The 72,089-nt window shown below is 41.7% G+C and overlaps 1 protein-coding gene across 1 annotated transcript; it reads right to left on the reverse strand.

Moving 5' to 3' along the window:
* Window positions 1-23,060: 23,060 nt before the first annotated feature.
* On the reverse strand, window positions 23,061-38,334 carry LOC134586089 (serine/threonine-protein kinase N2-like). The gene is made up of 19 exons (XM_063441599.1): window positions 38,251-38,334; window positions 36,519-36,573; window positions 35,441-35,571; window positions 32,896-33,055; window positions 31,454-31,639; window positions 30,692-30,801; window positions 30,098-30,241; window positions 29,502-29,577; window positions 28,133-29,027; window positions 27,373-27,496; window positions 27,021-27,157; window positions 26,829-26,904; window positions 26,647-26,738; window positions 26,363-26,545; window positions 26,086-26,148; window positions 25,744-25,820; window positions 25,160-25,302; window positions 24,413-24,523; window positions 23,061-23,255 (listed from the first exon to the last, which is right to left on the reverse strand). The coding sequence occupies exons 1-19, from the start codon at window positions 38,332-38,334 to the stop codon at window positions 23,061-23,063; spliced, it is 3,042 nt and encodes a 1,013-aa protein (XP_063297669.1).
* Between the last annotated feature and the right edge of the window lie 33,755 nt (window positions 38,335-72,089).

Consider the following 72,089-nt stretch of genomic DNA (forward strand, 5'->3'; position numbering starts at 1 on the left):
TGTAAACTCACTGAGCAGGGCCCTCAATCCCTCTGTTACTGTGTCACTAAACCGCACTCCCTCTAGCATGTAAACTCACTGAGCAGGGCCCTCAATCCCTCTGTTACTGTGTCACTATACCCCACTCCCTCTAGCATGTAAACTCACTGAGCAGGCCCTCAATCCCTCTGTTACTGTCACTATACCCCACTCCATCTAACATGTAAACTTACTGAGCAGGGCCATCAATCCCTCTGTTACTGTCACTATACCCCACTCCCTCTAACATGTAAACTCACTGAGCGGCCCTCAATCCCTCTGTTACTGTGTCACTATACCCCACTCCCTCTAACATGTAAACTCACTGAGCAGGACCCTCAATTCCTCTGTTACTGTCACTATACCCCACTCCCTCTAACATGTAAACTCACTGAGCGGCCCTCAATCCCTCTGTTACTGTGTCACTATACCCCACTCCCTCTAACATGTAAACTCAGTGAGCAGGGCTCTCAATCCCTCTGTTACTGTGTCACTATACCCCACTCCCTCTAACATGTAAACTCACTGAGCAGGGCCTAAATCCCTTGTTACTGTGTCACTATACCCCACTCCCTCTAACATGTAAACTCACTGAGCGGCCCTCAATCCCTCTGTTACTGTGTCACTATACCCACTCCCTCTAACATGTAAACTCACTGAGCAGGGCCCTCAATCCCTCTGTTACTGTCACTATACCCGACTCCCTCTAACATGTAAACTCACTGAGCGGCCCTCAATCCCTCTGTTACTGTGTCACTATACCCCACTCCCTCTAACATGTAAACTCAGTGAGCAGGGCTCTCAATCCCTCTGTTACTGTGTCACTATACCCCACTCCCTCTAACATGTAAACTCACTGAGCAGGGCCTAAATCCCTTGTTACTGTGTCACTATACCCCACTCCCTCTAACATGTAAACTCACTGAGCAGGGCCTCAATCCCTCTGTTACTGTGTCACTATACCCCACTCCCTCTAGCATGTAAACTCACTGAGCAGGGCCCTCAATCCCTCTGTTACTGTGTCACTATACCCCACTCCCTCTAACATGTAAACTCACTGAGCAGGGCCCTCAATCCCTCTGTTACTGTCACTATACCCCACTCCCTCTAACATGTAAACTCACTGAGCAGGGCCTCAATCCCTCTGTTACTGTGTCAGTATACCCCACTCCCTCTAACATGTAAACTCACTGAGCAGGGCCCTCAATCCCTCTGTTACTGTGCCACTATACCCCACTCCCTCTAACATGTAAACTCACTGAGCAGGGCCTTAACCCCTCTGTTACTGTGTCACTATACCCCACTCCTTCTAGCATGTAAACTCACTGAGCAGGCCCTCAATCCCTCTGTTACTGTGTCACTATACCCCACTCCCTCTAACATGTAAACTCCCTGAGCAGGGCCCTCAATCCCTCTGTTACTGTGTCACTATACCCCACTCCCTCTAGCATGTAAACTCACTGAGCAGGGCCCTCAATCCCTCTGTTACTGTGTCACTATACCCCACTCCCTCTAACATGTAAACTCACTGAGCGGCCCTCAATCCCTCTGTTACTGTGTCACTATACCCCACTCCCTCTAACATGTAAACTCACTGAGCAGGGCCCTCATTCCCTCTGTTACTGTCACTATAACCCACTCCCTCTAACATGTAACCTCACTGAGCGGGCTCTCAACCCCTCTGTTACTGTGTCACTATACCCCACTCCCTCTAACATGTAAACTCACTGAGCAGGGCCCTCAATCCCTCTGTTACTGTCACTATACCCCACTCCCTCTAACATGTAAACTCACTGAGCAGGGCCTCAATCCCTCTGTTACTGTGTCAGTATACCCCACTCCCTCTAACATGTAAACTCACTGAGCAGGGCCCTCAATCCCTCTGTTACTGTGTCACTATACCCCACTCCCTCTAACATGTAAACTCACTGAGCAGGGCCTTAACCCCTCTGTTACTGTGTCACTATACCCCACTCCTTCTATCATGTAAACTCACTGAGCAGGCCCTCAATCCCTCTGTTACTGTGTCACTATACCCCACTCCATCTAACATGTAAACTCACTGAGCAGGGCCCTCAATCCCTCTGTTACTGTGTCACTATACCCCACTCCCTCTAGCATGTAAACTCACTGAGCAGGGCCCTCAATCCCTCTGTTACTGTGTCACTATACCCCACTCCCTCTAACATGTAAACTCACTGAGCGGCCCTCAATCCCTCTGTTACTGTGTCACTATACCCCACTCCCTCTAACATGTAAAACTCACTGAGCCAGCCCTCAATCCCTCTGTTACTGTGTCACTATACCCCACTCCCTCTAACATGTAAACTCACTGAGCATGCCCCCAATCCCTCTGTTACTGTGTCACTATACCCCACTCCCTCTAACATGTAAACTCACTGAGCATGCCCGCAATCCCTCTGTTACTGTGTCACTATACCCCACTCCCTCTAACATGTAAACTCACTGAGCAGGGCCTCAATCCCTCTGTTACTGTGTCACTATACCCTACTCCCTCTAACATGTAAACTCACTGAGCATGCCCCCAATCCCTCTGTTACTGTGTCACTATACCCCACTCCCTCTAACATGTAAACTCACTGAGCAGGCCCTCAATCCCTCTGTTACTGTGTCACTATACCCCACTCCCTCTAACATGTAAAACTCACTGAGCCGGCCCTCAATCCCTCTGTTACTGTGTCACTATACCCCACTCCCTCTAACATGTAAACTCACTGAGCATGCCCCCAATCCCTCTGTTACTGTGTCACTATACCCCACTCCCTCTAACATGTAAACTCACTGAGCAGGCCCTCAATCCCTCTGTTACTGTGTCACTATACCCCACTCCCTCTAACATGTACACTCACTGAGCAGGGCCCTCAATCCCTCTGTTACTGTGTCACTATACCCCACTCCCTCTAACATGTAAACTCACTGAGCAGGGCCCTAAATCCCTCTGTTACTGTGACACTATACCCCACTCCTTCTAACATGTAAGCTCACTGAGCAGGCCCTCAATCCCTCTGTTACTGTGTCACTATACCCCACTCCCTCTAACATGTAAACTTACTGAGCAGGGCCCTCAATCCCTCTGTTACTGTCACTATACTCCACTCCCTCTAACATGTAAACTCACTGAGCGGCCCACAATCCCTCTGTTACTGTGTCACTATACCCCACTCCCTCTAACATGTAAACTCACTGAGCAGGGCCCTCAATCCCTCTGTTACTGTCACTATACCCCACTCCCTCTAACATGTAAACTCACTGAGCGGCCCTCAACCCCTCTGTTACTGTGTCACTATACCCCACTCCCTCTAACATGTAAACTCACTGAGCAGGGCCCTCAATCCCTCTGTTACTGTGTCACTATACCCCACTCCCTCTAGCATGTAAACTCACTGAGCAGGGCCCTCAATCCCTCTGTTACTGTGTCACTATACCCCACTCCCTCTAGCATGTAAACTCACTGAGCAGGGCCCTCAATCCCTCTGTTACTGTCACTATACCCCACTCCCTCTAACATGTAAACTTACTGAGCAGGGCCCTCAATCCCTCTGTTACTGTCACTATACCCCACTCCCTCTAACATGTAAACTCACTGAGCAGGGCCCATAATCCCTCTGTTACTGTCACTATACCCCACTCCCTCTAACATGTAAACTCACTGAGCGGCCCTCAACCCCTCTGTTACTGTGTCCCTAGACCCCAGCCCCTCTAGCATGTAAACTCACTGAGCAGGGCCTCAATCCCTCTGTTACTGTGTCATTATACCCCACTCCCTCTAACATGTAAACTCACTGAGAAGGGCCCTCAATCCCTCTGTTACTGTGTCACTATACCCCACTCCCTCTAACATGTAAACTCACTGAGCAGGGCCCTCAATCCCTTTGTTACTGTGTCACTATACCCCACTCCCTCTAACATGTAAACTCACTGAGCAGGACCCTCAATCCCTCTGTTATTGTGTCACTATACCCCACTCCATCAAACATGTAAACTCACTGAGCAGGGCCCTCAATCCCTCTGTTACTGTGTCACTATACCCCACTCCCTCTAGCATGTAAACTCAGTGAGCAGGGCTCTCAATCCCTCTGTTACTGTGTCACTATACCCCACTCCCTCTAGCATGTAAACTCATTGAGCAGGGCCCTCAATCCCTTGTTACTGTGTCACTATACCCCACTCCCTCTAACATGTAAGCTCACTGAGCAGGGCATCAATCCATCTGTTACTGTGTCACTATACCCCACTCCCTCTAGCATGTAAACTCACTGAGCAGGGCCCTCAATCCCTCTGTTACTGTGTCACTATACCCCACTCCCTCTAACATGTAAAACTCACTGAGCCGGGCCCTCAATCCCTCTGTTACTGTGTCACTATACCCCACTCCCTCTAACATGTAAACTCACTGAGCAGGGCCTCAATCCCTCTGTTACTGTGTCACTATACCCCACTCCCTCTAACATGTAAACTCACTGAGCAGGGCCCTCAATCCCTCTGTTACTGTGTCACTATACCCCACTCCCTCTAACATGTAAACTCACTGAGCATGACCCTCAATCCCTCTGTTACTGTGTCACTATACCCCACTCCCTCTAACATGTAAACTCACTGAGCAGGGCCCTAAATCCCTCTGTTACTGTGACACTATACCCCACTCCTTCTAACATGTAAGCTCACTGAGCAGGCCCTCAATCCCTCTGTTACTGTGTCACTATACCCCACTCCCTCTAGCATGTAAACTCAGTGAGCAGGGCTCTCAATCCCTCTGTTATTGTGTCACAATACCCCACTCCCTCTAGCATGTAAACTCACTGAGCAGGGCCCTCAATCCCTCTGTTACTGTGTCACTATACCCCACTCCCTCTAACATGTAAACTCACTGAGCGGCCCTCAATCCCTCTGTTACTGTGTCACTATACCCCACTCCCTCTAACATGTACACTCACTGGTCAGGGCCCTCAATCCCTCTGTTACTGTCACTATACCCCACTCCCTCTAACATGTAAACTCACTGAGCGGCCCTCAATCCCTCTGTTACTGTGTCACTATACCCCACTCCCTCTAACATGTAAACTCACTGAGCAGGACCCTCAATCCCTCTGTTACTGTGTCACTACACCCCACTCCCTCTAACATGTAAACTCACTGAGCAGGGCCCTCAATCCCTCTGTTACTGTGTAACTATACCCCACTCCCTCTAACATGTAAACTCACTGAGCAGGGCCTCAATCCCTCTGTTACTGTGTCACTATACACCACTCCTGTTAGCATGTATACTCACTGAGCAGGCCCTCAATCCCTCTGTTACTGTGTCACATTACCCCACTCCCTCTAACATGTAAACTCACTGAGCAGGGCCCTCAATCCCTCTGTTACTGTGTCACTAAACCACACTCCCTCTAGCATGTAAACTCACTGAGCAGGGCCCTCAATCCCTCTGTTACTGTGTCACTATACCCCACTCCCTCTAGCATGTAAACTCACTGAGCAGGGCCCTCAATCCCTCTGTTACTGTCACTATACCCGACTCCCTCTAACATGTAAACTTACTGAGCAGGGCCATCAATCCCTCTGTTACTGTCACTATACCCCACTCCCTCTAACATGTAAACTCACTGAGCGGCCCTCAATCCCTCTGTTACTGTGTCACTATACCCCACTCCCTCTAACATGTAAACTCACTGAGCAGGGCCCTCAATCCCTCTGTTACTGTCACTATACCCCACTCCCTCTAACATGTAAACTCACTGAGCGGCCCTCAATCCCTCTGTTACTGTGTCACTATACCCCACTCCCTCTAACATGTAAACTCAGTGAGCAGGGCTCTCAATCCCTCTGTTACTGTGTCACTATACCCCACTCCCTCTAACATGTAAACTCACTGAGCAGGGCCTAAATCCCTTGTTACTGTGTCACTATACCCCACTCCCTCTAACATGTAAACTCACTGAGCGGCCCTCAATCCCTCTGTTACTGTGTCACTATACCCACTCCCTCTAACATGTAAACTCACTGAGCAGGGCCCTCAATCCCTCTGTTACTGTCACTATACCCCACTCCCTCTAACATGTAAACTCACTGAGCGGCCCTCAATCCCTCTGTTACTGTGTCACTATACCCCACTCCCTCTAACATGTAAACTGACTGAGCAGGGCCTAAATCCCTTGTTACTGTGTCACTATACCCCACTCCCTCTAACATGTAAACTCACTGAGCAGGGCCTCAATCCCTCTGTTACTGTGTCACTATACCCCACTCCCTCTAGCATGTAAACTCACTGAGCAGGGCCCTCAATCCCTCTGTTACTGTGTCACTATACCCCACTCCCTCTAACATGTTAACTCACTGAGCAGGGCCCTCAATCCCTCTGTTACTGTGTCACTATACCCCACTCCCTCTAACATGTAAACTGACTGAGCAGGGCCTCAATCCCTCTGTTACTGTGTCACTATACCCCACTCCCTCTAACATGTAAACTCACTGAGCAGGGCCCTCAATCCCTCTGTTACTGTGTCACTATACCCCACTCCCTCTAACATGTAAACTCACTGAGCATGACCCTCAATCCCTCTGTTACTGTGTCACTATACCCCACTCCCTCTAACATGTAAACTCACTGAGCAGGGCCCTAAATCCCTCTGTTACTGTGTCACTATACCCCACTCCCTCTAGCATGTAAATTCACTGAGCAGGGCCCTCAATCCCTCTGTTACTGTGTCACTATACCCCACTCCCTCTAACATGTAAACTCACTGAGCGGCCCTCAATCCCTCTGTTACTGTGTCACTATACCCCACTCCCTCTAACATGTACACTCACTGAGCAGGGCCCTCAATCCCTCTGTTACTGTCACTATACCCCACTCCCTCTAACATGTAAACTCACTGAGCGGCCCTCAATCCCTCTGTTACTGTTTCACTATACCCCACTCCCTCTAACATGTAAACTCACTGAGCAGGACCCTCAATCCCTCTGTTACTGTGTCACTACACCCCACTCCCTCTAACATGTAAACTCACTGAGCAGGGCCCTCATTCCCTCTGTTACTGTCACTATAACCCACTCCCTCTAACATGTAACCTCACTGAGCGGGCTCTCAACCCCTCTGTTACTGTGTCACTATACCCCACTCCCTCTAACATGTAAACTCACTGAGCAGGGCCCTCAATCCCTCTGTTACTGTCACTATACCCCACTCCCTCTAACATGTAAACTCACTGAGCAGGGCCTCAATCCCTCTGTTACTGTGTCAGTATACCCCACTCCCTCTAACATGTAAACTCACTGAGCAGGGCCCTCAATCCCTCTGTTACTGTGCCACTATACCCCACTCCCTCTAACATGTAAACTCACTGAGCAGGGCCTTAACCCCTCTGTTACTGTGTCACTATACCCCACTCCTTCTAGCATGTAAACTCACTGAGCAGGCCCTCAATCCCTCTGTTACTGTGTCACTATACCCCACTCCCTCTAACATGTAAACTCCCTGAGCAGGGCCCTCAATCCCTCTGTTACTGTGTCACTATACCCCACTCCCTCTAGCATGTAAACTCACTGAGCAGGGCCCTCAATCCCTCTGTTACTGTGTCACTATACCCCACTCCCTCTAACATGTAAACTCACTGAGCGGCCCTCAATCCCTCTGTTACTGTGTCACTATACCCCACTCCCTCTAACATGTAAACTCACTGAGCAGGGCCCTCATTCCCTCTGTTACTGTCACTATAACCCACTCCCTCTAACATGTAACCTCACTGAGCGGGCTCTCAACCCCTCTGTTACTGTGTCACTATACCCCACTCCCTCTAACATGTAAACACACTGAGCAGGGCCCTCAATCCCTCTGTTACTGTCACTATACCCCACTCCCTCTAACATGTAAACTCACTGAGCAGGGCCTCAATCCCTCTGTTACTGTGTCAGTATACCCCACTCCCTCTAACATGTAAACTCACTGAGCAGGGCCCTCAATCCCTCTGTTACTGTGTCACTATACCCCACTCCCTCTAACATGTAAACTCACTGAGCAGGGCCTTAACCCCTCTGTTACTGTGTCACTATACCCCACTCCTTCTAGCATGTAAACTCACTGAGCAGGCCCTCAATCCCTCTGTTACTGTGTCACTATACCCCACTCCATCTAACATGTACACTCACTGAGCAGGGCCCTCAATCCCTCTGTTACTGTGTCACTATACCCCACTCCCTCTAGCATGTAAACTCACTGAGCAGGGCCCTCAATCCCTCTGTTACTGTGTCACTATACCCCACTCCCTCTAACATGTAAACTCACTGAGCGGCCCTCAATCCCTCTGTTACTGTGTCACTATACCCCACTCCCTCTAACATGTAAAACTCACTGAGCCAGCCCTCAATCCCTCTGTTACTGTGTCACTATACCCCACTCCCTCTAACATGTAAACTCACTGAGCATGCCCCCAATCCCTCTGTTACTGTGTCACTATACCCCACTCCCTCTAACATGTAAACTCACTGAGCATGCCCTCAATCCCTCTGTTACTGTGTCACTATACCCCACTCCCTCTAACATGTAAACTCACTGAGCAGGGCCTCAATCCCTCTGTTACTGTGTCACTATACCCCACTCCCTCTAACATGTAAACTCACTGAGCAGGACCCTCAATCCCTCTGTTACTGTGTCACTATACCCCACTCCATCTAAAATGTAAGCTCACTGAGCAGGGCCTCAATCCCTCTGTTACTGTGTCACTATACCCCACTCCCTCTAACATGTAAACTCACTGAGCATGCCCCCAATCCCTCTGTTACTGTGTCACTATACCCCACTCCCTCTAACATGTAAACTCACTGAGCAGGCCCTCAATCCCTCTGTTACTGTGTCACTATACCTCACTCCCTCTAACATGTAAAACTCACTGAGCCGGCCCTCAATCCCTCTGTTACTGTGTCACTATACCCCACTCCCTCTAACATGTAAACTCACTGAGCATGCCCCCAATCCCTCTGTTACTGTGTCACTATACCCCACTCCCTCTAACATGTAAACTCACTGAGCAGGCCCTCAATCCCTCTGTTACTGTGTCACTATACCCCACTCCCTCTAACATGTAAACTTACTGAGCAGGGCCTCAATCCCTCTGTTACTGTGTCACTATACCCCACTCCCTCTAACATGTAAACTCACTGAGCAGGACCCTCAATCCCTCTGTTACTGGTTCACTATACCCCACTCCCTCTAGCATGTAAACTCACTGAGCAGGGCCCTCAATCCCTCTGTTACTGTGTCACTATACCCCACTCCCTCTAACATGTAAACTCACTGAGCAGGCCCTCAATCCCTCTGTTACTGTGTCACTATACCCCACTCCATCTAACATGTACACTCACTGAGCAGGGCCCTCAATCCCTCTGTTACTGTGTCACTATACCCCACTCCCTCTAGCATGTAAACTCACTGAGCAGGGCCCTCACCCCTCTGTTACTGTGTCACTATGCCCCAATCCCTCTAACATGTAAACTCACTGAGCAGGGCCCTCATTCCCTCTGTTACTGTCACTATAACCCACTCCCTCTAACATGTAACCTCACTGAGCGGGCTCTCAACCCCTCTGTTACTGTGTCACTATACCCCACTCCCTCTAACATGTAAACACACTGAGCAGGGCCCTCAATCCCTCTGTTACTGTCACTATACCCCACTCCCTCTAACATGTAAACTCACTGAGCAGGGCCTCAATCCCTCTGTTACTGTGTCAGTATACCCCACTCCCTCTAACATGTAAACTCACTGAGCAGGGCCCTCAATCCCTCTGTTACTGTGTCACTATACCCCACTCCCTCTAACATGTAAACTCACTGAGCAGGGCCTTAACCCCTCTGTTACTGTGTCACTATACCCCACTCCTTCTAGCATGTAAACTCACTGAGCAGGCCCTCAATCCCTCTGTTACTGTGTCACTATACCCCACTCCATCTAACATGTACACTCACTGAGCAGGGCCCTCAATCCCTCTGTTACTGTGTCACTATACCCCACTCCCTCTAGCATGTAAACTCACTGAGCAGGGCCCTCAATCCCTCTGTTACTGTGTCACTATACCCCACTCCCTCTAACATGTAAACTCACTGAGCGGCCCTCAATCCCTCTGTTACTGTGTCACTATACCCCACTCCCTCTAACATGTAAAACTCACTGAGCCAGCCCTCAATCCCTCTGTTACTGTGTCACTATACCCCACTCCCTCTAACATGTAAACTCACTGAGCATGCCCCCAATCCCTCTGTTACTGTGTCACTATACCCCACTCCCTCTAACATGTAAACTCACTGAGCATGCCCTCAATCCCTCTGTTACTGTGTCACTATACCCCACTCCCTCTAACATGTAAACTCACTGAGCAGGGCCTCAATCCCTCTGTTACTGTGTCACTATACCCCACTCCCTCTAACATGTAAACTCACTGAGCAGGACCCTCAATCCCTCTGTTACTGTGTCACTATACCCCACTCCATCTAAAATGTAAGCTCACTGAGCAGGGCCTCAATCCCTCTGTTACTGTGTCACTATACCCCACTCCCTCTAACATGTAAACTCACTGAGCATGCCCCCAATCCCTCTGTTACTGTGTCACTATACCCCACTCCCTCTAACATGTAAACTCACTGAGCAGGCCCTCAATCCCTCTGTTACTGTGTCACTATACCTCACTCCCTCTAACATGTAAAACTCACTGAGCCGGCCCTCAATCCCTCTGTTACTGTGTCACTATACCCCACTCCCTCTAACATGTAAACTCACTGAGCATGCCCCCAATCCCTCTGTTACTGTGTCACTATACCCCACTCCCTCTAACATGTAAACTCACTGAGCAGGCCCTCAATCCCTCTGTTACTGTGTCACTATACCCCACTCCCTCTAACATGTAAACTTACTGAGCAGGGCCTCAATCCCTCTGTTACTGTGTCACTATACCCCACTCCCTCTAACATGTAAACTCACTGAGCAGGACCCTCAATCCCTCTGTTACTGGTTCACTATACCCCACTCCCTCTAGCATGTAAACTCACTGAGCAGGGCCCTCAATCCCTCTGTTACTGTGTCACTATACCCCACTCCCTCTAACATGTAAACTCATTGAGCAGGGCCCCCAATCCCTGTGTTACTGTGTCACTATACCCCACTCCCTCTAACATGTAAACTCACTGAGCAGGCCCTCAACCCCTCTGTTACTGTGTCACTATACCCCACTCCCTCTAACATGTAAACTCACTGAGCCTACCCTCAATCCCTCTGTCTGTTACTGTGTCACTATACCCCACTCCCTCTAACATGTAAACTCACTGAGCATGCCCCCAATCCCTCTGTTACTGTGTCACTATACCCCACTCCCTCTAACATGTAAACTCACTGAGCAGGCCCTCAATCCCTTTGTTACTGTGTCACTATACCCCACTCCCTCTAACATGTAAACTCACTGAGCAGGGCCTCAATACCTCTGTTACTGTGTCACTATACCCCACTCCCTCTATCATGTAAACTCACTGAGCAGGACCCTCAATCCCTCTGTTACTGTGTCACTATAACCCACTCCATCTAACATGTAAGCTCACTGAGCAGGGCCTCAATCCCTCTGTTACTGTGTCACTATACCCCACTCCCTCTAACATGTAAACTCAGTGAGCAGGGCCCTCAATCCCTCTGTTACTGTGTCACTATGCCCCACTCCCTCTAACATGTAAACTCACTGAGCAGGGCCCTCAATCCCTCTGTTACTGTGTCACTATACCCCACTCCTTCTAGCATGTAAACTCACTGAGCAGGGCCTCAATCCCTCTGTTACTGTGTCACTATACCCCACTCCCTCTAACATGTAAACTCACTGAGCAGGGCCCTCAATCCCTCTGTTACTGTGTCACTATACCCCACTCCCTCTAACATGTAAACTCATTGAGCAGGGCCCTCAACCCCTTTGTTCCTGTGTGTCTAATTTGTCTGGTTACAACTACATGCTGTTCGTCCACCCATTGTAAAGTGCTGCGGAATCTGACGGCGCTCTATAAATATCTTATTAATAATAATAATAATAATTAAGGACTGAGGTAATTGTACAAAAACAAAACTTGGACTTTGACTACATGTCTGTTAAACCGTAATTCACCTCTTTCATATTAAGTGCACCCAAACTTATTGTATATCATTTTGTTCAGGGAAAACAGGACTCTCATGTCACATCAAGTATTTATATATGGAACTATATAAAATAAATTATATAAAATTAATAAAAATGAGAAATTAGGAAATGTTGCAATTCTCAAAGTTCTGCATGGCATTTTTACAGGTAATGTCATAAAACTCTTGGCCATTGAAATTTGCAAGATTGGTTTGCTGGGCCTATGTTGCCTTTGAGACCATATGGCAGATCAGGAAAGAAAATTAACCCCAGAGTTTATAGTGACAGCTGGATAGATCTATAGCTGTATTGGTGCAGACCTTTTTAAACCAATTTTTAATAGATTCCCTACTGTTTTAAATTGTCTTTTATTTTGCACGCAATGTAATAGCAGACATAAAACGGGTTTGAATGATGAATGCATTATTGCCTACGCAGGGGCATAGTATGTCAGACAAAGGTAGTGGCATACATACAAATGCAAACATTGCAAAGTATGCAAAAGCACTAACCAGACTGTACCAGCAAAAATCACATGCTTTAAGTCTAAGAGGACAAATAAAACATACAGCATCAAAGATTTTATCAGTTGCAACACAAATAATGTTATTTATCTATTGGAGTGCTCATGAGGCCTCCAATATGTTGGGATGACAACAAGAAGTCTTTAGATAAGATTAGGGGAACATTGTAGAAACATTGTTAAAGGATACCAAAACCACTCAGTAGCGAAACATTTCACCATGCACAACAATGACCCCAAACTACAGAAATGTATAGGTATAAAAAAATGTAATACCCCTTGGAGAGGAGGAGACATAAAGAATATTTTAGGTAGATCAGAAATGGAGTGGGTATTTAACGTACAGACACTTGCCCCTAAAGGTCTAAACGTAGACTTCAAAAGTAGACAACCCACGGTATTCAAAATGAGGCATGTTTTTATCCACTTAGTCTCTAACCCTGGTGTGTAAGCGCTTCACTAAATATTGTGGCAATTCAGTGCGTGGCTGAAATACTGTGTGCGAGGTGTAACAGGTATACTAGTGCTTCCCTTTTACACCAAACATCAACAACAAATCACAAAAAATATACCAGTGTTTACACCTCCCTAGTGTAACTCTAATAAATCAGGTAACATTACCAATGATGAACTTGGTTGGAATGTTATCTTGAATTTTAGAAAATACAAAACAACATAGTGTGAACTGTACAATGACATAAAGTGGTAAATAGATACTGAACTCCAACTCACATTCTCCAGAGCCATACCAGGCTCTGTATATCAGGTTCAAAGGTGTCAATATTGGCTAACGATCCCACTGACGCAGGCAGAAGATGCAGATGAGACTCCAGTATAAGTATTAAAAAAAGTATTTATTGTAAAAATATATATAATAAAAATGATATATATATTACACTGCAGGGTACTATGGGGGTGGAACCCAACATGCAAACACTTGTAATAAAACAAACTCAGAGTTCCACTTACCCCTATGTAAGTAACCCAGAGTGAATGAATATAATTGAATCATAAAAGACAAATCATATAAATGAATAGCAGACGCGTTTCGGCTGATAGCCTTCTTCCAATGCTTGTCTCTGAGTCCCAATAGGTCTTATTTTATACATCCTATCCTTGCTGTTCACTTGTGTTGAATTTCGTGTTCCGGTTTCTTGCGTGACGTCACTTCCACATCCGGCAGATTAATCAATGCCCATATGAAAGCAATGCTTCAGTGCAAAGCATGAGGACAGCATGTTTTATGGAGTCAAACTTTGTGAAAATGCAGAAATAATAGAGGCAGTCTTAACACTGCAATGTAAATGTTGCGGTTTCTTTAAAACTGTTTTACATTGCAGAGGTAAGTGGGACGGGGACACTGCACCAAGACCACTGCATGAGATTGAGTGGTCTGGGTGCCTATAGTGTCCCTTTTAATGTGAAATAAACTTTGAATTCTCATGTTATATCTGTAACGGTAACTTGCTGTTAGTTTGTTTTTGAAACCAACCACCAACCTAACAGGATCTTATTTTATGTGAGTTTGGGATAGTTTTTTTTTTTTATTATTATTTCAAATTCAATTTGGTCTTAAAGGATTTTTTTTCATTTTTAAGGACGCCTATTTCAATGATGGTATCCAGGACATTGTTTGACAACACTGGATCATCTGAGAAATGAGAATGTATTTCTTAACAGCAATAGATAGCTAAACAGTAGGTTAACACAGCCTTAACATTCTTGAAAACAGAAACTAATTTAACTTGAAAACAACCAGAACCATTAAATGATGAAATCATAATCACACTCCTTAAACCATCCTCTGTCTCTTAAACTTAAAGAAAGATCCAGTCCCAGAGGTAACATTTCACATGCAAGGGCTAGCTTTCTACAATTTTCATTAATAGAATTGTTATCATTAAAATCCCAATGCTTGTGCTGCATTGTTCCTATTTAATGATTGTATCATATTAGATAGGTATCAAAGAGCAGAATTAATATTATTTAACTTGCTAATACACTCAGCACTGCTGCATTTTGGGAATCCTTCTGCATAGCCAGCTTTACCCTTTCCTAAAGTCATTCATCCAGATCATCTGAAATTGATAAGCACAGATGGAAGTCATCATTGGCAGCATTATCCTTATTGTTGGTCCATGGGCCAAGGCAGGGAAGAGCTATCCACCAGCTTCCTCCTCTTCGACAGCATAGCCATCTCCTCTCCTGCTGTTTCTCTCTGCACATTACATTTTCCAGCCGATGCTGAGCTATTTGCCAGTCTTCTTTAGCTCCTTTGACTTCTTATCCACATGGTGTAATAAAGTTTACACACACACACAACGTCCTCCAGCCTATCATGATAATCAGCTCCTTCTAAATGGACCGCTCAACCTTTCGAACATTGTTTCATGGAGAAGGGGATAGAGCAGCAAGCGGGCATGTTCCAAACCAGTCTTGTCCTCTGACGTCGGCGCTCTCCATGCTGCCTCTTCCAAAAGCTGGTCCATATTCAGCCGAAGACCAAGAATGGACAGGCAGTGGTGATTGTAGTGCATTGCTTAGCTCTGAGCGCTGACTCAGTTTCAAGCTCCGGTCAGCAAAAGCAGGTCAAACTGTCAAACTGGTATCCAAACATTCTAAACTTATGCTAAATACACTGAGCCAATATTAAAGTAAGTTATCTGCAGAGTCACACACCTTGAACTATAAAATACCGTAATAACTCAATACGGACTGAACCTAGCAGGGCTGCGTGTGATGTTTGTGGGCATAAATCCCATAGCAGTTTATACTTTATTTGAAAATGAACCCTAAAAAGACTCTTAGTCCTGGAAACTTGGAGATCTTTAAGACATATAATTACTCACCGAACGCACATTACTCAATGTACAATGCATGAGGCACTTACAAACATCCTTTCAAAAAAGGTATGTTGCCTTTTACCATCTGCTGATTTTTTTTCTATCCTTTCTTCTCTTTTCTATCCACCTCTTTTCTCTCTTTAGTTCTTTAAAACAGTCGCACCAGGGCACCCCGCAATGCCGAACCCGCCCGCCTTTTTTTGCCTTTGATGGGCGTCATGACGTGTTGACGTGCGCGCGTGTTCATGCGTAGACGCACGGCCGTGATGACGGAATAGGAGGTGAGACACCCATGGAGAGATGCGACCACGAGCGGCGTTTGTCTGGCGGCAAACGATTTACATTGATTCCGTATTGAGTCCGGTATCCCACCGAAGTATGTTATCTGCCATCTTAAATTACTACATCTTCGACCTCGGATACTAATCCGACAATCCAGAAACTTGGGTCAGAACAGGAGCCATAGAGATATCAAACACGAAAATTGTCCGGGATTTCCTATGAGAGGGGGCTTCCCCACATATGTTAATACGGTGAGCTAAGATCCTTGACCAGTATTCGTTTAACTCTGCCAGGTTAGACAAACAGACATATATTGTCGAGTTTTGGTTTACGTGAAGATTGATTTAGCCAAAGAGGAGGACTTTGACAAGTTCTAATGGGGGTGCACCAAAGGATTCGGTTTCAATACTGATATTATTAATATTCACAATTTATCAATTATCTAATCCCTAAAAGCCAAGATAACTAAAACCGCCAAGACTAATACCCCAGCTGACTTATACTAGAGTTTAATGGCAGGGCTTATCAGAGACGGCTAAGAAAAATGGACGGCAGACTGTATAATCAATTCTGAACAAAACCAAATAAGAAGTGAGAGCGCTCTATTAATTCTACTGTCAAAGTAGTCAAACTTTAATTAAATCAAATTTGAAATTCGAATTCAAATCATGGCTGCTAAGAAAGACTCAAAATCCTCCGTTAGAAAAGAGAAAAAGGAAAACTTACAAGATAAAACTCTCCCCATATATTTTTCCCCTCATCAGAAAACGGACAAATTATCCAATACAAAATCTATGATGGACGATACGTCCACAAGTCTAGAGAGCCTAGACTCTGAGGCTAAAAAATCCTCCGGCGAGAAAGAGTCCATTACAACCTCACAGTTACAATCTATTCTTACAGTAAACTTAGACAATATAAAAAAGGAATTCAATCTCTCAGCACAAGGGATTAAACTGGAGATTAAACTTGAAGTCAAGTCTCTGGCGGACAAAATACAGAACTTTGAGGATCAAGTGAAAGAAATGCACTTCTGCGTAACTAAACTAAAGGATGATGCTGAAAAAATGCAACGCAGAATAGAAGACGCCGAATTAAAAATAAACGACCTGGAGGACCGTAGCAGACGAAAGAATCTCCGCTTTACAAATTTCACTGAAGATGGAAGACAAGAAGATATAAAACAACTTATAATGGATTATGTTACTGCATTAGGAATTTCGGTGAATGCACAGGAACAAATTATTGAACACTGTCATAGAATATACAGACCCAAGTCCGTTCCATCGGATAACCCTAGAGACATTATAGTTCGCTTTTACTCCGAAGACTTTAAAAATCTGGTACTGAAATCCACAAGGGAAAACCAGCTTAACTTGGACTGTTACCGTAATATCAGAGTCTTTCAAGATATCTCATTTGAGACAAGGCAGAAAAGAAAGACTTTCTCAATGGCTACCCAGATATTAAGGAAATCTGAGATAAAATACAGATGGCTATATCCTACAAAGATTAGTCTAACGTATAGGGAGAAATTATATACGTTTGACTCAAATGACAAATTAGGGGAATGGATGAAATCGAAAAGAATAGAATAGAGATACGAACTTCCAACAATGTTTTTTTTTTTTTTTTTTGACCTGGTTTCCATTTATGAATCGACCAAATGCTCGATGATCTCATAAGGCCTTCAGGGAAACTACCCAATATAAGCATCATTTCATGCTATTATATATATTGTTATATGGGTTTACCCACTGGCTATATAAGATATCTCGGCTTAATTTAAGTATTGATGATTGTATGCTATTTATACTTCTATACTTGCATATTCATGTTTAATTCACACAGGCACTATCTAATATTATTCAACGTGGCTTAGAAGTTTATGGTAAAGGCACATAATATCCACCAATACTGAAACCACATTGATTCATAGGTACAATTATGTTACTAACTAAAAGTAGCACATTTATAATTTTGCACTCACTACTGCTTGGTGAGTATATATGGGCCATGACACGATCACGTGACACATTAGTATTTAACCTTAATTTACATTGTTAATAAATAACTACGTTTTATTGTTGGTGACCTTTTACAGGTTATATGATGCTTACTTTATATATTTATTATTCGGTATATGGAACCTTTTGTTTTTTCATGCACTGATTATTGTATTTCTAAACTATATACAGGTCCCACGATAGTTATTGATAAAGGCACGATTTAATGCTATCCTATTATATTTATGAGGGTCCCTCCCTAACTCTAAGATATATCAATATATATATTTCACAGATTAATAGATATAATCACTATATTATGCCATATAGGACCAATTGCACACTCTTTGCACTGTTTAGTTCTTGGTGATATTTTTTATGTTTTTCAAAGCTACCATAAATGAATTAGGTTAAAGCCATTTTATATTGCTTGAGAGATTTTCCGTGCAATAATTAAGTATTGATCTATTTAAAGTCCCCTATGAGATGGAACAATGGACAAAATACTCTTCAAGATATAGTTGGAAATTAGGTTTCACAATGTAATGATTGTTTTTTTTTTTTCTTGTTTTGGTTGGGTACATCACGCATCTTCTCCCATGGGGCTTCGCACCTCTATGTGTAGGGGTCTACATTGTTTTAGATTGGCTCTATGAGCTTTTTCGGATTTAATACTACTTTTTTTATTTTTCTTATTTGTAAATGTATATATGTATATATGAGAACTTTCCAGGTTCTCTTCATGTGGGGTCTTTGTTTGTTGTTTTTTGTTTTCTCTCAGAGCAGGAGAGGTGCATATGATACTGCAGGATTATTTTTATGTTGAAATTATTGTCCTTAAACGTCCAGGGCTTGAATACTAATATTAAAAGAAATAAGCTTTATAATCTTTTGATGCAGCAAAAAATTCAGCTGGCCTTTATTCAGGAAACCCATTGGTTGTCAGGATCGATACAAAAAATGGGGAGGTTCCAATTTTCCTAATATAATCCAGGCTTCGCTGCCGGATAAAAAGAAAAGAGGAGTCGCACTTATTTTTTCTAGGGATCTTGACGTGGAAATGATCTATGTAGAACAGGATAAATATGCTCGGTATATTATTTTAATATGTAAGATTAATCATACACACTGGTTAATGTTTATCTCCCAAATATAGACCCAATGGCCTTGTTTTCCCATATTATGGAAAAAACTGAGAAAATGATGAAGGGCCCGCTTATTATTGCCGGAGACTTCAATTGTGTCCCCAATGTTAAACTGGATAAAACCTATATACCCCCAAATTTGCGAGACAACAGATCCTCCAAACAAGCTAAAAAACTTCAACATATCCTAAATTTATATAATCTTTACGATATATGGAGACTACTCCACCCGGAAGAAAGAGATTACTCCCATCAGTCTAGTGTCCATAACTCCTATTCTCGGATAGATTTCTGTTTAACCAATGCTACCTCCATCCCACTTTTTAACAAAGTCTCAATCAATAACAATCCTTGGTCGGATCATAGTTATATCCTAATGGAGTTAGGCCCATCTAAATCCCCTGGCAGAAATACATGGAAGCTGAACGATGCCCTTATTAAAGACCAGACAAATAGAGAGGAGTTGACAAATCTATTAACACATTTTTGGGAAGAAAATCTCTCAGTAGATACCTCTCCAGCCATAAACTGGTGTACGCACAAAGCTGTCATGAGAGGATATCTAATTAAACTAGATTATATCTCCCGGAAGAAAAAAGGCGGAAATCTGTCTGACTTATATATTGAATTGTATAATCTTACCACTAAAAATAAAAAATTTCAAACTTTAGAATTATCACTTCGCATAAAAGAAGTACAAAAGAAGATTAACCAACTTGAGGAAGAAAAAATTAGAATTAATATTAATAAATTGAGGCTCACAAATTATTCTACAGGGAACAGGGCGAACAAAAACCTCACAAAGAGACTACAAAAGCAATATGCCAAAAATAGAGTAGACCATCTTATAGTTGGACAAAACACTTATTCTTCCCCAGAACAGATCGGAAGGACGTTTAATACTTTTTATGAAGATTTATACAATTTAAATTTAAATCCAAAGATTTCTGATATTAAAGATTATTTATCTAATATTCCGATCCCCAAGATAGCGGATTCAGACCTGACCAACTTAAATAAACCAATTACATATGAAGAAGTCCAATTTCAAATAGAGAGAATGCTCACTCAAAAAACACCGGGACCTGATGGTTTCACTAACCTATATTATAAACATATGAAGATTCACTTGATAAAACCATTAACTGAACTATACATTTATATTGCTGTTAGTAAAGTTATTCCTAAAGAATTATTGCAATCCAATATTATCCCTATACTTAAGCAAAATAAGGACTGCTCAAATCCCGCCAACTATAGACCAATAGCTCTGATTAACGTTGATATAAAAATATATTCGGCTATTATAGCCGAAAGAATAAAAAAAATTATAGCAAATATAGTTAATTCTGACCAAATTGGGTTTATTCCAGGAAGGATGGCATCCAATAATGTAAGAAGACTCTTGGATATCTTGGACAGGGCTCAGAGACTAGGTTTTCCCCTCCTGACCCTGTCTCTGGATGCTGAGAAAGCTTTCGACAGGGTCGGGTGGGGATACCTGGCAGAACTGTTGTCAGCATTTGGCTTTAGGGGTTGGATTTTAAACGCAATTTTGATTTTGTATTCTACTCCCTCGGCTCGAACAGTAGGACCCAATATAAATGCTGGATGGTTCGATCTTCATAATGGTACTAGACAGGGGTGTCCCTTATCCCCTTTATTGTACATTCTGTCCCTAGAACCCCTTGCCATTTATATCAGAAATAATTCTATGATCAAAGGAGTCTTAATAAAAGATAAAGAATTAAAAACTTCTTTATATGCTGATGATGCGCTAATCACTCTTACCTCCCCAGAAACCTCAATATATAATTTAATGCAGGAAATAGATAAATACTCAGAGATATCAAATTTTAAGTTAAATATATCCAAATCGACTGTGTTGTATATGAATATGGACAAGTATATTATAGAAACCTTATCACAGAAATTTAACTTTATTTGGACTGATAAAGAATTGAATTATTTAGGTCTAATAATCCCCTCTGATATAAACTCCACCATGGAGAAGAATTTCTTATACCTAATGAAACATACAAATTCTAAATTAAGACAATGGAAAAGCTTGGAAATTTCATGGTTAGGTCGCATCAATATTATTAATGCATATATCCTATCAAAGTGGTCGTATCTCTTTTCTATGATCCCGCTTAAAATTTCAAACTTTGGCTTACTATAATTCAAGTCTGTTTTACCAAATTTATTTGGAAGAATAAAACCCCTAGGATTACTCGAAAAATCTTGTCAAAAAAACTTTCCAAAGGTGGTCTAAATTTTCCAAATATTACATATAATTATTATGCCAATATGATTAGACACATATATTTACTACAGGATCCTTTGATGACCCAAGAACCCTGGTTTATGATAGAATCTGCGGCCACCCCCACCCTGAATTTGCAAAATATTATGTGGATGGATTATAATAAAAAATCTATTAGCCCTCAAACCAATTCTACCATTTTGATACAATCTATAGAGGTATGGGAAGAAATTAAAAAAATGCTGGGTTTAACTCAGCTGATCCCCAGATCGGCCAGACTTAGCCTATTGGAACTAAATATTCAAGATCTTTCATTAACCCACTGGGCAGAAACGGATAAGATAAGAATAAATGATCTTATGGCAGCCGATAATATACTACCATTCCAACAAATAGTGGACAATTTACATATTTCTAGTAGGGAAATTTTCACTTATCTTCGAATCAAAAATTATATAGACAAAAATGTTCTAAAAAGTTCCTCCCCATTATCAATTCAAATGGAATATATTTTTGATTATAAATCCCTAAAAAAGGTTACTTCATTTTCTAACCAAGTATTGGACTCTTTGAATGTTACCCCTGTTAAAATTACCAGAATATGGGAACAGGAGTTACAAATGGTTATCTCTGGAACGGATTGGTGTACTTCTCTGACTCATGTTGCGAAATATGTCCATTGTCTGAATCTGGTGGAATGTCACTTCAAAATTCTTTTTAGGTTGTATTTCACCCCAGCAAGAATCGCTAAGATGTATGACAATTACGACCCCACTTGCTGGAGATGTGGAACCCATATAGGGTCCTATATACATATGTGGTGGTCATGCCCGATGGTGCGTCCGCTATGGACCTGGGCATTCTCCACTCTTACTACTTTGTCTCATACATCCATTGATCAAAATCCGGCAGCTGCCCTTTTGCACTTGAATTGGAACCTCAATTCCAAACAAGTTCCAATTGCTACTCATTGCTTTATAGCCGTAAAAATATTAATTGCCAGGAATTGGAGATCATCTATCCCATTCCAAAAAACCCTTTTAACTAAACAAATTAGGTTTCAGCTATTGATGGAAAAGGGGCTAATAAGCAACACAGGTCAATCTTCTAGAAACAATGAACAATTGTTTTCTGAATGGTTGGTTAAGCTTTCTTAGACCTAGGTTAATCTCTATGTACGAAGTTGTTCTTCTCTCTGAGATAACTGAAAATTTATAAATATAATTACACTATCTTATGAATATATACAGTTAAACTCAAATGGTTTACATATATTATGAAGGGGAATTTATATGATTTATACGATTTGCATGATATCTAAATCAAGCTTATCTCTGGACGATAGTTTTTATTTATATTTTTGGACTATATTTTGTCATGATTTCAGCTATTTTTTCTCTCCTGCTCTGATGGGAAGTCAGGTGTATCTTGTATGTCTACTCGTACACGATAAATAATATAATACCTTTATATGAGTAATTATACTAACAAATGCTTTGGCAGCGCAAGCTGTATGAAATTTTGATATACTCATGATGAATTTTTTCTTTTTTGTGGTTTTGTTGTGTATTTATTTTGTCTGTATTTGTTATATGTAGAGCAAATAGAACAAAATTCTTAATAAATATATATAAAAAAAAATAAAAAATAAAACAGTCGCTCTTCTGTTGGACACATTTTCCACACATATACTACATCAATGAAAATATTAATCAAGCTTTTATTAGAATAAATAATGACAGAATAAAGAAAATAAAAAAATGACAGATGTTAATATGTTTACTCCAGCAGAGTCCATCCTTTTCTGCCTCAATGTTCAAATCCAATCGGCCACCCAGTCGAAATCTTGGAACAGGTCTTGGTCTTCTAAAGGTGATTCTTCCGGTGGTGTTAGAATGGGGTCCAGTGTTGTATAAGCTCTGTCGAAATGACTGACGTCCTCTGGTCCGGCAATGGATGGTACAAACGGATGTATGATGTTCTTAGAAAATAATGCACTCCAGTCTAATCCCTGTTAAAAAATAAAAAAGATTGAAGAAAAATTAGAACAATAAATCAGGTGTGCCACGATATTAACCAGTAAACTAATCATTTAGAATAATGGCCATTATATCTACACATCCATAGATGGAATTTATACAACATGGACATACTTTGAAAAAAGGATGTTTCTTGACAGCACTGGCACCAATCCTGGCTCCTAGACGGGATCTGGAATTTTTATTCATAAGCTGCATAAGGGGGGAGGAGAAAGGAAAATGTTATTTAATCTGAAAAACTGAGAATTAAAGGCATTTTCTTGCAGGTCCTGTAAAATCTGCCTTTATCAGCTCAGGCTGAATACTTTACTACAGAGCTCAATACACAGTAGGCACCATGTCACAATGGCATCGTGTTTGGTGCCCAGAAATTGCTCTGCAATGATCGATGGCACAAGTCATGCTTACTGCTTGTATTTATTTCATTCCCCAAATATAAGTTTAACTTCTTTTAATCTCTAACTAGATCCATGTGTTTGTGACTGCTTGTCCTATTTTGTTACAGCCAATCACACAGTATTTACAGAGGACCAGCTTTGTTTTCAGAGCCTTACCACTCAAACTGTCCGAGCCCACATTCACACACAGTGTTAGCAGCTACAACAGAGCGGAACAGGCAGGGGTACGCATCGATCGACCCACAGAATGAAACGTGTCTGTTCTATGGAGCAATGTGCATAATTGATAAGAGTAAAATTCTTCATATAAAAAAAAGAAACAATATGATTTACTTTTTGTAAAATCCTTCCAAACCTCCCCCAATGCCTTGACCCTTTCCATATACCTTATATGTCACTTTCTAACAACTGTCAGAGTTCAAACAAGGTGATGGGTTGTATGATGTAAGACGCTGAGCTGTGATGTCATACATCATTAAAGCCATACGAGCTGTATTATTTAGAAACAGAGCTACATGCAGGATCTTTAATCCTGGAGCTTCCAAGAGCTATAAAACCCACAGTCTTCTTATCTTTTACCAGACATAACTACTAATCTAACAGCTCTCAGACTTCCTTCATCCCAAGGCAGCTCGTCAGCAATCCACTCATCAACAGTGATTGCAAATTCTGACCTCCGCTTACTCAATATGTCAAAATCAGAAATCACTAAACATGTGTTGGCAACTTACACTTTTTATTATTGAAAATGCTTCTACAGACAGGAACTCCGGATAGTCAGGTTCGGTGTTTACAACCTTATACGATATCTCTTTCTCTCGATCTTTACCTTTAAAGGGAAACTGGTAGAAAACATTTTTTTTTTAGATACATATTGTAAGATGCAGAAGTTCATTTTTTTGTTACAAAATAGTGATTATCCTGCTAGAAATTGTCACACACATAAAATAAACACTCAATGATATATACTGCAATGAGAGTAATGAAAAAAACAACTTATTGATGTAAACCATTAAACACTGTTGCAAGATGACAATAGCGTTTATAGCACTCACACTCCTGAGAGCCCATAATCTGCTCTGTGTGAACGGCCCACACAGAGAGGGCACACGGTCTTCTCAAACTGTGACAAAGAGAGTGCCCACTGTGCAGGGTTGGCCTGGAATCTACAGTGGGTAATTTCTCTAATGTAAATGGTTTTCCAAAGCAGAAACAATAAATACAATATTAAGAATTTGAGAAAGTATTAAAGAGATAAAATCAGTTTAGATAAAGTGGAGATGGAGGTATTGGGTTATGATATTCAGATAAGCACTATAATGAGCTGAAGTGGTTATGGTGCTCAGCTTGTCCCTTTAACCTTGACCAGTCTATAGTTTGAAATACTATCAGTTTCATCAATAGACTGGATGACATCACACCAGGATTTTTGGTTTCCAAAGAAGGAATCCTACAAATTGGTAATATGCTATACCTACCCTTCCACACAGCATTGCATAAATTACTACGCCCAGACTCCACCAATCAACAGATCTTGTGTACGGTCTTCTCTCAAATATTTCCGGCGCCATGTATTCCAGTGTGCCACAGAAAGAGTTGGTTCTATCGAGGAATCCCATCCCTCGTAAATAGAGAGAGTATAAATGTACATCGGTAAAGACACAGATAGATGTTGATTTATTTTGCTGATATACATTATGTTATTTTTTTATAATTTCATGTAATTTTTTTTCCAATTGATATTAGAAAATTGCTGCAAGGAGTCAGTGTGATGTATCTGCAGATTCTCTGTGAAATTACATACAGATTTTTCCATGGTTTTTACGAATCTGTATTATGTTCCAGCATCTACTCTGACTAGTGTTCCAACCTAGCCTCTCACTGGATATGAATTTGTACAATGGCCCCTTATTTCATTTTACACCAATATTTGATTTCATTCCTTTGTGTTTCATGTATACTTTTATTTCGGTCTGCAGTTGGATGTTATTTGTCTGTGGCTAATGTTAAATTCTGTAACTTTGTGATAAATTACGTTAGCTAAATATAACATTATGTTTACCTTGTTTGCCAAGACCAAAGTCGGTAATTTTGGCGTAACCGTCCTTGTCTACAACAATATTCCGCAATTTAAGATCTCTAGATTAAAATATAGAATTGGAGTTTTTATTATTTTTTACATGTCACTAAAGGGTACTTAGATTACATGGTTTTCTTATTTAGAAAAAATAAAAGGTTAGATTTAAGGACGTATATAATTTATGATAAAGTTAACATAATAATATTACTATTTACTGTAATTAAGCCACAGACAATATTTTAATGACAGTACAGTAAATAAGACAGATAACATTTCTGGGGACAATATATGTATGTCCATCTTTAGTTTTTCCTGTACACTTACCTGTGAGCAATCTTGTTCTGATGTAAAAATTCGAGGCCGAGCACACAACAGGCTGCATAAAACCTATAGAAAATAGAATAAGTCTGTTTTATCTTGGGGAAGGAAATTTAGTTTTTGTACCATTGGACAGTTTAATTGCACCAACCTCTGTCACTCTATGCTCAGACATATTTCCTGCATTGTCTTGTGTCTGTCTAGGCTTCACTGAACTTGTAGTCCAACTTAACTTTTGTTTGGAGTTCTAGCTGGGTGATCATAATCCCCAAACTATACTTACATAGCTCTGCTTTCTGTAAAAGATGCCATGTTTTTATAAAGAGTTGACATTAGGTCTCCACCAGCGGCATATTCCATCACAAAGCAGACAAGATCTTCAGTCTGGAAACTTGCAAACAAATTCACAAGGAATGGGTGTCGTGTGCTGCTTATGGTCTGAAAGATGTTCTTCTCATATTTAAGACTTGAAATACAAACGGAATAACTAAATTAATCACTTTTGCGAACAACAAATAGGACTACCATCCAATATATTTCCATATTGAGTATTCTCCATCCACTGACCAGTCGATAGAATCAGATGCAATTATCTTTCGTTTTTTCTGGACTTTTAGGGCGAACATGGTGTTTGTACCTTTGTAGTTAACAAGTAGAACCTGAACGTTAAAAATATATATATTTGTTAGATAACATTTGTTTAGACACCTTTTATTTCTCACTAGAATTGGAATTTACCCGAAACCCACCTTTCCAAAGTGTCCTCTGCCCAGCACAGAGAGACATTGGAAATCATCGAGGCTCAGTTGTACTCCTCGCTGAATGCTGCAAAGAAAATAATTGTTTTTTCATATTTATAGTTACTCATATAGCTCCCATCCTGATGAAAAAACAAATACCCAAAAACATGCTCCTATAACACACAGTATAAGTTATCATACCGTGGGTCCTGAGACTGTTCCAGATCTTGAAGGACACTGTTTTCCTGATTGGACACTCTGCCATCATGTAGAGGTGTATTACATGGCACTTGGCTTGGAGTGTAGTTCCTAGAATAGTCTTGTCCTGCTCCATAATCCTGGAAAAGAAAGTTAAACATTATTAATAACAACGTTCCATTAGCGCTTGTTGTAATAAAATAATTGAGGATCCAATTTATGTACTAAACCCATGATTTTATAGAAAACATTCTACACCGAGCTTGCAATTATTCCATGTTCATCAATAATGCAGTTTGTTCTAAAGCGGAACAAAAAAACAAAATAAGCAAGGTAGAAAACGTTATATCTTTACCTGAGACAGAATATCTGGGATTATAACATGAAGTCCTGGCTGATCGCTGCAAAAAGATGTACGATATGCAACAGGAGACTCTTCTGGTTCAGATTCAGTGTCCGATGTTTCTACAGGAGAAACGCTTTAAGAAGGAAGAAAACAGTATTTATTTAGATGGCACCGTTTCGATCTTATATGATATCATCAATTCTTTATAGTCACAGTGTCTTAGTGGAAAATTCTGTAACATCCAGTGCAATGTTAAAGGGATTCCCCTGGAATATCTATCACTAGAGTTGTAGATTGCCATGTTTTATAGGACACGATGATTATGTATTGTGTGAAATCAATTGATTAATTACAGATGGAATCACGAAGGATCTGCCGTGATTAATTACAGTATTTCACTCTGGTAACAGGTGAATTCCACATTCTGCTGGGAAGAATTTTCAAGTCCCGTCAGAAAAAATGTAATTCATAAACGTTCTATAAAAATATTTCGCTATGGTAAGCTTACTTGTTACAAACAAACTGTAGACAATGTTAATGATAAGCATGCTGGGAATTGGGCAGAAAAAAATGTTTACTGCTCTAACCTCACCCATCTTACTCTCACACGCAAGTTTTTGTGTACATAAAGAATAACTTTAATAAAAGACAAGCTTTATACATAAATAAAATGGAGTAAGGGGTGGTAAAGGGGAGCAAATAAGGAGTTTATGGTAAATGTGTAGCCGTTTTAACAGCATTGATGAGAAAGATGAATATGTGAAAATACCTAATTGACCATGATGACTCTTGGCTCTCAGTGTTAAACACTGGCAATGGAAGAACGTCAATAGCTCCATCCTCTGACACCGATTGGCTGGTCTCTTGTGATTCAGTATTGTCAGTGGGTGGTGATGACTCCACGCTCTCAGTTTCAAATACTGGCAATGGAAGACTGCCAGATATTATATCCTCCTCAGATACTGAGTGGATAGTTTCTTCAGTATCAATATTGACAGCAGGCGGTGATGGAACCACGCTCTCTGTGCCTGATACTGGCAATGGAAGACTACTGAATACTATATCCTTCTCAGATGCTGATTGGATAATCTCTTCAGTATTGGTATCGACAGCGGGCGGTGATGGAACCACGCTCTCCGTGTCTGATACTGGCAATGGAAGACTACTGAATACTATATCCTCCTCAGATGCTGATTGGATAATCTCTTCAGTATTGGTATCGACAGCGGGCGGTGATGGAACCACGCTCTCCATGTCTGATACTGGCAATGGAAGACTACTGAATACTATATCCTCCTCAGATGCTGATTGGATAATCTCTTCATCATCGGTATCGACAGCGGGCGGTGATAGAACCACGCTCTCAGTGTCCGATACTGGCAATGGAAGACTGCCAGATATTATATCCTCCTCAGAAGCTGATTGGATGGTCTGTTCAGTATCGTTAGCGACAGTAGGCAGTGATTGAACCACGCTCTCAGTGTCCGATACTGGCAATGGAAGAACGTCAGATGTTATATCCTCCTCTGATGTGGACTTGATGGTTTCTTCTGCATCGGTATCGACAGCTGGTGGTGATGGAACCACGCTCTCAGTGTCAGATACTGGCAATGGAAGGACGTCAATAGCTGTATCCTCCTCTGCAGTGGACTGGAAAGTCTCTTCTATAAAAGTAACACAGAACAAAATATAAGTATTGTATATGATCAGTAGTAAATATATTAATTACATTCATAGCATTCCAAAAACAAGAAAAAAAAAGTAACATAATCTCCAAACCTAGAACTTTGTTTCAGCAAAGATGTCCATATTATAATAACCGTAACTCACAATGAATACATTGAAACAATGTTTAGTGTTTAAGAGGACTGGCATCCAATGAAAATAATGAGTTTCAGGTAGGTATAAGTAATGTAATCTGTGTATACTGCATATGGTATAAGATGTACATCCTGCGCTATGGCTGTTATAATGGATGAACATGTATCAGTTTTCTATCACACGGGGGGCTAGTACTGGGGTACAAGGGTTCACTTCTTGTCAGTAACCAAATAGTAACCAATTCTGCCTCATAGATGCCTTGAAAGGCCCCTGGGCGGTTTGCTATTTAATGCGAGACATGTTAAACAAACACTTACCTTGTTTTTTAGAGAAGAATTTCTGAATTGTCTGAAGTTTTGGCCTTTTCTGGATGGAAGCATTGGAAAATGTCACCTATTTCAAAACAAAAAACAAAATAGTTAACAGCGGGAAGGAAATGATCATATCCTCATTGTGCCAAACCAACATATAAACCCACACAAATGGAAAATAAACAGCTTCAAATCTCTTCCTCTACAGCTAATCACAATAAGCAAAGCCCTTCATTTACTTAAACAGTTTAGCATTTGATACAGTGTCTTTTATCTAAAAAATAGAAAATTTCTTAAGATACTATAAGCGGTCATGTAGGTAATATGACGTACATTGAAAGGTTTATTCGCTAAACACTGACGTGTGAATTGAAAACAAAGTTGAGCTAAGTCAAGCTGTGACTATAGCGGACATATTTTGCAACTCCATTTACACTTCAGTACAAGTTAATATTAAGTCAATAGCCTTTATAGCGCTCTTATATTTTTACATTTAGAGAAATATGTTGGATAAATTAATCATCCTTTTATTTTCTGAATAATTAAAACATTTAAATAGGTAAATAGCTATAAGTTGATGGTAGCCAGAGATTGGTTCTCACCTTGATGAAAAGGGTGCCCCGTGGCTCCAGCTGTAGACACAGTTCCTGCTTCCGATTCACCAGGAATTCTTCCAACTTCAGCGTCTTTGTGGCACACAGTGATCTCCGATCGTGCCAATATAAAGATAATTCTAACTCCCGAGACTATGTACACATTAACAAAACAAAAGAAAGAAAAGTTATCATCTATATCCCTGATTCTATAAAAAAAAAAAATCTTTATTTCTAAATTAAGATAAACAAACCCAATGTATAATAACTCTCTAAATCATAACTGGATGAAGACACGTTAAGGTCCTAAAAGGTTTAGAAAAAGAGTTCCAGTTATGCTGACTTAGACAACTCTTTACAGGATATGCAGATTTATGGATTAGTATAAATTCTTCCTGGGGCCACCAATGGATGTTGATTTAGAATGTAATATTCCTCCTAACACAAAATAAAAACAATAATACAGGCATCCACTTAGCCTGAAAACTATCACCAAGACAATGTTTTGGGGGGTTTTGTTTTCTATTTTTCACTCAAGTCAATATTTTGGAAAAAAAATTCTCTTTCTAGGGTGAATATACTCGAGTTTAATGACATTCATACCTTATTTAACTCCAGTTTAAATTTCTCATTCCATGATGGATTCGACACAGTTTTCCAACTGGTTGAACCCACTGGAATATTGTCAATCTTCAGCTGAGCACGGACCTCGTCTGTAAGGAAATTTCAGGAACTCAACTTAAAAGGCTAAGAGTATTTTATTATAAAGAACATTTCTTATTGAGAATGTAATCAACACACAGCAATTGTAAAAATACACCTGGCAATATAAAGTTATTATCTTTAACCAAAGCTCTAGGAGTTTGATTTTATTTGGGGAGTCTATTCTCCTGCACTCCGTAAAAAAGAAATTAAACAAACAACAAATGTGTAGCTGGCCAGGTACTATGGTTAGAATATAAACGAGGGGAGATATGTGAAATAAAATAATACAAGAACATCGTAACGAAAAACATGTTGAAAATTATATTTTTGTCCTCTGCCTTTTCTATTTGGTGAGTAATGTAGAAGATGGAGTTTGTATGATGAGTCCCAGTTTAAATGTGGTAAAGTAATTATTATTATCATTTATATATTCCGCAGCACTTTTAAATTTTTTTTATTTGGGGGTCAACCTGCAACCACCCAGTACCGAGATATAATTATTCAGGTTGATTTTCCTTTGAGTGGCTAAGTGGGAGAGCAAAAGTTCGACACCCCAGATATTGAGTGATGTTATTTAGCGTCACTGTGTAAGAAATTGATACGTCATAATTTCTTACAACTGGACACATAATGGGAATTATAAGATAAAAATCACTGTACTGGAAAAGTCAACAGTCTCTTGGGTGTTTTGACTGCAGACATGGTTGTTTCTTCTAATCCGGCTCATTAATGAGAATCTTCCACGACGTGTCCTCCTTCCTGGGAGAACAACTGACGGGTCTTTTAGTCTGCCAGGTACATTCTCCAGAATATTGTGACAGCCCTTTACTCGCACTTTCAGGGTACCTGTCAAACAATCAGAATTAATATTGTTACAATGACTATTACATTTTCACTTGTGTCATCACAGGAATATATTAACTATCCTCTCACCAAATGTTCACTCAATACATTTCCTACAATAATCAAATATCAGATTCCCAAATGGATTCCACCACCAATTTATCATCTCTGTAAACTGGCATATTTATAGAAAGAAATAGACCTTCATCAACCATGAAATATGCCCCTTATGTTACAAGGAACGTAATGGTTGGTCTAAGTAGCGCACACAGAATATTCAATAATAAGGCAGCTTTTACATCTTTATCAGATATAAATCAACCAAGACAGAATTTATAAACAGATAAAAACTCAGTAGCTTCACTTGGTCCCTGCTCGATCCTCAAAGAAGGTTTATGTCACTTGTGCCATTAGAGAAGAAATCTATATTTGTAGATATTTCTAAACACACACAGGAGTAATTCAGAACAGAATGCAACAAGTCCACGCTATAGAAGTTGTAACCACAAGGAACACACTTCTGGATTAACCTTTAGACTTAGATTACGCCAAAAAAGTAAAACAGAATTCATGAGAATACGGTAATTTAGAAGATAAAAGAAAAGAAAAAGGAAGGGACTGGAATGGAGCCAGAAGTTGCAGAACCTCCTGATTTGGGGGTTAACCCCGGTATAAATGTACACAAAGAGAAAAGATGGAGGATGCAACTAGGTGCATATATGACTGAAATACAGTTCAGTGAAATATTCGTTTGTTAAAACTTATTTTTTAATAGATTGGCCAAAAAGTCCAATTGGTGGACTATGAAGAACAAAATAACCCACAAAATATGTATAAAAATAGTGCTATACAAAAAAAGACACACAAAGATAAATATAAATAAGTGTAATGACTAAAAAAGCCCACTAGACTGGAACCTTAATGCTTTCTCGTAAAGATACGGGATCTGGAAAACATAGGTAGAAGGTGTCAGAGCTCTATATCTATGGTAACTATTTATATTTATATATTATATATTTAAATATGCTGATGACAGATTATGTGTGTGCTGGTTCCATATTGTTGTCATGTAAAAAAATGTCACCGGTCACCTTTAAATTTGTATGTACGTCATACAGAATTAAGTCTGCTGGAATATAGGTTGACTAACTGCATGATCACAGTAGACAGACTTCACAGAGATGCTCTGATACTTCAATATTAAATATATTTGTCTTCTTTCCTTTATTGAAATATCTTTCAGAGGCAAAAGAACCTACCCGTTAGTGCTGTGGGCTTGGATATGTCAGAATTGAGGAACAATTCCTCGGTGGTAATACTCTTCCTGGGATGGCTATCAGGAAGTTCTTTCACTAGTTCCTCCATGGAATATTTAAGGAGGTCCAGCTTTTCATTTGCCTGGTTTAATATTGATTGAGCCTGTTAAAAAGAAAAAAATGGAAAAAAGAGTGTGGGCAATACTTGCATTTAATTTATAAATGGTTATAATTCTGTATAGTGCTCAATGTATAACAACTCAGGATTAATCACTAAAGTCTAGAAAGTAGCAAATCAAAATCTGAACTGCAAATATTTAAACTAAAATTAGTGATTTGGAGAAATTCCAATCTCGGCTTTAGTCACAGTGTGTCTATGTTTATCTCAGTTTTGTAATTCAGATTTTAATTCCCTACAAGTCAGAGTTTATTGTAGCCCCTTGGAGCAACCGCATTTTAGTAGAATGTAGGTCCTTATAATGGCCGGATTTAACGTACAAAAATACTAGCCGAGGTCAGGGAACACAGAAAGGGACACAGCGACGAGGAAAGCCAGGAGTCAGGATACCAGAATATAGAGAAGTCAATAAACAAAGCCAAAATCAAAAACCAGGTAGAAAACTATAAACAGGAACGCGCTCTCGAACAACCACAAGGGAAAGCACGACAGGGCACTGAGCAGGATGAGATTTGGGCCTAAATACCCCTCCTCTAGATCTGAGAGGCTGTAACCGGCCTTTGACCCCAAAGTCAGTTATCAGGTTTCATTTGCATAATTGCTGCTCAGCATTAACCCTTCTGTGGATTAGGTTGCTGCTCGGCACAACTTTTCCTGTGTGGACAGTAAATGTCATTAACCACATTTGTATAAGCGGATGAATACGTGACAGATATCAACTGGATTAGGGATGTGGTACCAGGGGCCATGGTCATCTGGTCAGAGATTGTACCGTGACTTTGATGGTGGCATGCGAGGAATGCAGCGCGATTGATCACTGTCGATGTAAGGTTATCAGTTTAATGGCTAGCTTTATTCTGAAGCTGGAGGGCTTGTGGTCAGGCACAGGGAACTGGAGAATAGATTGGCTGGGTATTTCCGGCAAGACAACATGCACCTTTCAGAGGTGGGTTGGGATTTGTTGAATCTGGGGTTTCAAGAAGGGCTTAGCCAGGCACTGTTTTTGCAGGGTGGTGGAGCTCAGAAGTCTTAAGTGATCAAGGTCTGAGCTTGTGGCGGAGCTGGTAAAGGGAAGAAAATGGGGGATAGGGATTTTGTAGTTAGAAAAGGAGCAAGGGGTAGGTAAAAAGGAATGGTGACATGGAATTGGAGTTATAAGTTGGTTATGGTGTTGAGAGATTTCGGGTCCATAGGTGGCTCAGAACCTCGGATGAGTGGGGGGATCCGGATATACCCTCACCACTGGGCTGTTAAGAAAATGTTGGCACTTTATTGGTTATGTGTTATATATTATTATATGTTATTTATGGTTAGTCATTGCCCTATTTATTATTAGATCTGCTAAATTATAAGACAGCAATAGGTGGAGGGCAATGACTTTTATTTATTATTATATGTTATGTTAAATAAAAGCTGTGGACAATTTTCCCCATACACAGACGTGTTGTGTTTTATTAAAGAGGGTGGGGATGGTTTGATAGGTACAGATTCACCTGCCCATATGGCGACACTGCACCTGTCATTAAAAAAAACCTGTAAATAACTTAAATGCAGAATGTGTGTATGTATGTTTCTACAGATTAAAGTGGGTATAACGGCAGATCAATGCAGAACATACAACATGTTATTGGCTTTTAATAAAACTAAAGGGAATTAAACAATTGGGAGAATTTTAAAGGGACACTATAAGCACACAGACCACTTTAGCTCATTGAAGAGGTGTCCTCCTTAGTCATCTTAGTCCTGCAATGTAAATCATTGTAGTTTTTGAGAAACAGCAATGATTACATTACAGGACTAAGACTCCCTCAATCAGACAGCCAGAAGAGACTTTTGGTTAAAGCGACGTTTGTAGTCTGATGCTGGACGCCCTCACACTCTGCACTGAAGCAATGCTTTCCTATGGGGAGGGCCTAATTTACTTGCGGCGCTCACCATGCATGTGCAGTAGCCACCCCTCCAGATATCGGGTAAGTGTTAAAAGGGATTTTGTAACACGGGAAGGAGAAAGGGCGTGAGGTAGGAGGCGGCCAATGGGAACTAGAGTGTATGGAATACAACTTTGTTTGCCTTACACTATAGATTCCCTTTAAATAAAGCATTATAGAGACAGGATAAAATACAGAACAAATGGTCCAACAAAGACTTCAAACAATGAAAATCTCAGAAAAGATAATATAAATGTGTAATTTGTATATTATTTATCAAGCGGAATTTGTTGGCGCTTTATAAATAATAATAATAATAATAATAATAATAATAATAAACCATGGCTACTTGGCTAATGCCAACAAACCCCCAGACAGACATTGAAAGCCCATTATTCGTTCTGGGGATAAAATGGCTAAAAGAATAAACTTTATAACTGACCTCAACAAGTGGCTTTCCATGATCGAATGCATTGATGGCACGTTTGGCTCCTTCAGCCACGGAACGCTCGATCACAAATCGGTGGCCGAGCTCCTCAATGCGATTCTCCAATGTGCTTATAGCAGGTGTTGCTAGGAGACAAATTACTATATTTTATTATATTAATGGTAAAAAGGATATTGACACGGTAGCTTCAGGTGTCACAGAACTAAACAGGTCATTTCTATAAGGTTTCTCTGCATATTTCTTCATGTATCAGGCACTGTTTCATACACAAACTATTTTAAAGGGACAGGTTAGACACCCATCATGGAATAACTCGTCTCATAATGTTTCATTCAAACATTATTGAAAAATAATGTAAGAAATAACTTGTGAATCATAGATGCTTTCCCTCTGTATCTTACCTTTTCCTGTTTTTTTTCAAGTGTGGAGTGGTCCTTTAATGATGTGTAGTCTGGTAACTTTAATGGGATATGTGACATGGATATGATATATGGTTATACATTTACATATGTACTTAAATGTGTTAGTGGTATCCACATCAGTCCATCCTTGCAAGCACGCTGTCTTGGTGTCATACTTGAGTCTGGCCTCACCTTTGAATCTCACATATAGTATGTTGCCAAATCCAGTAGATTCCATCTTACAAACATAGCCCGCATCCGCCCCTTTCTTACGCAAGATGCTACCAAGGAGCTTGTCCATGCTCTAGTAATTTCCCGCATGGATTATTGTAACCCTCTCCTGATTGGTCTTCCTTACATACCTATCTCTTGCTTTCTCCTATAGGGCAGCACTCTACTCTCTCCTCCAACTCTGCTACACTCTCACCTTATTTGATTGCTATTTCCTGTCCTAATGTGTTTTATACCCCACATCCTATAGACTGTAAGCTTGTTTGAGCAGGTTCTCTTCAACCTATTGTTCCTGTACATTTTCTTGAAATTGTCCTATTTATGGTTAAATCCCCCCTCTCATAATTTTGTAAAGCGCTACGGAATCTGTTGGTGCCATATAAATGGCAATAATAATAATAATAATAATAATAGCACACACACAGAGTGTTTTAATGTACCTGGATGTTCCCCTGCTCCTTGCTCGATAACATCAATAACTTGCGTTTCGCTGACCTGAAAAGGTAGAAATAAAAAGAATCAGAAACTCACAGGATCTTAGCCAGAAGAAAAGGCTCACAACGTGTTCATGTTTCTCAGTGTGTGCTGTCCTTACTAACACCTTGCACCCGGTTACTATGTGCTGGATTGTATGGGAGGACTCTGGGGGCGGCACCTTGGGTCCTGCCTGCTATGGTAGACCCCGCTTCTATTGATCTGGTGCTGAGTGTCTGTTCCTGTGTCTCAGTGTGTGCTGTCCCTACTAACACCTTGCACCCGGTTACTATGTGCTGGATTGTATGGGAGGACTCTGGGGTCGGCACCATGGGTCCTGTCTGCTATGGTAGATCCCGCTTCTAATGATCTGGTGCTGAGTGTCTGTTCGTGTGTCTCAGTGTGTGCTGTCCCTACTAACACCTTGCACCCGGTTACTATGTGCTGGATTGTATGGGAGGACTCTGGGGTCGGCACCTTGGGTCCTGCCTGCTATGGTAGACCCCGCTTCTAATGATCTGGTGCTGAGTGTCTGTTCGTGTGTCTCAGTGTGTGCTGTCCCTACTAACACCTTGCGCCCGGTTACTGTGTGCTGGATTGTATGGGAGGACTCTGGGGTCGGCACCTTGGGCCCTGCCTGCTATGGTAGACCCCGCTTCTATTGATCTGGTGCTGAGTGTCTGTTCCTGTGTCTCAGTGTGTGCTGTCCCTACTAACACCTTGCACCCGCTTACTATGTGCTGGATTGTATGGGAGGACTCTGGGGGCGGCACCTTGGGTCCTGTCTGCTATGGTAGACCCCGCTTCTATTGATCTGGTGCTGAGTGTCTGTTCCTGTGTCTCAGTGTGTGCTGTCCCTACTAACACCTTGCACCCGGTTACTGTGTGCTGGATTGTTTGGGAGGACTCTGGGGTCGGCACCTTGGGTCCTGTCTGCTATGGTAGACCCCGCTTCTATTGATCTGGTGCTGAGTGTCTGTTCCTGTGTCTCAGTGCTGTCTTTCATTCCTGATATATTTATTATATACATATACAGGATATATGTGTGTGTAAACATCCTAATAACAATACTCTATAATACTTCCACATGACATATCAGTAACTGAAATGAATAAAGGGCAAGGAGTTCATACCACGAAAACTGACACAGTAACCATATGCTGTCACTGTGTTTGGGACATTAAATATTGAGCCATGAAAGGATTAAATATTGAGGAAAGAATAAAATGATAGATCTGTGTGTAACCCCCCCCAGTGTTCCCTATTAATAATCATATACAGGGTCCCATCTGTATTCTCTTTATATCCCATCTTAGACTACACTGGGGATTTAACATGATAAAACTCTCAGATAATAATATGTAGAACTGGAACCTTATACAGAAAATCAAGTCTTTTACTTACATCACAGCATACACATGAAAAACACGAGAAAATAGTTCTACTATCTCCCATCTTTAGCTACGTTATCACCACAGCAGCTAAGCAGTGTCTACTGTCTAAGCAGTGTCTACTGCATGAACTGTGCTGAGCAAGGATGATGTCACGGTGATGTCACAGGGAACAATCACACTATCTATAGCTATCTCTGACTTGCAATGTCTACCGACTGAACTGTGCTCAGCAAGGATGATGTCACAGTGATGTCACAGGGAACAATCACACTATCTATAGCTATCTCTGACTTGCAATGTCTACCGACTGAACTGTGCTCAGCAAGGATGATGTCACAGTGATGTCACAAGCAACAATCAGAATTTGACACATCACAGGTCCACCCATTATACTAAAAAATAAATCCATCTATTTATCTATCTCTATCTATCTATCTATCTACACACACACATATATAGTTAGAGAGAGATATATTTATTTAATAACATTATTATTATTATTATTATTTAAATGTCTGCTTACCTACTATTCTAATTATCCAAATGAAAGTGAAAAAGTGAAAATTGATCCAATAAAGATTTTTTATTGTTTATTTTTCCGTTTAGAAAAAGGCTATTAGTACAGATTTTAACAGGAACCGGATAGAAAAATATATATTTTTTTAACATTACAAATAATAGAGAATTAGTTATTGAAGTAATACGCCGGAATAACTTTATGTTTTTATTTTAATAAACTAAGTTATAAAATAAGGAATGATCCCTTAATTAAGATAATTTCACCATTAAACCCCAAATGTGTATAAGATAAAAAATGTAAAAACAAATTTTGTAAAATGCTCTAGAAGGGACCAATATAACGAATATATTGTAAGTGTAGAAATGGGAGGGACGTTGTTGTGGGTTGCATGTGGTGTGTACTAGATTCTTTTATGCAAACCAATAAGTTTGAATGACTATCTGTTCCTGTCCAAATTAAAAATAATAAAGTTGCGTGCTCGCAGAAGTAAATTCACACTGAGACACAGGGTTCAGGTTAATGAAAGAACTTCGGAGAATTTAATGGCTTGGCTTAAAAAGTGGGTGCGCAGACCCTTATAAAGGCATTATTACATCACTAAAGAATTCAAGATAACAACAAGTAAACATTATTAATTGGTTTAGGTGTTAAGTGGTTAGTTAAATGCCCTCCCATCAAGAGGTGGTGACATCATTGACACGGGAGTGGACACAAGATTAGTTTTCAAGGTTAGTTTTCAAGGCTTTTAGTAAATACACATTTTAGGATTTAGCTGACACATACTTTATTAACCCCTTAAGACCGCAGGACGTACTATGCCGCCCTTATTTTGGTGGCTCTAAAAGCCGCAGGACGGCATAGTACGTCCTGCGATCTTATGTACTTACCCGGTCGCCGGCGATCCCACGCCGGCGATCGCGGTATGGGGGACTTACCTGGGAGCCCAGGGAGTCCCCCTGCGTCCTCTTCAGCCGCCCAGGGCCATGTGATCGCGAGGTCCTTGCGAGGACCCCGCAATCACATGGACGGCATAGCCGTCCAAGGCATTGCCAGCAGGGGGAGTGCCTGTAATGACAGGTACTCCCCCTGCTGTCTGAAAAAAAAAAAAAATAATTCAAACAGTGTAAAAATAAATTATATATACTTAGATCATATATATATTTATTATATATATGATCTAAGTATATATATACACACATATACACACATACACATAAATATGCATACACTGTCTACGTGTATTTTAATATTAATATATACATAATTATATATATATATTAATATCAAAATACACGTACAATGATATTGATTAAATATATGTAATTTTCATTATATATATATTTATATATAATAAAAAATAAATAAATATATAAATACGTTAAAAAAATAAATAAAAAAATAATAAAAAAATAATAAAAAAAAATAGATAAAAAATATATAAACATGCGTAATTTCGTTCTAACTGTATTTTAAAATTAATATATATATATTGATATCAAAATACATGTAGAACGAAATAATATATATATCTATATACATAAGTATATACGTATATATCACTATGTATATACCTATATATAAATAAAAATAATTAAAAAAAATTATATACATATATATACACACATATATATATATAATAATTCTACGCATATATTTATGTAATAATTTTACATAATTAGGTCATTTTATTAATTACAATTTGCAGGACCTGCCTGCCAACCCAGGCCAAAAGTTCAGGGAATTACATTGTCTAGCACTATATTTAACTCTGTAACTTTCCAAGACACCATGAAACCTGTACATGGGGGGTACTGTTTTACTCGGAAGACTTCGCTGAACACAAATATTAGTGTTTCAAAACAGTAAAATATATTACAACGACGATATCGTCAGTGACAGTGACATTTTTTGCATTTTTCACACACAAATGGCACTTACACTGACGATATAATTGTTGTGATACGTTTTACTGTTTTGAAACACTAATATTTGTGTTCAGCGAAGTCTCCTGAGTATAACAGTACCCCTCATGTACAGGTTTTATGGTGTTTTCAAAAGTTACAGAGTCAAATATAAGGTTTGCGTTTCAGTTTTTTCACATTAAAATTCGCCAGGTTGCCTTTGAGACCGTATGGTAGCCCAGGAATGAAAATTATCCCCATGATGGCATACCATTTGCAATAGTAGACAACCCAGAGTATTGCAAATAGGGTATGTTCAGTTTTTTTAGTAGCCACTTAGTCACAAACACTGGCCAAAATTTGCGTTCAAATTTGTTTTTTGCATTTTCAAATATTAACACTAACTTTGGCCAGTGTTTGTGACCAAGTGGCTACTAAAAAAGACTGGACATACTCAATTTGCAATACCTTAGGTTGTCTACTTTTGCAAATGGTATGCCATCATGGGGGTAATTCTTATTTCTGGGCTACCATATGGTCTCAAAGGCAACGTAACCAATCTGGCGAATTTCAATGTAAAAAAACTGAAATATGTAACACGCTATATTTGACCCTGTAACTTCCCAAAACACCATAAAACCTGTACATAGGGGGTACTGTTTTACACGCGAGACATCGCTGAATACAAATATGTGTATTGTATTGCAGTAAAAGCAAACAGTATTATGACATTCACAGTTAGAATGTCACGTAGAACTAAAAAAATGTAAAAAATTCTTATTTTCTCCCATTTTTTTAATATTTTTTTCATATTAAATTATGTTCCATACCTAAATATTTGATGTTAAACGAAAGCCCCGTTTCCCCTGAATAAAATGATATATAATAATGGGGGGTGCATTTAATATGAAAGAGGTGAATTACGGTTGGACAGACATATAGCGCAAATGCCAGGTTTTGTTTACGTTTTTTTGGATCACAACTTGTACATTTGGCTGCGGTCTTAAGGGGTTAAGACCAAACATGTAGCCTAATTGCCACAATTTTTTATGAGGCCTAATAATTCTACAACAGGTGTAAGCTGTGAATAGGGGCTGTACATGGATAGAACCATACTAATCCTTTAGATTTGGCTATCTGCGTTCTTTGAATAAAAGAGCTTTAATGGCTAGATCTCAGCTCAGGGACAGGGCCCTCTTTACCGTTTGCATTGCTCTGTGTATGTTGTACAGCGCTGGGGAATATGCTGGCGCCTTGTAAATGGCAATAATAATTAATCATATATTCCGTACATACTTTCTGTATATGTGGTGTCCTATTTACTTTAGGATTAATATTTCCAAAATGTGTTGTTTTATTATTATTATTATTATTATTATTATGTTATTATTTATATAGCACCAACAAATTCCGCAGCGCTGTACAGTGGGTGGATGAACAGACATGTAGTTGTAACCAGACAAGTTGGACACACAGGAACAGAGGGGTTGAGGGCCCTGCTCTATGAGCTTACATGCTAGAGGGAGTGGGGTAAAGTGACACAAACGGTAAGGATAGTGACAGGAATCAGTCGGGAGCTATTAACAGTTTAATCTTTATGGAGAAGTGGGTTTATAATGATTATGTTTGAAGAAGTGGAGACTAGGTGAGCATCTAACGGAGGAGGGAAGTGAGTTCCACAGGAACGGTGCAGCCCTGGAGAAGTCTTGAAGGCGAGCATCAGAGGTGGGAGTACAGACAGAAGATAGACGTAAGTCTTCAGCAGATCGTAAGGGCCTAGATGGGACATACTTGTGTATTAGTGAGGATAGATAGGTGGGAACAGCATTATGTAGAGATTTAAAAGCAAGAACCGGAATTTTAAATTGAGCCCTATATCTTACAGGAAGCCAATGCAGGGACTGACAGAAGGGTGAGGCATGAGAGGTGCGGGTGGACAGGAAGATGAGCCTCGCCGCCGCATTCATTATGGACTGTAAAGGTGCAATTTGGGAGCACATAAGACCACTGAGAAGTGGATTACAGTAGTCAAGGCGAGAAAGGACAATGGAATGGATCAGCACCTTAGTCGCATCTGGCGTTAAGTAGGGTCGGATGTGCGCAATGTTTTTGAGATGGAAACAACAGAATGTGGTGATAGACTGAACATGAGGCATGAAGGAGAGGTCGGAGTCAAAGAGAACACATAGGCAGCGAGCCTGCATGGTGGAGCTGATGGTAGCACCGTTGACTTGGAGGGAGACAGACACAGGAGTAGCAACACTTGAGGGAGGAAAGAATAGAATTTCAGTTTTGGTCAAGTTGAATTTAAGGAAGTGGGCAGCCATCCAGTTAGAAATAGCAGAGAGGCAGTCAGAGACACTAGTCAAGAGGGACGGGGAGAGATCAGGAGAGGACAGGTAGATTTGCTTGTCATCCGCATAGAAATGATATTGGAAGCCAAAGGAGCTAATGAGTTTACCAAGGGAGGCAGTATAGATAGAGAACAGAAGGGGACCAAGGACTGAACCTTGGGGGACACCAACAGAGAGGAGTTGGGGAGAAGAAGCAGAGCAAGAGAAAGAAACATTGAAAGAGCGCTGGGAGAGGTAGGAGGAGCACCAGGAGAGAGCAATATAGTGTAGACCAATATTGCAGAGGATGAGAAGAAGCTGTTGATGATCAACAGTGTCAAAATCCGCAGACAGGTCAAGGAGAATTAGGATAGAGTAGTGACCATGAGATTTTGCAGCAAGTAGATCATTGGATACTTTGGTCAGTGCCTTTTCCACAGAGTGCTTAGTGTGGAAACCAGACTGGAGGGGGTCTAGCAGAGAGTTAGACTCGAGGAAGTCTGTCAATCTTGAAGGATCTTGGATGCAAAAGGCAGTAGTGAGATAGGATGGTAGTTGGATGGGGAGTTTGGGTCAAGGTTGGGCTTCTTTAGAATTGGGGTTATCGTTGCATGTTTGAAGGGCGATGGAAATATGCCAGTGGACAAATAATAACTTTTGATGAACTTAAGATGACATTACACTTTTCGAAACAAAGATTTTTTTAGACTACTTTAAAGTTAAATCCTATATAAAAAAAGGTTAAAGCTCCCTTGTGAACATGAGAGCTTAAAATATTTTGATACATTTATTAACCTTAAGGGCACTAAGAAATTACTCTCTAAAACAAGTCTTCTACTATATAACACGGAAAATGGAACACAGATTTAAAGATACAGATTCCTTTTGGAGAATGGTGCAACTCCATCTTGATGCTTAATATATATATATACTGCCTGAATTTGAATGAGTTGCACTATAAGATTATGAACAGATGGTATTAAGTCCCAAAAAGGCTAAATTAGATATTTCCTACTCAATCTCCTGATTGTTGGAGATGTGGGACTAAAGAGGCAGATTACTTACATATATGGAAAGGAATGTCCAACCATTAAATAATTATGTCAAGGTGTGGGAGAAAAAAAAATAAAAATCAATACCTGAATCGAAAAAAAAAAGATATGATTTTGATATTCCATGTGCTGACAGCTATTAAGATAAGTATAGCTAGAAACTGGAAAAGCTTGTTTATACCTGATTGGTGCCTGATCAGACATCAAATAAACCACCAAATACAGATGGAAAAGTTTATCCTGACAAGCTATAATAAAAAACTAAGATACAGTGGTTTTTGGGATGAAACAATAAACTTCTTAAATTTGGTATAACATAAAAGTACATAAATCTAGGGGAAGTCTAAAAGAATAGATTTTGCCTACCCTCCCCCTCCCGATTCCTTAGGATCAAGAGACAATAATGTGATATCTTTTTTTTTTTTGTCTGTGTCCTGCGGTTTGGTGTCCTGTGAATAAGACTTAGATAGATTAAGGAAACGTGTTGGATAAATGAGAAAGAACAGCAGCTCTTTTTTAATGCAGAATATAATGGCATTAGATATTAATAGAGTTGCTGTTTTTTAATAGCATGTGTATAAATTAATTTTCTTATGTGTATTTGTTTTTAATATTTGTGAAAAATATTGTGAAATAAAAATTATATTTAAAAAAAATCTGATTGCCAAAGAGAATACAAAAGTCACAAATTAGAATAATCATTAGAAATGCGAATGTCAATACACCTTTGTCATAGTGTCACTTAGTTTAAGTTTTCGAGCCTGTGAGTATGTGATCTTTTCCCATTTTAGTTTGTTGGATGGAAACTTCCAGTTAATGGACCTGGGAAGAACTCTTTGATTTTGCATAAAGTAAGAATAAATGAGGTGCTGTTGAGTTAATTACAAAGAACAAATCTTTTCAGATATAGTTAGGCACAGATGGGGATTGAACGCATTATCGAAACCAACGCTTTACCACTTGGCCACTGTGCAAGAGTACCAGGAGAGGTAGGATGAGGGTTAGGAGTAGGGTTAGGGTTGGATGAGAGTAGGGTTAGGTTAGGGTAGAGTTAGCGGAAGGGATAGGAGTAGGGTTAGGGTAGGGTTAGGAGTAGAGTTAGGGTACCTCTACCCCTAACCCTACTCCTAAACCTAACCCTACCCCAACCATAACCCTAACCCTACCCCTAACCCTACTCTCATTCAACCCTAATCATAACCTTAATCCTAACCCAACCCTAACCCTACCCTAACCCTACCCCTACCCCATAACCCTACCCTTAACCCTACTCCTACCCTAACCCTATGCCTACCCCTTAAACCTACCCTATTCTTAAACCAACCCTAACGCTACCCTACCCCTAACCTACCCCTAACCCTACCTCTAACACTACCCCTAACCCTACCCCTACCCACTAACCTAACCCTACATTTACCCCAAAGTCCTGAATTCCTAAGTGCCGAGGTGACGAAGTCCCGAATTTGGGAATGCCAAACTGAACCAAATAATTTTCCCATGCACATCCCTACTGTTTATGCATGTATTTTACATGTACTATCATTGATCTTGACTCCTTGTTCCCCCTTTTAGGTTGTCTACATCTGTATACTAACACTAGGAATATGTCTACAGTGTCTCCAGATCTGGCTTATGGAGCTTTAGTTTATGTGTTTGTTGGTTTTATTTGATCTATTCTACGTATTACAATGGTACTTGAGGCACATAACCCAGCACACTTAGCCGCTCACATGCTGTAGTGTATATTTCACCATTTTATTTATACCTGTTTTACATTCTCTCTCACTAAGTTTTTAGCACTCGGCTCACACACACACATATCCTCTCTGCCAGCTTGTTTGCCCTTTACCCTGACATGCTTAATTTTTGTTTCCTCTGTGTATGGGTTTCAATTGTTAGACTTTATGCGTTCTATTCACTAGTTTCTCCTTACCTAGCAACCACGCCTGCTGGGAAGCATGGTTGTTTGCCTAGCAACAACGTTCACAAACGAACGCATCCTGGTGACACATGGAGTCCGACACCTCTGGGTGGTTCAGTCTGCAGGCTGTCTTCTCACTTAATTGGCAAGTTAGTTTTGATATTGGCTATATATTTGTGTGGATCTTGATAAAGACCCTAGTGGGTCGAAACATCTCTGTTTGTTTGTTTGTTTGTTTTTTTGAACAGTTGACATTGTTTTGATTAAAAAAATGTTAAATACAGATTTTTGGATTTGAAGACCTTGAAAATATCAGTGTTCCTGACACTGCATGATCCTGCAGTGCCCCTCTCCCTCCCCATCCCCATCCCATGTTGCTGAAGGTGTTAAAACCCTTTCCGTGACTTACCTGAATCCAGCGCCGATGTCCCTCGGTGCTGGGTCAGATTTCGCAATGGCTGCGCGCATTAGAACCCCCCCCATAGGAAAGCATTATTCAATGCTTTCCTATGGGGATTCCGGCGATGCTGGAGATCTTCATGCATAGCGTGAAGACGTCCAGCGTCGTTTAAAACACTATTCGCGTTTTAAGAAGCCGGAAGTCCCTGTAGTGGCTGTCTGGTAGACAGCCACTAGGGAAGGATTTAACCCTGCAAGGTAATTATTGTAGTTTATAAAAACTGCAATAATTACACTTCCAGGGTTAAGGATGATGGGAGTTGGCACCCAGACCATTTCAAAGGGCAGAAGTGGTCTGGGAGCCTGGAGTGTCCATTTAACTAACCAAAGTCTAGCAATATATAAGAACAAAATGAATATACATAAATCAAGATTTTATATAACCCCAAAGAAAAATGGAAACCAAATTACATGCATATTTTCTTTGTGGTATATCTACAAACTGCTGTAACAGCGTGCTACTTTAAACCATTTTCTACATTTCAATTAGTTAGCAGTTAAAATAGTGGATACAATGTTCCCTTATCCTAAACAAAATAAATCAGTTCTTAAGCTATTGTTGTATTCTATCTCAATCTTGGATGTATTTGTGAGTTGAAAAATGCGTTCGGCTACAATCAGACTTACCGGAATCTGCAGCTTTGATTTCCTAAGTTACCTCAGACTTTTGATTGGTCTGCGTGCATGATCATGGATGTTCAACAGCAGATGGTAATTGCTGGACTTCTGAAGTCATAGCTGTACAGGAAGAAGAGCCAAGAGAGAGACCTTGTGTCCCTTTGTTTAGTTACTATATAGATGTGCCCATACTGACGTCAGAGTATAGCTCTAGCCATATAAGGTCAAGACCCCAATCCAATTCCAGAGTTCTCATACAAGAAAACCTTGTGACTTACACAGATACCATCTGTTACTTATGTCAATCCAGATATCCATAAATAATCAATAGAAACATAGAATATGCAATATTCTATATTCCCTCTGCTTATAGTTTGTCTTAAAACCATAACACAATGTCACTGACCTGTCCATTCATACATCACTTGTATCACATTCATATCAGTCATTGAGCATAGAACAAGATGTAGTCACAACTTTCTATTATATGAGAGTTCTTGGAAGGTCGAGTTTCTATCCCTCATAATGCTTACTTTACTTCAAACTCCCTCTGTTTCCGCTATGTATAGATATCCATATCCATTTTACATCATAACTACTTGAAACTAATATAAATACATATAACAATTATAAATTAATAAAATATTTACAAATGTTGATCCAATAAACAATGCAAAGCAATGAGAAAGATCTACCTGCTCTGTTACAGTCATGTCTTTTGATGATAACAAAATCAAGATCTTGTAACATTCTAAATAACTGTATCCCTATCATATTCCTTATACAGACACATATCACAAAGAATTTTCATTCTCCAGTACTAATACATGCATTGCTTGTATATCCCATCCAGTTATATATCCATGAATCCTGTTTTCTAGTAAATTAAACTCTGTCATTTTGTATTCATGAATTACATTCCTATACCATTAATACCACCTAGTGATGATTGTATCAGTACTTTACAATCATAGTATTTAATTTGTATATACAGTAGGCTCTCACTACCTAAAATATACCAACACTACTTATAAGACTCATAATAGTTTGCAAAGCTTCAAAGGTTGTGTTTTCAACCATGAAGTTCTCTAACAATTCTGCAAATAATGTTCATGTTGTTGATAATACTTATTGTTCTAGAAATTCTCCACCTAGGAATCTTCCTATCACATCTATTTGTTTAGTTTACATCATTATCGTTCCCACTAACATCCCACCTTATAGTAACAAACGTTTCATTCAATTGGAGAAAGGTTTACTTTAAAAGAAGGTGGAAAGAATAATTTAAATTCATTATCATCGCTCTCCTCATTAGACCTTAATTGTGATGACTTATTAATGTAATACATCTTAACATAAAAGTAGGATTATCCAAATGTTACCCAAACATTTGTTCTGACCAATCCATATTCCTTAGTACACTTCTTGAACTAACTAAACTACCCTTGGAGTTATACAGCCCTGAAACTCGTATTCCGAGTCTGTGTCTAACAAACTCAGGGTAATCATCAAATAACAACTTATTCATTGGATACCGTCATATCCAGAAACCTATTCTCCCTAGCCCATACATTTTTAGACTTAGGTCCAATATAATTGTGTACTATACTCAACTACATTTCAAATCTATTCCTCTTGTATTTCTGAATATATCCAATGTATTCTTAATGTATACCATTACTTAATATTATTCAATATAAATTATCCTTCCTTAGTTTTCTTCAGTTAGTTACCACAGTTTGTTTTACTCGATATAAACAAATTACTCATTCTTGTGAATCTATGAAATACTAATTAACTCACTCTTTGTAGTATTAGGTATACAAAAACCTCATTTTATTAACTTTAGATTTTATCTACCTCTGATACTTCTCATATGTTATATCATAATGTAATAGTTCTCTTCAATACTATCTTTTGTAATTTTACTCCATGTGTTACACCATAGGCATGCGCAGCCTATTGCATTAGGGTGTGCACCCTAAAGCACAAGCACACGCCGCGTATATATATGTATATATGTATATATATATATATATATATATATATATATACACACATATATACACACACACACACACACTGCTGTGTGTGTGCTGTGTGAGGGTGCTGTTAGTGTGATGTGTATGTGAGCTTGCTGGTGGTGGACTATGTGGGTGAGGGTGTTTGTGTGTGTGTGCTTGTGAGGGTGCTGTGAATGTACTGTGTGTCAGGGTGCTGTTTGTGTGTGTGTGTGCACTTGTGAGGGTGCTGTAAATGTACTCTGTGTGAGGGTGCTGTTTGCGTGTGAGGGTACTGGTAGTGTGCTGTGTGTGTGTTTGTTAGGGTCCTGTTTGTGTTTGTGAGGGTACTGTTAGTGTGCTGTGTGAGTGTGAGGGTGCTGTTTGTGTAATGTGTATGAGGGTGCTGTGTGTTTGTGAGGGTGCTGTGTGTGTGTGTGCTGTATGTGTATGTGTGTGGGTGCTGTGTATGTCTGTGGGTGCTGTGAATGTCTGTTGGTGCTGTGAATGTCTGTGTGTGCTGTATGTGTCTGTGGGTGCTGTATGTGTCTGTGGGTGCTGTATTTGTCTGTGGGTGCTGTATGTGTGTAGGTGCTGTGTGTGTCTGTGGGTGCTGTATGTGTGTGGGTGCTGTGTATGTGTGTGGGTGCTGTATGTGTCTGTGGGTGCTGTATGTGTGTGGGTGCTGTATGTGTGTGGGTGCTGTATGTGTCTGTGGGTGCTGTATGTGTCTGTGGGTGCTGTGTATGTGTGTGGGTGCTGTATGTGTGTGGGTGCTGTATGTGTGTGGGTGCTGTGTATGTGTGTGGGTGCTGTATGTGTGTGGGTGCTGTATGTGTGTGGGTGCTGTATGTGTGTGGGTGCTGTATGTGTGTTGGTGCTGTGTATGTGTGTGGGTGCTGTATGTGTGTTGGTGCTGTATGTGTGTGGGTGCTGTATGTGTGTGGGTGCTGTGTATGTCTGTGGGTGCTGTATATGTGTGTGGGTGCTGTGTTTGTGTGTGGGTGCTGTGTATGTGTGTGGGTGCTGTGTATGTCTGTGGGTGCTGTGTATGTGTATGGGTGCTGTGTATGTCTATGGGTGCTGTGTGTGGGTGCTGTGTATGTGTTGGTGCTGTGTATGTGTGTGTGTGTGGGTGATTGTGGGGGGTGGAGGTGGGGGTACATTACTTAATATCCCCCTCCCTTCTTACTTTATGTAGGGAGGGGGGATCCTTCCTTGCTGCCTTCCCTGGTGGTCCAGTGGAGGTGGGGGCAGATCAGTTATCCCCCCTCCCTTTTTACCTTATGCCTGGGAGGGGGGATCTTGCTGCTGCCATCCTTCCCTGGTGGTCCAGTGGAGAGTGAACTCTAGCCCCGCAGGGCTAGAGTTCACTCACGCGAGATCTGAGCGTTGCCGCGGCAACGCTCAGATCTCGTGAGAGAAACCCGGCGGAGCTGCTGGCAATAGCTCCGCCGGTCCTCTCCTGCCTCCCTCCCTGCATGTGAGCCGGTGAGGGGAGGCTGAGAGCAGAGCCGGTGCTCGGATAGCGCTGGCTCTGCATGGACCGACAGGGGGGATCCTGAGATCTCCCCTGCCGGTCTCAATACATAGGCTGCCGCGGGGATTAGGGTGTGCCCAGGCACACCCGGCACACCCCGTGCGCACGCCTATGTGTTACACATTTATAAGTTCTCTCTCTTGGTATTAATACACTCATAACTGATAAATAACGTTTAATTGTCTGTTTTCTTCTTCCTTAATATTTAGGAATTGATAAGTATGTTAGTGTTTCTTTCTTTCTTTCGTTCTATGCCGTCACGCTTTAAGTGGGCTTTAAAGCCGTTGCGCGGCATAGAACGCCGTAACGGCTTTGAGCCCTGGAGCGCACGGGTTACTTACCTTCCCGGCGCTCCGCTTCGGGAGGACTGCCTCACAGCCCAGGCAGCCCCCCCACGGCAAATCAGGCCCCCGGGAGCCATGTGATCGCTCTTTAGCTGACTGTGGATCTGCCAGCAGGGGGACTGTCTAAAATATCAGACAGTCCCCCTGCTGGTAGGTAGTGTAAAAAAAAAATATGAAACATGTTTAAAAATAAAATAAATATATTTATATATATATATAATATATGTATATATATTATATATATAATATATATGTATATTATATATATTTAACGTCATACATAGTGTATTTTAATACTAATATGAGTACATATATTAGTATTAAAATACACTTAGAATGACGTTACATATATATAATATACATATATTATATATATAATAGATATATACACATATATTATATATATATAAATACGTATAATTACAATAATAAATAAATAAAATAATAAAATTAATAAATAAAATATTGAAACAAAATTTAATATAAATTATATATACATATGTAATTTCATTCTAACTGTATTTTGTTATTAATATATATATATTGGTAACAAAATACACTTAGAATGACATTCTATATATATCTATCTATATATAAAATGCAAATAACCGCAAATATATATATATATAGATAAATACATATAATTACATAAAAGATTACATTAGTATACACGTAGAATTTAAATACCTATAAATGCATATATATTAAAGTTCTACGTGTATATTTAAGTAATCTTTTAACATATTAGGTGTAGCGGAGAGCCGATCTTGCACAGCTATTCTCCACTAGAGATTCCAGTGAGGCTCAGGAACAAGGTGATGTTAAGTCCATAGGCAAGGTTTCCAGCAGGTAAAGTAATACAGCAGTATCCCCATCGCAATCCCAATAACTGGACGACACACAGTTTCAGGAGTAGACTGACAAGCTTTATTCCACAGTTCCTTATAAAGCCCTCTCCCATGCAAGGGAGGAGGTTCTAACACTTAAGACATTATCCAATCTCTAAGTAGTAACCTCCCACAGATCTCCTCCCCTCCTCTAGCATCATAATCCCCTTATTGTGTACACAGTTTTCCCCGAGTTTTGGATGTACCCTAAATACTTGGGGTACATCCACAAATCCAACATCCCCAGATAGCTCTATTCTGGGGGACCAACATACTTAAAAATTAGCCCATTCGGATGAATGGTTCGTGAGATATGGGGTTCCAAAGACCGACCGCATGGGTAAAGTATCCGAAAACAGTTCCATGCATTTTGGCCCTGCGGTCGGTCACAAACAAGGGAATGAAAACAGGCGAATTGCCTGTGTTATAGAGCCTGGAGAGGGTTTGAATGAATTCCCTTGTTTATGGGGCTCTTTCTACCGAACGGCGGGTCATTCGGTAGTTTCCATACGAATTTCTGGAAGTATGGAGGTCTCAGCGGTGTTTGCCTAGTCAAGTGTCCGATTTTAGTTCCAGACACTCGACGGCAAAACACCGCTGTTCGGTAGTTTAAGATGGCCGCCGCCACGTGTTTGTTTCCCGAATGGCGGCCACCCAGAGGACAAAGACCACACTGTACTGATTGCCAATTACCTGTTTGCAACATTGTTGCAAACGGTAATTGGAGGCACACTCATTCCTGGGTGGTCTGGTTGTTCGGTAGTTTCATTCCCTTGTTTTATTTGAATGATTCTACCGAACAACTAGAGGAATACAATTCTTTACATACATTTAACTGTCATTATACCCGGATACCATGCTTTCTATACATGTACATACACATTAAACCAGCCATATGACCAAATACACTTATTCTCATACATGTCGTGGGACAGCCCGGTACCAATCCGCTACACTGCTCCCCCTTGCCCACAAGCCGGCATACACAGTCTGATCCAACACGGATCGGCTTGGGGATGTCCGGGGGCTCACGGATCATTTCTCTAAGTCAGTTTGTCTTGACAACCCGTCAGCATTTCCATTCTGCTTACCCGGCCGGTACTGGATATTAAAGTCAAAAGGCTGTAGCGCCAAACTCCAGCGCAGCAGCCTGGCGTTGTCTCCAGCCACCCGGTTCAGCCAGACTAACGGGTTGTGATCCGTGAGCAAGGAAAAGGGCTGTCCATATAAATAGGGTTGTAGCTTCTTTAGGGCCCACACCACAGCCAGGCATTCCTTTTCGATGGCGGCGTAGCTTACTTCTCGAGGTAACAGTTTGCGACTGATGTAAGCCACTGGATGTTCCCCGCCATCGGCCCCGACTTGACTCAGTACTGCCCCCAATCCAAACATAGAAGCGTCTGTGTGAACAAGAAAACGTTTAGTTGGATTGGGAGCTGCCAAGACAGGGGCATTTATCAGTGCATTTTTCAATTGTTGGAATGCCTGCTCACACTCCGGGGTCCAGTTTACTTGGCGGGGAAGGTTCTTACGGGTCAGGTCAGTGAGGGGTTTGGCCAGGGCGCTATAATTGGGAACAAACTTCCGGTAATACCCTGCTGTCCCTAGAAACGCTAAAACCTGGGTCTTAGTCCTAGGGGTGGGCCACTGGGCTACAGCCTCTACTTTGGCGGGTTCGGGTTTTTGTTTACCGCACCCTACTCTATGTCCCAGGTATTGTACCTCAGCCATGCCGATACTACACTTGGCCGGCTTCAAGGTCAGACCTGCTTCCCTTATCCTATCTAGTACAGCTCCGATGTGAGCTAAGTGTTCCTGCCACGTATTGCTAAAAATAGCAATATCGTCCAGGTAGGCACATGTATAGTCCTGGAATCCATCTAGGAGTCGATCCACCATCCTTTGGAAGGTGGCTGGGGCGTTTTTCATCCCAAATGGCATGACCTTAAACTGGTACAAGCCAAATGGGGTGACAAAGGCCGACTTCGGGATGGCGTCTGGGGCCAGGGGGATTTGCCAATACCCTTTACACAAGTCAATAGTGGTGAGGTATTGGCCCCTGGCCATTCTGTCCAGTAACTCGTCTATCCGGGGCATCGGATAGGCGTCAGATACAGTCTTCTCGTTCAATCTCCTATAGTCCACGCAGAAGCGGGTCGTACCGTCTCGCTTTGGTACGAGGACTACAGGAGATGCCCAAGGACTGTCTGAGGGTTCAATCACCCCCAGTTGGAGCATTTCGTCGATCTCCTTACGCATGTTTGCCCGTACCGCTTCTGGAATGCGATATGGCGTCTGGCGCATGGGTAGTTGCCCTGGGGTCTCGACCCGGTGAGTTGCCAGAGGCGTGTATCCAGGTACATTAGAGAACGTGTCGCGTTTCTCTTCCAATAGTTGCTGTACCTCGATCCGCTCCTGTGGGCTCAGCCGATCTCCCAGCGTAACCTCCCCTAAATCTCCGGACAGCTGCCCATCCCCCAGCAAATCGGGGAGGGGTAAGCTGTCAAACTCTTCCGTGTTAGGGGCACAGATGGCGGTTACCTCCTCAGTACGCTCGTGGTAGGGCTTCAGCATGTTCACATGGAGCATGCGTCGCCCCCCAGTCCCTGTGCAGGGGCCGATAATATAGGTGGTATCGCATCTTTGCTCCACCACCTTATATGGGCCCTGCCAGGCGGCCTGTAACTTATTATGTCGGACAGGTTTTAAAATTAGTACCTTCTGCCCGACCTGAAAGCTACGGTCCCTGGCTCCCCGATCATACCATGTACGCTGGCGGGTCTGGGCCTCCTGAAGGTTTTCCCGTACCGTCTTGGTCAACGCTTCTAGGCGGTCCCGAAAGGCCAACACATATGGTAGGATGGGAGTGCCATCTGTGCTCCGGTCTCCCTCCCAATGCTCTCTAATAAGATCCAATGGGCCTCGGACCCTCCTTCCAAACAATAATTCAAACGGGGAGAACCCTGTGGATTCCTGCGGCACCTCCCGGTATGCAAATAGGAGGTGCGGCAGGAATCGTTCCCAGTCCTTGTGGGTCTCTGCGAAGGTTCGGAGCATCTGCTTCAAGGTACCATTGAATCGTTCGCAGAGCCCGTTCATCTGGGGGTGGTAAGGGGCGCTGATAATAGGCTTAATGCCACAGATCCTCCAGAGGTGTTGGGTGAATTCTGCGGTAAACTGGGTACCCTGATCCGAGATAATCTCCCTGGGTAATCCCATCCGGGAGAATATCCGCATGAGGGCATCCGCGACCGTCTCAGCGTGGATGTTGGTCAGAGCCACTGCTTCTGGATACCTGGTGGCATAATCTACGACCGTTAAAATATACCGTTTTCCTGACGGGCTAACTTTATTGAGGGGGCCTATCAGATCCACCGCTATTCGGCTAAAAGGTTCCTCTATTATGGGTAAGGGGTGAAGTTTAGCCTTCCTGCGATCCCCCCTTTTTCCCACTCTCTGGCAGGTATCGCAAGTCGTGCAATATCTGCGTACTTCCTGGCTAATCCCTGGCCAGAAGAAACTCTGGGTTAGTCTGTACCTGGTGCGACTAACCCCTAGATGTCCGGATAGCGGAATATCATGCGCTATCCGGAGTAATTCAGCCCGGTACCGCTGTGGTACCACTAATTGTCTCCTCGCTATCGGGTCTAACCCCGTAATCTGTTTGGTTGTTTCCCTGTATAAAAGTTGTTTATCCCAGATAAACTTCTCTCCCTCCGCCCCGGGGGAACCCGTGCCAACCTTGTCCCTATACACCTGAAGCGTGGGGTCTGTTGCGACTTCAGCTACAAATTCATTAGGTGGAGCCCAGGGGACACATTCTAGAGGGGGGGTAGGGTTGCTTACCTGGACCTCCGGCAGTGTGTTGTGGTCCTGGGTGCGGGCCTGTTGTCGGGTGACTACAGGGTTGACCTCTCCTGTGGTGGGTGACTGGGGCTCAAAAGCAGAAGTGAGCCTCCCCAGATCGTTCCCCAATAAAACCTCCGCCGGTAAATGTGGCATCAACCCCACCTCCACTTCCCCTGCCCCCGCTCCCCAATGTAAATGTACCCTTGCTGTAGGTAGCCGGTACACTGCTCCCCCAGCTACCCGGACGGCAACAGTTTTGTTCAGTTTTGCCTGATCTGAAATCAGGTGGCTCTGTACCAAAGTGATGGTGGCTCCCGAATCTCGTAATCCCCGGACTGCTGTACCATTCAGATATACCGTCTGTCGATGGTGCCGTAGATTATCCACATTGGCCTGGACCGGATCTGCCTCGTGCAGTACCTCCCATTGTTCCACAGTAGTAATGGGGACTGCGGAACCATATGGGGTGGTGACTAGGTCCTGGTAGTGGTGGGCTGCGGCCGCCCTGGGTGGAGGTGGGCCTGGACGAATCCAGGTGGAACGGTCCCGTAGCTGTGGGCATTCCCTTTTATAATGTCCCCACTTCTGGCAGTGATGACAGGGGCCAGCGGTGGGTTGTCGGAACCGGGGCTGTGCAGCGGGTGGTGGAGGTGGTGGTAGCGGTCTCGGTGGAGCTGGGGTGTAGTTGTTTCCCCCGAATGTTTTAAAGGTTGCTTTTGGAGCTGCAGGTTTTTGTGACCTGCGTGCATCCAGGTAGTCATCCGCTTTCCTAGCCGCCTCGGTAAGGGAAGTAGGGTTTCTGTCCCTTACCCATTCCTGGACCTCATTGGTTACTCCCTCATAGAACTGCTCCATCAGCAACATTTGTATTACATCCTCCATAGAACGTGCCTTGCTAGCTTGCACCCACCCGAGCGCTGCCCCCTGTAATCGGCATGCCCACTCTGCGTGCGAGTCCTTCTCTGTTTTCTTTAGATCCCGGAACCTCCGCCGGTATGCCTCGGGTGTTATAGCATACCTGGCGAGTATAATTTCTTTCACTTTACTGTAATTCCTTATTTCGTCATTAGGTACAGTCCGATATGCCTCTGCTGCCCTCCCGGTTAACCTTCCGGCCAAAATAGGTACCCAGTCCTCTGCGTTAATTTTATGCAGTGCACACAGTCTTTCAAAGTCTTGCAGGAAAGCGTCTATATCTTCCTCTGCCTCCACATATGTTTTAAAAGCCTGGTATGGTATTTTAGGCTTACCTTCCTGTGGCACATTAATTGCAGAGCTTTGTTCTGGTGCCTGTGTCCTTAGGATGAATTCTTGTACCTCGGCCATTGTCCTGGTAACAATTTCTGTTGGGGGGTTTTCCCCATAAAAGGATAGCCTGAACTGAACCTGCCTCTGGAATTCCGATCCTTGTGGTGTTCCTCCCGGCTCCCTCTGTGCCGGAACTGAATCGCCCTCCATTCTGTACTCTGCCATGAGTTCTGTAACAAGTACTGCTTTCTTCTTATTGCTGGCTTGTATACCCCTTGCCTCTAGGAGGTCCTTTAGCGTGGAGCGTTTTAGCGCAGAAAAATCAATCTCCATCCGTACTCCATTTACGCTTGTTCCTCTGTGAGTTTGGATCCCAGCGCTGCCAAACAATGTAGCGGAGAGCCGATCTTGCACAGCTATTCTCCACTAGAGATTCCAGTGAGGCTCAGGAACAAGGTGATGTTAAGTCCATAGGCAAGGTTTCCAGCAGGTAAAGTAATACAGCAGTATCCCCATCGCAATCCCAATAACTGGACGACACACAGTTTCAGGAGTAGACTGACAAGCTTTATTCCACAGTTCCTTATAAAGCCCTCTCCCATGCAAGGGAGGAGGTTCTAACACTTAAGACATTATCCAATCTCTAAGTAGTAACCTCCCACAGATCTCCTCCCCTCCTCTAGCATCATAATCCCCTTATTGTGTACACAGTTTTCCCCGAGTTTTGGATGTACCCTAAATACTTGGGGTACATCCACAAATCCAACATCCCCAGATAGCTCTATTCTGGGGGACCAACATACTTAAAAATTAGCCCATTCGGATGAATGGTTCGTGAGATATGGGGTTCCAAAGATTTGACCGACCGCATGGGTAAAGTATCCGAAAACAGTTCCATGCATTTTGGCCCTGCGGTCGGTCACAAACAAGGGAATGAAAACAGGCGAATTGCCTGTGTTATAGAGCCTGGAGAGGGTTTGAATGAATTCCCTTGTTTATGGGGCTCTTTCTACCGAACGGCGGGTCATTCGGTAGTTTCCATACGAATTTCTGGAAGTATGGAGGTCTCAGCGGTGTTTGCCTAGTCAAGTGTCCGATTTTAGTTCCAGACACTCGACGGCAAAACACCGCTGTTCGGTAGTTTAAGATGGCCGCCGCCACGTGTTTGTTTCCCGAATGGCGGCCACCCAGAGGACAAAGACCACACTGTACTGATTGCCAATTACCTGTTTGCAACATTGTTGCAAACGGTAATTGGAGGCACACTCATTCCTGGGTGGTCTGGTTGTTCGGTAGTTTCATTCCCTTGTTTTATTTGAATGATTCTACCGAACAACTAGAGGAATACAATTCTTTACATACATTTAACTGTCATTATACCCGGATACCATGCTTTCTATACATGTACATACACATTAAACCAGCCATATGACCAAATACACTTATTCTCATACATGTCGTGGGACAGCCCGGTACCAATCCGCTACATTAGGTGATTTGATTAATTAAAATTTGATTGACATACCTGACAACATAGGGAGAAAGTGCAGAGAATTTAATTCGCAAGCACTATACATGACCCTGTAACTCTCCAAGACAACATAAAACCTGTACATGGGGGGTACTGTTTTACTCGGGAGACTTTGCTGAACTCAAATATTAGTGTTTCAAATTGGTAAATTGTATTACAACGATGATATTTTAAGTAAAAGTGAAGTTTTTTGCATTTTTTACAAACGAACTGCACTTTTATGGACTATATTATTGTTGTAATATGTCTTATTGTTTTAAAACACTAATATTTGTGTTTAGTGAAGTCTCCCGAGAATAACAGTACCCCCCATGTACAGGTTTTATGGTGTTTTGGAAAGTTAGAGAGTCACATATAAGGCTTGCATTTCATTTTTTTGACATTGAAATTTGCCAGATTGGTTATGTTGCCTTTGAGAGCGTATGGTCAGGGCCGGCGCGTCCATAAGGTGGCACAGGCGGCCGCCTTAGGGCGCCAGTGGAGGGGGGCGCAAAAATCCGAATCCCCGGCCTCTGGCTGGAGACTCGGATTTTTAATCTCACCTCTCTCCCTGCAGCCAGCACACAGCAGGAGCCTGGCAGTGAAGTCAGCCGTCCTCCTCTGATGATGTCAGAAGGGGGCGGGACTTCTACTGCTCCCAGACTCCCCAGCGGTCCTGACTCTATCTGCAGCTCCAGCCTCCAGTGCAGCCCGTCCCAGCCGACCACCAGGGGTAAGGTTCTCCCTCCTAGCCCAAGGTAAGCCCCTGGGAGGGGAAGGGGAATAACTTTTAGTATGTTTACTTTTATTTTATTTTTTAAATCAAAAGTTTTTTTGTGTTTTTTTGCAGCCCCTCTCTACTGCCCCTGCCCCTGCACCTGCCCCCACTATACTACCCCTGCCCCCACTATACTACCCCTTCCCCCACCATACTGCCCCTGCCCCCACCATACTGCCCCTGCCCCCACCATACTGCCCCTGCCCCCACCATACTACCCCTGCCCCCACCATACTACCCCTGCCCCCACTATACACTATACCGCCCCTGCCCCACCATACTGCCCCTGCCCCCACTATACACTATACCGCCCCTGCCCCCACCATACTGCCCCTGCCCCCACTATACACTATACCGCCCCTGCCCCACCATACTGCCCCTGCCCCACCATACTGCCCCTGCCCCCGCCATACTGCCCCTGCCCCCGCTATACTGCCCCTGCCCCCGCTATACTGCCCCTGCCCCCGCTATACTCCCCCTGCCCCCGCTATACTGCCCCTGCCCCCTCTACAGCACTTCTATTTCCCTCTATAGCCCCTGCCCCCACCATACTGCCCCCTTTACATCCCCTCTATAGCCCCTGCCCCACCATACTGCCCCCTCTACAGCCCCTCTATGCGTCTGCCCCCACTATACTGCCCCTGCCCCCTCTATAGCCTCTGCCCCACTATACTACCCCTGCCCCCTCTACAGCCCCTCTATGCCCCTGCCCCCTCTATAGCCCCTGCCCCACCATACTGCCCCTGCCCCCTCTACAGCCCCTCTATGCGTCTGCCCCCACTATACTGCCCCTGCCCCCTCTATAGCCCCTGCCCCACCCTACTACCCCTGCCCCCTCTACAGCCCCCTATGCCCCTGCCCCCTCTATAGCCCCTGCCCCACCATACTACCCCTGCCCCCTCTACAGCCCCCTATGCCCCTGCCCCTGCCCCCTCTATAGCCCCTACCCCACCATACTGCCCCTGCCCCCTCTATAGCCCCTGCCCCACCATACTACCCCTGCCCCCTCTACAGCCCCTGCCCCACCATACCCTTTCCCTTAACAGACCCTCTATAGCCTCTGTCCCCACCATACTGCCCCAGCCCCCCCTCTACTGCCCCATGTGCCCCTCTCCAGCACTTCTACTTCCCTCTATAGCTCCTGCCCCCACCATTCTGCCCATGCCCCCTCTACGTCCCTCTATAGCGCCTGCCCCCACCATACTGCCCCATGTGCCCCTCTACAGCACCTCTATAGCCCCTGCCCCCACCATACTGCCCCTGTCCTCCTCTACTACCCCATGTGCCACTCTGCAGCACCTCTATTTCCCTCCATAACCCCTGCCCCACCATACTGCCCCTCTACAGTCCCTCTATTTCCATCTACAGCCCTTGCCCTGTCTACAGCCCCTCTATTTCCCTCTAAAGCCTCTACCCCACCATACTGCCCATGCGCCCCCTATACAGCCCATGCTCCCCCTCTACAGCCCCTGTCCCCACTATACTGCCCATGTCCCCCTCTATTGCTTCTGTGACCCCCTCTTTATCCCCTGTGCCTCCTCTATTTCCCTCTACAGACCCTGCCTCCTGCCTCTGCCCCCCTTTCACACGCCTCTACTGCCCCTGTCTCCCCCCTCTACTTCCCCTACCCTCTATACAGCCCCTGTTCCCCCCGTCCCCCCCTCTACTTCCCATTTACCCCCACCATACTGTTCCTGTGACACCACTTTATTGCCTCAGTGTCCCTCGTTACAGCCTGTGCCCACACCATACTGCCCGTTCCAACCACATTTCGCATTTGCTCCCACCACAGCCCCTATACTCCCTTCTACAGCCCCTAACTCCCTTACTTCACATCCCTTCCACTCCCTTGTACAGCCCCTATTCCCTTACTACAGTCCTTACCCCCACTACAGCCCCTCTCCCCCAATTGCTGCCCATATCCCCCACACTACAGCCCCTGTTCCCACTTGCAGCCATCAACCTACTTCAGTCCCTAACCCCCTACTACAGCCCCAATTCCCCACTACATTTACTAAGCCCCTAATTACAGCCCCTAACTCTCAACTACAGCCCCTGTCCCCCTACCACAGCCCCTAACTCCTCATTTAGAGCCCCTATTACCCCACTAAAACTCACCACCAACCCCCCCACCCACGATTAGGTTCTGGATCTGCCCCTGCTTTGTATACCTGTGTCTGCATGTCTCTGTATGAGTATGTCTGTCTGTGTATGAAAGTGTATGTATGTCTGTGTCTGTATGTCTCTATATGACTGTGTCTGTGTGTTTCTGCCTGTGTCTGTATGTCTCTGTATGACCGTATCCATATGTCTCTGTATGCCTTGTTCTGTGTATATATGTCCCTGCATGCCTGTGTAAGTATGTCTCTGCATGCCTGTATGTATCTGTATGCTTTGTTCTGTATGTCTCTGTATGCCTGCATCTTCATGTCTCTGTAAGTCTGTGTTTGTATAACTGTGTCTTTATTCATCTATATGTGTGTGTCTGTATGACTGTATGTCTGTGTACCTGTATGTGTTGATTGTATGACTGTGTTTGTTTGATTGTGTGCCTGCATATTTCTGTGACTATGTGCCTGTATGTGTGTGTAGCTATATATCTATGTCTATATGGCTTGGGAGAGAAAAGTTACACAAAGGGCCCTGAGGGGAAGAGGGACACACAAAAAACAGACTGAGGGGAGAGACCCACATAAAAGGGCTGTGGGAAAGAAAGACACACAGAGGGGCTGGGGGGGGGAGGAGATACACATGGGGGTTGTAAGAGACATACAAGGGGGTGTAAGACACACTAATATATACAATACACTAAATGGGGATTTCAAAAGGCTGGATACGGGACACCGCTAAAGATACATCTTATTTGTGTGTGGTGGGGGGGGGGGGCGGCAAAATTCATCTCCGCCTGTGTAGCCAAAAATCTTTGCACCGGCCCTGCGTATGGTAGCCCAGGAATGAGAATTACCCCCATGATGGCATACCATTTGCAAAAGTAGACCACCCAAGGAATTGCAAGTGGGGTATGTCCAGTCTTTCTTAGTAGCCACTTAGTCACAAACACTGGCCAAATATTTGTTTTTTGCTTTTTTAACACAAAAACAAATATGAACGCTAACTTTGGCCTACCGACAGTGGCTACTAAAAAAGACTAAACATACCCCACTTTCAATACCTTTGGTTGTCTACTTTTTCAAATGGTATGCCATTATGGGGGTAATTCTCATTGCTGGGCTACCACACCGTCTCAAAGGTAACATTACCAATCTTGCACATTTCTATTTGAAAATGGAACGTTCTATATTTGACCCTGTAACTTTCCAAAACACCATAAAACCTGTTAATGGGGGATACTGTTGTACTCGTGAGACATCGCTGATTACAAATATGTGCATTTTTGTGCAGTAAAACCTAACAGTATTATGACATTCACAGCTAAAATGTCAGACGGAAATACAAATTTAAAAAAAAATCTTATTTTCTCACATTTTTTTAAAATTTTATTCATAATGAATTATGTTCCATATATGAATAGTTAATGATAAATTAAAGCCCTGTTTCTCCTGAACAAAATTATATATAATAAGTGTGGGTGCATATAATATGAAAGAGGGGAACTACGGGTGAACAGACATATAGCGCAAATTCCAGTTTTTGTTTACGTTTTGTTTTGATCAGAACGTGCACTATTGACTCCGTCCTGAAGGGGTTAATCTTCTGTATCGAATGAACTCTATAAAAGCTTCCATCACAGTTTGCAGGTCAGATGAAAAGTCTCTTTCCAACAGCCGATGTCCAGCTGTCTAAAGGAACATTTTCCTAATTTATTGTCACAAGGATCTGTCACGCTATACCTACATGAAAACAAAAAAACATGATCAGCATCAATACAATGGCTTATATTGTTTATACCTCTTTATTATTATACAGTTTAACATTGAATTACATTGACTCCAAAACATTCTCATTTCTTCTAATTAGATCTACCATCTAGTGGTCATTACATTTCTGACATGTGATGTTGTATAATCTTCAAATTTCCTTTATATACATTTGAATTTTCAAAATTCTTTACTAACCATACCCCCCTTTAACCCCTTAAGGATGGTGGGCGTGCTATGCCATCTTTAGGGAACCGTCTCTAAATGCCGGGGGCGGCATAGCACGTCCCTGCCGTCCTATGTACTGACCCGGTCGTCGGCGAACGCGGTATGGGGACTTACCTGGGAGCCCAAGGAGTCCCCCTCCATCCTCTTTGGCCCCCCTTGGCCTCACAATCACATGGATGGCATAGCCATCCACAGCAATGCCAGCAGGGGGAGTGCCTGTAATGACAGCTACTCCCCCTGCTGCATGTAAAAATAAAAATAAAAGTTTAAAACAGTGTAAAATTAAATAATATATATACTTAGATCATATATATATTTATTATATATATGATCTAAGTATATATATATATATATATACACATAAACACAGAAATACACATACATAGTCTAAGTGTATTTTAATATTTATATATATATAGATATAATTATATATATATTAATATCAAAGTACATGTGCAATGATATTGTTTTAATATATATATATATATATATATATATTTTTTATATATATATATATATATATAAAAATATATAATTATATATAGATATATATATATATATATATTTATAGATAATAAAAAATAAATGTAAATACGTTAAAAAATAAATTAAAAATATAATAAAAATAATAAAAATATATATATATGTAATTTCATTCTAACTGTATTTTAAATTTAATATATTGATATCAAAATACACGTAGAACAAAATAATAGTTAGAGAGAGAGAAAGATATTTATTTAATATTATTATTATTATTATTATTATTATTATTTAAATCTGTCTGCTTACCTACTTTTCTAATTATCCAAATTAAAGTGAAAAAGTGAAAATTGATCCAAATGAAGATTTTTTATTGTTTATTTTTTCATTTAGAAAAAGGCTATTAGTACAGATTTTAACAGGAACCGGACAGAAAAAGATATTTTTTTAACATTACAAATAATAGAGAATTCGTTATTGAAGTAATAAGCCAGGAATAACGTTATATTTAATTTTAATAAACTAAGTTATAAAATAAGGAATGATCCCTTAAGTTAGATAATTAATAGTCGACCACAGACAAGCTCCTGGACAGAGTCCACTGTGAAGCATCCTCCCCAAATTAGGACAGCAGTACCTGCTGACTTGCACCCGCTCCCACCAGACCAGAAGGATGGTCCATGCGTCCAGTCCCTGGCCAGGTGGCAGTAGGACTTTGAGAAAGGGATGGAACATTCCTGCAACATAAACGCATCACAATTCTGAGAGGCTAGATATCCTAGCACAGCATGTCTGCGTAACGTATCCTTAATGCTCCTAACATTAATGGTGAGAATGGAAATAGACGCCATAATTAATGTGTAGGAGAAAAGACAATGTCACCGGCAGACATGACTGCTCAGTTACCGCTGCCTTCCTCCTGTTGGGGAAGGCTACTTCCTTCTCCTCCTCCTTGGTCCTTAATGTGCAGTGGTGGTGGTGGAGGTGTCTCCATCTGAACCGGCTCTGCGAGGAGGTGTTGTAGGCTGTCGAGGGTTTCCGTATACTGCGGCTCTGGGATTAAGTATGTACCAAATTCCAGGGCTTCTCGGATGAGCTTGTCTGCCTCTGCGTCGGTTACTTCTGCAGGGGAGGGGAGGCTGCTGTTTTCTCCTTTTTCTTTTGCTGGCCCTTGGGTGGACTTGTATCTCCCAGTCCTGCTTCTTACTTGTTAATTTTCCGCTTCTGCTGACAGGAGTCTCGCAGTTTGTAACGTACATCTTCCGTTGATGGATGCTCCTAGCGCTTCCTGAGGACTCCAAGCACTGCAGCAGACACCACAACCACCGCAGACTCCACGACCGCCGTAGCTTAACTGGAGTCTCGCCGTCTTCCTTCCACCCTGTATGAACCTCCAGCATCCAGGACCGTGTGGGGAAGACCTCTCCTCCAAGGAGAGCCAAAGAGGAGCAAGCTCTCAAAAGAGCTAAGTGATTAAAGCTCAGGGGAGTACACAGAGCATAGCATTCCCCAGTGTGATTATAACAGCTCCCTCCAATAACGAGACAAGATTACGTTTTGAGGGATCAAGAAAAACTCAGGTTTAATGGCACACAAACTGCTTTTATGCAATTCTCCCCTGCAAGGGAGACGCCCAAATACAATTATGCATTACCCAATCACACATAACTCTAAAACCATACATCCAATATTAATTACATATTATTACAGTTACATATTATTATGACTGCATTTGAAGTGACAGTTTATAAGTTGTAACCCTGCTCCAAAGCATTTAAAGGGCCAGGAACAGCATTAAAAAATCAATTATGCCCAAATGTAATTCTTAAAGGGCAATACATCCCAGGGCCATAGTCGCAGGGCAGGAAGCTAGCGATCAGTCCTCTCCAATGCCCAGTGGCAAATGGCAGTTTGTCACACAGTTGTTCCTCGAGGGGTCTGCCTGTAGCGGAGCGAAGAGCGGGGAAAGGTTCCTGGGGGGGTCTACAGCAGTGAGGGAGAGGGTTAAATCTGCTTCAGTGGTTGAGGAGTAAGTTCAGAGGGGAGTGGGCTGGGTGGGGGGTGGTTGCTGTTAGATGCCGTGAAGGGTAGGGAGCAAGAGGGGGGAGTAAAGGGGGCCAGGTTTGTGGGAGAGGAAAGTATGGCAGCGGGGCTTGGGCTGGTTTTCTTACCCTTCTTTTTGCCTGGCTTCTGTTTCATTGGGAGGGGTTCAGCTGGGCCTGTTGATGGTAGACCCTTACTTGCTACTGCCGCGTAGCTCCTGGTCCTCTTTGGGCAGTCCTTGTACATGTGTGAGGTATCCCCACACAGGTTGCAGGTCGTGGCCTGCCACCTTGCATATCCTGCAGATGGATGCCTTGCAATCCTTTCCCTGGTGCCTGGGCTGGTTGCATTTTAGGCAGTTCCTGGGTTGGTCTTCGTAGAAAAGCATGCCAGCTGAGCTACCTGTGGAGAAGCACTGCGGCAGGTGTTTCAAATTCCCAGGAGAAGATGGATCCTGTTTCAGGCGGACAATCAAGGACCATCTTCCTGTCCAGAAGCCATGCTTGTCTTTGATCTGGGCCGGGTCGCTCATCACCGTGCAGAATCTGCTCAGAAACGTTGCGATGTCCTTGCCAGGGGTGTAGGGATTCCTCATGGATACCGTCACCCTTCTTTCCTCTCTCTTTATCGGGCAGCTTCCTATAAATTGAGCGAAAGGGGAGTTTGGTTTGGCAGCAAGAAATTGCTCCCAGTACCTCTTGCAGATTGCCTTCGTTATGAATGTGACGTGGAACAGACCTGCTGCAAGGGATTGTACACTCAGGGTCTCCGCTGCGGTGAATCCTTGGTCCAGTATCATCTGTTTGCTGAATGTTTCCAGGGTTAAGTTGGGTATCCTCCCATCCACTTTCTTCAGTTTCAAGGCCACTGTGGTCTTCATCCATGGCTCCAGGGTGGGTGCTTCCCCATGGTTTGCCCCGGTTCCCTTGCTCTTACCAGTGGAGGCGAAGGGTGCGGTCCCAGAGTTCTGGGGTTTGGACCCAGTGTCTTGTGTTGTGGCAGTCTTGGCTCCCTTGGCTGCCATTCTTGGTGCTCGCTAGGCAGTGATGGGAGAAGCGTAAATTGTGGTTGAGCTGTTCAGCACTGAGGTTTCCTCCTCCGCAGGAGTAGCTACTAGGTTACCTCAGATTTTTTTCTCCTCCGCAGGAGAGTCACTGGGATTACAGAGAGTAACAGGGTAGAAGGTGTGAGAACCTGCTTTATATGGGGGAAGCACAATGTGGACAATGGGTGGCCATTTACAGGTGTGGCAGTAGGTCGGGCTCCCTGATTGGCCAGGTATGGGTGTGTCTACTGATATGTAAATTACAATGTATTCTCATTACTTTGTGCTAACTGACAAAACCAGAGAAGTGAACAATATGAATGGAACAGTTTTTGTGTAGAAACCAAATTCAAGACTAAAGTTATAATTCATTATCCGATATCTATCTAGTATTAAATCCTTATCTTCACATTAATATATTACTCTTTGTATCAGGTTCTAACATTATCTTAAAATAAAGTTAACCAAGGATAGTCAATAGAACATGATACATTGGCAATCCTTGAACTGTCCACTTTATAAACATCCATTACAACACAATCTCTTTTTAGTGACAATTTCCTGTTTGTGAACATTCATTAGAATAAATATATACTTATAAAAATGTGCTAAGAGTGAACATAATTTATAATTCAGACTTTTTATTTTCTTCCTATATTTTATTTATATGGTGGGATAAATCACAGATTCCAGTCTCTTTATGGGTGAGGTTCTGTGCCGTTTTTATACCCTATAGTTCCTGGTGAATATGTATATTTGAAACTATTTTTAAATACAGTAATTGAATATACATAACCTGCAATAGTCAGTATGAAACATATATACTGCAGGATTGTTGGCCAAATCATTTGTCTCGAAATTGAAATTTAGTTTGGAATCCCCACTCATTCATGTAAGGGTTTGGCTTAATATCTAATGGAATGTTAATACCCGAAGATTAAAATAAATTAGTATATTTAAAGAACTGTTTAAACTTTGTATATTCTTTGAAATATTTTACATAAATAACCCTGTGGTTTTGAAAACATTTACCCTGTATTTAGGAATATTAACCCCTTAAGGACTGGACTTTTTTTGCGATGTTGTACATTTGCGACCAGGCATCTTTTTGACACTTTTGTGGTGTTTGTGTTTAGCTGTAATTTTCCGCTCTCTCATTTACTGTTCCCATACAAATTATATATTGTTTTTTTCAGGACAAAAGGGGCTTTCTTTACATACCATTATTTATATAATCTCATCTAATTTAATTTAAAAAAAATGAAAAAATATGATGAAAAATTTAAAAAAATACACGTTTTTTGAATTTTATGTGAAAAATCTTTTACTCATCTACAAAAGCGAATGAAAAAAACTGCTAAATAGATTCAAAATGTTGTCCTGAGTTCAAAAATACCCAGTGTTTACATGCTTTTTGCTTTTTTTTTGCATGTTATAGGGCTATAAGTACAAGTAGGATATTGCGGTTTCAAAACATACATTTTTAAAATGTATCAATAGTGACATTGTAACACTGTTATCTGTCATAAATTGCTAAATAACACCCCACATGTACATATTTTTTTAAAAGTAGACAACCCAGGGTATTCAATATGGGGTATGTCCAGACTTTTTTAGTAGCCACTTAGTCGCAAACACTGGCCAAAGTTAGCGTTCATATTTGTTTGTGTGTAAAAAACTAAATTGAACGCTAATTTTGGCCAGTGTTTGTGACTAAGTGGTTACTAAAAACGACTGGACTTACCCCATTTGCAATACCTTGGGTTGTCTTCTTTTGCAAATGGTATGCCATCATGGGGGTAATTCTCATTCCTGGGCTACCATACGCTCTCAAAGGCAACGTAACCAACCTGGCCATTTTCAATGTAAAAATATTTGACCTATATATTTGACCCTGTAACTTTCAAAAAGGCTATAAAACCTGTACATGGGGGGTCCTGTTCTACTCAGGAGACTTTGCTGAACACAAATATTAGTGTTTCAAAACTGGAAAATGTATCACAACAATTATATCATCAGTAAAAGTGCTGTTTGTGTGTGAAAAATGCAAAAAAAGTCACTTTCACTGACAATATCATCGCTGTGATATGTTTTACTGTTTTGAATCACTAATATTTGTGTTCAGCGAAGTCTCCCGAGTAAAACAGTACCCCCCATGTACATGTTTTAGGGTGTCGTAGAACGTTACAGGGTAAAATACAGTGATAGCAAATTAAATTCTCTGGTCTTTCGGCCTGGGTTGGCAGGCAGGTCCCTTAAATTGCAATCAATAAAATAACTTAATTATGTAAAAATATTACCTAAATACGCACGTAGAATTTAAATATATATGCATATTTATATATTTGAAGTCTACGTGTATATTTATATAATTATTTATGTAATTTTGTATATCGACATATGAATAGTTCGCATTCTTTTTATTTATTTAAATATACATAGATATATATACAATTTCATTCTAAGTGTATTTTGATATAAATATATATATATTAATATCAAAATACAGTTAGAATAAAATTTCGTATAGATATATAATTTTTTTTCAATTTTTTATTATTATTTTTAATTTTTTTAATTTAATTTAAATTATTTATTATTCGTATTTTATAATAATATATATATACAATATATATAGTTATTATATATATTATATATATACGTGTGCAAATTAATTATAAGTGTATTTTTATATTAATATATGTACATATTAATATAAAAATACACTTAGCATGACATTATATATATGATATATAGACATATATTATATAGGTATAATATATGTCTATATATCATATATATATACACATATATAATAATATTTTTTTTTTATTACCTTTCACTTTAATTTTTTTTATGATTTTACACTGGCAGGGAGACTGCCTGTCAGCACAGACAGTCCCCCTGCAGGCAGAGACTAGGACACCTATTGTGACCATGTGGTCGCCCTGTTGGGCGATCACATGGCCCCAGGGGTCCTAAACCGCCATGGGGAGACTGTCTGGGCTGCAGGCAGTCTCCCCACACCGGGAGCACCGCCGATCGCCGCCGGGGGAACGACGGCGATCGGGTAAGTACATTTTAAATTTAGGACGGTTCAGGACCGTCGTCGGTCGGCAACGCAAAAATGCCGATGACGGTCCTGAACCGTCCTGCGTCCTCAAGGGGTTAACACACATTTTATTACAATAGTGTATACACACCCCAATATGCATAAATGGCAGACTATGAATTACAATGCCCTTTCAGTATCTGGTTTAAAAAGTGTGTAGATATCTATTGTTTGATATGGTAAACCGGAGAACTGGGGATAAACAATAGTTCTATTTAACCCCTTCAGGACGGAGTGAATAGTACACGTTCTGATCAAAACAAAATGTAAACAAAACCTGGAATTTGCGCTATATGTCTGTTCACCCGTAGTTCACCTCTTTCAGATTAAGTGCACCCACACTTATTATATATCATTTTGTTCAGGAGAAACATGGATTTAATTTATCATTAACTATTCATATATGGAACATAATTTATTATGAATAAAAAAATATTTAAAATTTGTATTTCTGTCTGACATTTTAGCTGTCAATATCAAAATACTGTTAGGTTTTACTGCAAAAAAATGCACATATTTGTAATCAGCGATGTCTCACAAGTATAACAATACCCCCCATTAACAGGTTTTATGGTGTTTTGGAAAGTTACAGGGTCAAATATAGAACGTTCCATTTTCAAATTGAAATTTGTCAGATTAGTAATGTTACCTTTGAGACGGTGTGGTAGCCCAGGAATGAGAATTACCCCCATAATGGCATACCATTTGAAAAAGTAGACAACCCAAGGTATTGAAAGTGGGGTATGTTTAGTCTTTTTTAGTAGCGACTTAGTCACAAACACAGGCCAAACCGAGCGTTTGTATTTGTTTTTGTGTGAAAAAAGCAAAAAACGAATATTTGGCCAGTGTTTGTGACTAAGTGACTACTAAGAAAGACTGGACATACCCCACTTGCAATACCTTAGGTTGTCTACTTTTGGAAATGGTGTGCCATCATGGGGGTAATTCTGATTCCTGGACTACCATATGCTCTCAAAGGCAACATAACCAATCTGGCAAATTTCAATGTAAAAAAAATGAAATGCAAGCCTTATATGTGACTCTCTAACTTTCCAAAACACCATAAAACCTGTACATGGGGGTACTGTTATTCTCGGGAGACTTCACTAAACACAAATAGTAGTGTTTTAAAACAGTAAAACATATTACAACAATAATATAGTCCATAAAAGTGCCGTTCATTTGTTAAAAATGCAAAAAAAGTCCCTTTTACTTGAAATATCATCATTGTAATACAATTTAGCAGTTTGAAACACTAATATTTTAGTTCAGCAAAGTCTCCCGAGTAAAACAGTACCCCCTATGTACAGGTTTTATGGTGTCTTGGAGAGTTACAGGGTCAAATATAGTGCTTGCGAATTAAATTCTCTGCACTTTCTCCCTGTGTTGTCAGGCATGTCAATCAAATTTTAATTACCATATTTTTCGCTCCATAAGACGCACCTAGTTTTTAGAGGAAGAAACCCAGAAAAAAAAATATTCTGAACAAACTGTCCCATAGTGTTTCTTTTTCTCCCCTGTCACATAGTGTTCTCCCCTCTCCCATAGTCTTCTCCCCCCCTCCCATAGTCTTCTCCTCTCTCCCATAGTCTTCTCCCCTTCCCTCCCATAGTCTTCTCCCCCCCTCCCATAGTCTTCTCCCCTTCCCTCCAATAGTCTTCCCCCCCATAGTGTTCTCCCCCCCTCCCAAAGTCTTCTCCCCCTTTCCCATAGTCTTCCCCCCATAGTCTTCTCCTCTCTCCCATAGTCTTCTCCCCCCATACTCTTCACCCCCCCATATTCCTCTCCCCCCCTCCATAGCATAGTCTTCTGCCCCCATAGTGTTCTCCCCCCCTCCCAAAGTCTTCTCCCCCCTTTCCCATAGTCTTCCCCCCATAGTCTTCTCCTCTCTCCCATAGTCTTCTCCCCCCCATACTCTTCACCCCCCATATTCCTCTCCCCCATAGTCTTCCCCCCATAGTCTTCTCCTCTCTCCCATATTCTTCTCACCCCCCCCACCATAGTGTTCTCTCCTCTCCCATACTGTCCCCCTCCCCTCCCCTTGTCCCATAATTACTTACCTGTCTTGTAGTGTGGGCTGGCCTTACAGCGCGCACCGCGGTACTGGAACTTCAATTTCAGGTTCCGGTTTCCGGCGGGACTGAAAGGAAGTGTGCACACTGAGTGCGCACTTCTGTTCAGTCCCGCCGGAAACCGGAACCTGAAATTGAAGTTCCAGTACCGCGGTGCGCGCTGTAAGGCCAGCCCACACTACAAGACAGGTAAGTAAAGCTTCATATTCGCTCCATAAGACGCACAGACATTTCCCCTCACTTTTGAGGGGAAAAAAGTGCGTCTTATGGAGCGATAAATACGGTAATCAAATCACCTAATTATGTTAAAAGATTACTTAAA

Source organism: Pelobates fuscus, chromosome 2 (genome assembly GCF_036172605.1).
Source record: "Pelobates fuscus isolate aPelFus1 chromosome 2, aPelFus1.pri, whole genome shotgun sequence".
NCBI lineage: Eukaryota > Metazoa > Chordata > Amphibia > Anura > Pelobatidae > Pelobates > Pelobates fuscus.

Bases quoted from the DNA above. Each gene is read 5' to 3' on its own strand.
- LOC134586089 (XM_063441599.1), bottom strand. From the start codon at position 38,334: ATGGGTGGACCTGTGATGTGTCAAATTCTGATTGTTGCTTGTGACATC. The intron at 30,802-31,453 runs GTACAGTGATTT...ATTTCCTTACAG, and splicing joins AGAGACTGTTGACTTTTCCA to ACGAGGTCCGTGCTCAGCTG. The intron at 25,821-26,085 runs GTAAGTGTACAG...ATTTTAATCTAG, and splicing joins CAGAACAAGATTGCTCACAG to AGATCTTAAATTGCGGAATA.